At 38.8% G+C, this 54,209-nt stretch overlaps 5 protein-coding genes and 1 long non-coding RNA gene across 6 annotated transcripts; 5 read left to right on the top strand and 1 right to left on the bottom strand.

The window, feature by feature from the left end:
• Nucleotides 1–2,817: 2,817 nt before the first annotated feature.
• LOC131770065 (melanocyte-stimulating hormone receptor-like) lies at nt 2,818–3,711 on the top strand. Its single transcript, XM_059085783.2, has one exon. The coding sequence runs from the start codon at nt 2,818–2,820 to the stop codon at nt 3,709–3,711; it is 894 nt and encodes a 297-aa protein (XP_058941766.2).
• Nucleotides 3,712–19,690: 15,979 nt separating this feature from the next.
• Nucleotides 19,691–22,282, bottom strand: LOC136277773 (uncharacterized). Its single transcript, XR_010716045.1, has 3 exons — nt 22,117–22,282; nt 21,687–21,767; nt 19,691–21,523 (listed from the first exon to the last, which is right to left on the bottom strand). It is a non-coding gene; the product is annotated as an uncharacterized lncRNA (long non-coding RNA).
• A 1,426-nt stretch (nt 22,283–23,708) lies between these two features.
• Nucleotides 23,709–24,993, top strand: LOC136277887 (melanocyte-stimulating hormone receptor-like). Its single transcript, XM_066160693.1, has one exon. The coding sequence runs from the start codon at nt 23,951–23,953 to the stop codon at nt 24,842–24,844; it is 894 nt and encodes a 297-aa protein (XP_066016790.1). The 5' UTR covers nt 23,709–23,950; the 3' UTR covers nt 24,845–24,993.
• Nucleotides 24,994–30,190: 5,197 nt separating this feature from the next.
• LOC136277632 (melanocyte-stimulating hormone receptor-like) lies at nt 30,191–31,084 on the top strand. Its single transcript, XM_066160013.1, has one exon. It carries the CDS (start codon nt 30,191–30,193, stop codon nt 31,082–31,084), a length of 894 nt encoding a protein of 297 aa, XP_066016110.1.
• Nucleotides 31,085–41,218: 10,134 nt separating this feature from the next.
• LOC131797486 (adenosine receptor A2b-like) lies at nt 41,219–42,112 on the top strand. The gene has a single exon (XM_059115110.2). It carries the CDS (start codon nt 41,219–41,221, stop codon nt 42,110–42,112), a length of 894 nt encoding a protein of 297 aa, XP_058971093.2.
• A 5,415-nt stretch (nt 42,113–47,527) lies between these two features.
• LOC131797488 (melanocortin receptor 5) lies at nt 47,528–48,885 on the top strand. The gene has a single exon (XM_059115113.2). It carries the CDS (start codon nt 47,665–47,667, stop codon nt 48,556–48,558), a length of 894 nt encoding a protein of 297 aa, XP_058971096.2. The 5' UTR covers nt 47,528–47,664; the 3' UTR covers nt 48,559–48,885.
• The last annotated feature ends 5,324 nt before the right edge of the window (nt 48,886–54,209 follow it).

Raw genomic sequence — 54,209 nt, 5'->3', positions numbered from 1 at the left:
GGGGGGGGTTAAGTAGGCTCATCCTCAACTAGTATAACAACTTTTTGGCTCAATCACACAGCTATATTATTTGGCCACAGTGGCTCAAATGGCACACCTGTCTTATTTGGCTCAACCGGATTAAATGACACGACTGTCTCATTTAATCCAACCTACTCAAATCACACAACTGTTTCATTTGGCCCAACCGGCTTAAATCACACAACTGTCTAATTTGCCCCTACTTGATTAAGTGACACAACTGTGTCATTTGGCGCAACCGGCTCAATTTGTACAACTGTCTCATTTGGCCCAACTAGCTCAAATCAGACAACTGTCTCATTTGGCCCAACTTAATCAAATGACACAACTGGCTCAAAACACATTTGTCTCATTTGACCTAACAGGCTCAAATCACACCACAGTGTCATTTGGCTCAAATCACAGAACTGTCTCAGAAATGTCTCATTTTGCCCAATCCACTCCACTCACATGAATGTCTCATTTGGCTTAACCAGCTCAAATGACACAATTGTCTCTTTTTGGCCTAACCAGCTCACATCCCAGAAATGTCTCACTTGGCCCAACTGGTTCAAATCACACAACAATCTCATTTGATCCAACCGGCTCAAATCACACAACTGTCTCATTTGGACAAACCAGATTAAATGACACAACTGTCTCATTTGGCACAACCGGTTCAACTTGTCTTATTTGGGCCAACCAGATCAAATGACACAGTGGTCTCATTTGGCCCAACCGACTTAAATCACACAACTGTGTCATTTGGCCTAACTGGCTGAAATCACGCAACTGCCTCGTTTGGCCCAATCAGATCAAATGACGCAACTGTCTCATTTGGCCCAACTGGCTCAAATCCCACAACCGCCTCATCTGATCCAACCGGCACAAATCACACAACTGTCTCATTTTGCCCAATCAGATCAAGTGACACAACTGTCTCATTTGGCCCAACCGGCTCAAATCCCACAACCGTCTCATCTGACTCAAATCACACAACTGTCTTTTTTTGCCCAATCGACTTAAATCAAACAACTGTCTCATTTGGCACAACTTGTCTCATTTGAGCCAACCAAATCAAACGACACAACAGTCTCATTTGGCCCAATCGACTTAAATCACACAACTGTCTCACCTGACCCAACTGGCTCATATCACACAACTGTCTCATTTGGCCCAACTGGCTCAAGTCACACAACTGTCTCATCTGATACAACCGGCTCAAATCACACAACTGTCTCATTTGGACAAACCAGATTAAATGACACAACTGTCTCATTTGGCACAACCGGTTCAACTTGTTTTACTTGGGCCAACCAGATCAAATGACACAGTGGTCTCATTTGGCCCAACCGACTTAAATTACATAACTGTCTCATTTGGCCCAGCTGGCGCAAATCACACAACTGTCTTATTTGGCCTTAAACTGGCTCAAATAATACAATGTCTAATTTTGGCTGTCTCGTTTGGCCCAACCAGCTCAGTGTACACAACTGTCTTCTTTGGGTAACCGGATCAAATGACACAACTCGTCTCATTTGGGTCAACCAGATCAAATGACACAATTGTCTCATTGGCACCAACCGACCTAAGTCACACAACTGCCTCATTTGGCCTAACCGGATTAAATAACACAGCTGTCGCAGTAAGATTCCTTGTTGTTCAAAGAACCATCTCGCGTTTGTGTTTTGGTAAGATTAGCAAAAAACTGCAAATCCGATTGCAGAAACATGACGGAAACGAACAACAGCGAAAATGTGCTGGCTTAAATATGACGGAAACGTGACTTGGCATTTCTGTTCCGTTAACGTAGACTTTAATTTTCACGTTTCCGTAAGACGTAAACATAACGGAAACATGGAGTTGCATGTTTCCGCCACGTTTCAGAAATACGGAAACATGTGATTTCGTCCTGTGAAACCATGATCGGTTTGTATTTATTTTAAAGATTCAAAAAGGGTGTTAAAAAGCTGTTGGCAGAAATGTAACAGAAACGAACAACAGTGGAAACGTCCTGACTTTAAAATAACGGAAACATGACTTGAAATTTCCGCTCTGGAATCATGACGGAAACTTGATAGAATCGCTAGGACTTAAAATAACACGTGTCCGCGAAACGTAAGTGTAGCGGAAACATGAAGCTCTATGTTTCCGTCACATTTAAGAAATGCGGAAACGTGGGATTTCGTCCTGTTTGGGTTTAAAAACATAAGAGCAAGTGACGGACTTAAGTTCAGAAAACAGCGTAGATTAGATAAAGATGGCAGTATATAATCTAAAATCTTCAGCCTCGAGTGCGATCCAATATGGAAAACTGATCACGCGAAATTTACCATATATTTATACTTATCATAGTGCAATGAAAATTGCTCGCGAAAAGGGAATGAATAGGTGATGCAAAAATTCCCAAAGCCAATCTTTAATGTTCCCTGTGAATAATGTTATGTAAACAGATAAATAGATACTTATATATAGGAAGCAGCCAGTCATTGACAATGAAGAGAACCACCGCTTCAGATCATTCCATACTAAAGTATTAACTAGAGGTCCAAAAATTGTCCTTTTTTTACAATACACCGAAAATTGATGTAGTTGAAATTAAATTACAAGGGACATCTGTTTACCTTGAAGTTAACCAATTGTCAACTATGTGTAAGTTGACCTAAAGAAATTAAAACGTAATCGATCTCATTGACACTGCAAGTCTTAATATATCCGTGTACGTCCTCATTGTGAATGCACGCGAACGCTTCCAACTTAGCAGGTTTGCTGTGTCAATTTTGAAGTAACATTTGTGCAAAGACAGATGACTTGAGGATGGAAAATAGCACTAACTTCTCAAACCACGGATCAGAAAGCCAAAACTCTCACATAAAAGTTTTCGTCGTTGTGAACTGTGCCTTGAATGCGCCATTGATGCTTGTATCAATTCTAGGCAACGCGTTGGTTCTTGCCGCCATTATAAGGAATCCGTCGATTCGTTCTCCGTCAATGATCATGCTCGGTAGTCTTGCTGCTACAGATCTTCTAGTAGGTCTTATCGCTCAGCCGTTGTTTATTGCAGATGAGCTCATTATGAAGAACCATGTTCTGAACGCTGTTTCTGCAATGATAGGATTCGCCTTGTGTGGTATTTCTCTCGCCACCATAACAGCCATTAGCATGGATCGTTTTATTGCACTGCAGTATCACTTGCGATATGTAACTCTTGTGACTAACTCCCGAGTGATCTATTCTATAGTAGCGGCATGGTTGATTATCATGATCTATTCGGGACTTTGGTTATGGTATAAGGTTGTATTTCACCTACTTTCCGCGATACTCACTGGTGTTTCTCTTGCAATATCTACGCTTTGTTACATTAAGATTTATCAAATCGTCCGACGCCACCGATTGCAGATCTGCTCTCAAGAACAAGCTACAAGAAGCCACATCATTCAGAATCGCACAGGAAAAATGCGATTAAAACAAAGCGCTTTGAACACGTTCGTTTTTTATATCTTCATGATTGTATTTTACTTTCCCGCGTATATTTTTCATTTTCTTTTTGGAATTTCTTATTCCACATGGAAAACGGAATGGACCATCTCGACTACCGTTGTGTTTATGAACTCGTCCCTAAATCCAATTCTGTTTTGCTGGCGTATTCGCCAACTTCGGGTTGCAGCTGTGAAGACGGCAAGAGATATGTTATGCACCACCACCGATTAAATTCAAAAACAGTAACTTTTGTCAGACAATTCTGGCTTCTAGGTGCAGCGATAAGCTACATTTAAGCTGGCTCAGCAGCACCAAGAATCCACATTTAAAGAAAAAAATTGGATCGATCGGGGACATCAGAAAATGTTGTAAAATTAGTGAGGTTACGGCATCTGGGCTTAAAATCGCGAGAATGATAGACGGGCAAGTTTTTTCCTTTCGTTTATGCCCAAAACGCTTTCAAGATTTCTTGCCAAAAGGAATAGAAGAGGTGTCGTTGAGAATTCCCAAAACCTATTTTAATGTTCAGTACTAAATAATTTTGTATGAACAAATAAACTGTAGGATTAAGTGTCCTGAGATGGTATTGCGTTGTCTTTATCAAATCGATTATTTAGCAGTTTCTTTTAGTGTTAATACCTCCTTGCTAATTTTTTCCTATTTCCATTTGAGAATACATCGTATTTGGATGTCGGAAATTTAGAGGCAAAAATTGATACTTGATGCTGGCAGATGAAAATTCAAATTCTAAAAGAAATTTGAATATACGTGAGTATTAAAAATTCATGGCTGACTGAGTGTATCAAATGTTTAAATAGTACAGTGAAGCTGCCGATCATTAATTTGATAGGTTATGACATGGTATACAAGTAGAAATTGCATATCAACAGTGCTATAGGGTTCACCACCGAACTCGCAGGCACCTGTTCATTACTATGAGATGGATATAGCAATATTAGAGAAATATGTCTCCTCATTCTTGTGATGACGGTATTTTAAAGCTTAAACCCTGCACGTGCGGTATAACATCTGTCTCCCACGAGAACGTTCGTGACCTCTAAATGACTTCCTTTCGTCTTGTTTTATCGCGCTTTTGCTAGTATTATTGTTAACAGTTTTATTATTGTTGATGCTAATACTATTATCATTATCGTTAGCAATGACAGCTTTTATTGGCGTCTGTCCATATCAATATCTAGTTCCTTACACAGTGCGACAGCTGTTGTTACAAAGTTCGACAGCTCATCTTATTAAAAAATGTATTGGCCCATTATTGCAAAGAGCAACATCTCTTTTATATTATAACATAGCTAGCAGAACCGCGCAAGAAGCTAGAGTTACACTTCTTTCGTGCTCTCCAAACTTCCCACGTGCTTCATAACTCGATAGTGCACGTTAAAGTATGAACCGATTGTTAAATAGAGTGCAACGTAGTCAAGTAATTTTAAAAAATGCGAGAAAACACATTCTAACAACTTCTTATCTCAGCGTGCCTTAGAAAGCTCACTCCATCGATAAATCAGTAATTTTTCTAATTTTTGTAGATGCAAAGCACTCTATTCAAATTTGAAAACTTAAGAGCCTTTTGGTTTGTAATTTGACGACAAATAAACAAGGCTGTAGAATGGCCCAAAAATAATTCATATTGCACTGGCGGGTTTAGCTTCGTATAGCATTCAATGTCTTGTTCATTAAAAAGCCTGAGACAGTGTGTATTTTCCGTCAAATCACTCAATTTAGTTTCTTCACTTAATTGTAAATTAGTTATGTAGTCATATGAAAAGCCACGTAAGAAAGAATCCCCTAGAGGAACTACATTGCACACGACAGATTGGTAACACTTGACGTTGAATAAGCTCGAAGAGGCCGTCAAACGTAGTTCCGTTTGCTTCTTTGCCTGTGGAGGATATAATTCATCTGCTGTCTTTTTGCATTAAGACCACCCAATTTGCATACAACGGCACCTACTATCAACAGCATTTTGTTACAGCAATGGCAGCCTTAGTGTAGCCGTACCCTAGAGATGAAACGGAGGCGAGCGAACGTCTGCGCAAACCTGACACCAGGGAGCTTAAGCACGGGGACTTTTCAACGCGACGCTGCTGAGCGGTTGAGACTGGGGCGAGATCTATTGTGCATGACATACCCTGGGTAAGCAACGTCGTCCTGCCAGCGATGACGTGAGTGAAGTGGAGTTAGCGTTGCAAAAACGTGAGTGATTTAACTTTTGGGGAAGAAAACCACTCGTACAAAATTATAAAATCCTCGTCAGAAATAAGATCAACATCGTAGTAGAGAAGAAGAGTCTGACAGAACTCTTTAAAACTTGCCATAACTGACATTAAGTGATGTAGTTTAAAGAACTCTAGCAAGATTTGAGGATAAAGGATGCCGCGTCTCACAGCACTAGTGCTTAACAAATGAAAATTTGGCGCGAGAACGACGACGTGAGACTCAGGCCTTCGCAGATTTGACCACGGCGTCGCCCTGAAAACCTCTCGTGCTTAAGTTCCCTCACAGGACGAAATTGCAAGAATCCGTAAACGGAAACGTGGCAGAAACATGTTAAACCGTTCTGGAAACACGACGGATAACCTGTGTTTCCGTTACCGGTTTCGTGACGTTTTCTCGCGTTTCCGTTGCTGCGTATACAACGGAACCGGACCACTTTTTGTGCATGTTAAACATAACGGAAACATGGAATTGCATGTTTCCGCCACGTTTCAGAAATACGGAAACATGTGATTTCGTCCTGTGCCTACTAATCGTGTTCCGTGACGTCACTCTTTTGCAAGAAAATGTTTAATGACTTTTTATTGGTTAACCCCTCTTTCTGATTATTTCGTCAATTCTGATTGGCTAGAGTTGGTAATGTATTTTCATACTAACGAACAAGATAGTAAACGAAATGCTTTCATGGTCAACTTTTTAGAAAACACCGATCTACGACGAGGTTTTAAGACAAGTTTGCGCGACTTTTGGGATAGAGACGTTTCAAAACGAACGCAGAAAGTCATAGATATGTTTTTCGAAGGTAACGTCTCCGTTTCGTCACCTACTGGCTATGGAACATCTTTAATATATATATAAAGCAGCGCCAGTGATCGATCACCTCTCTCCTCTAGAAGAAACCGGTTGCCGTCCGTTACAGCTCTCACGGAAGACCAGGTGCACTATCTTAATGTACTTGGGCCAAGAGGATTGTTCGCCTTCAATTTTCGGTCACTTTGCAAACGGTGAGAACAGGAATAAAACGTTTAGCACCCTTGGTGTTTCTGGTTTGATCAAAGACCTGTCGACAATAATTATTTGCAAATTTTGGGGACGAACACAATATAACCAAAATATTTCCTACACAGTTTCACCAGATTTTGTTTGGTTATACCATCAATAGTACACCAAGAAAATTCGTCTACTTTCTTAACCTGTGTCTTTGGAATTCAATTTTTTTAAAATTCTCCTGGTAAAAAGTGATCTGTAATTTGTTTCTTTTTGAGAGAAATCAAAGTGGTAAGCAAGATAACGTTTCCGTGAATATAGGTGTAATAATTAACCCTAAGCTCACGGCAGCTGTTTTTTAGCTCAGTGCACAGGGTTCTGTAGATCAGAAAGAATCACTGAACCATCACGCACCCAAACTTCGAATACATACGTCATATAAACCAAGTGTGAGGTATGTACTATAAGTTGCGGATCGAGTTTTTCCACCCGGTTTTATGGCCTGAGCGTAAAGTGTGTCAAACTGTTTAATTGTATTTTTTGCTATAATATGCTTTGGTTCAGATTCTCTAGGAACTATTTTAACGGAAAATAAAAATCAGTTGCCACAACGCAGATCAGAATTTTGACAATTTTCGCAAAATTTAGTGCTATTCAACATACATTTTTGGCCAAATTGCGTATCAAAGTCCCACGAAATACGCCCGCGTTTTATTTGCGCGAAACTGATTATGTTCCGGCGAAAATAAGTATCTCTATCAAGTTGCACCAATTTGTTGTCTTGGAAGTCGCAAATGAATACGCTTGAAGTGACTGCGAACAGCCTGTCTCGGTTTGATCTTTAGAATAGATAGCAGATCACAACAGGCCACCATACCTTGATACTCACCTAAGATAGGAACATAACCGTTATTAAATGAGAGGAAAAATAGCACAACCTTAGGTTTGAATTATTGTCAAAGCTAAAAGGTTCACTCGATTGGGTTTGAACTTTTTCAGAGGCAGCATCACTGTTAAATACAGGTTAACGCACTAAGCGAGTGAATAATCCGAATTTACCTGCAAAAGTTCACTAATAATGCACGAAAATAAATGACTGTAAATATATGAAAATGATATATGTGCACTGCGGTTGAAGAAACTAATATAGAAACGATCCTCGCAGTTATGAATACTACTGAACTGGTAGTGAAAATAAGGGCTGCAAAAAATTCAGGCCCGTATTGGATTTGAACCCATGACCTCTGCGATACCGATACCTGACTTGAATATTTTTCAGGCCTTATTTTCATTAGTAGTTCAGTAGTATTCATAATTGCGAGGGTCGCTTCTATATTTGAATAAACGAGAAATTTCAATGCCGCACGAAAATTTCGAGTTCGTTGTTTGTGAACTAGTACAGGTAAATCCCGACAATTCACGAGCAATGAGTGCTTTAACAATTTTATTATTCAGATTGAATACACTGCACAAAGAGACACTGTATTAAAACCACTACATACTACTGAGGTAAACCAGACAAAATGTCTAAACTGTTGACAACACGCAAAAACACCTCAAAAATGAAAAATTTAAAATTCGCAACCTTACATTTCAAAACAGATATTCCCCTAACAGTTACCTTCTTGGTGTTTTTAAAAATTGTATAATCAATAAGAAAATCAATGTCTGTATCTGACAAATCGTCAAACTTTGAGTCCACCTAAGCCATGCTGTAATGACAATGGTGCGTTGAATTTACACCACGACTATTACACCACATGACGTCTAGGATGTCGTTTCGTCACAACCCAGTACCAAGTGGTACAAATCAGCCAATCAGAAAATCGGCCCTTAAGAGAATTGCAGGACACACCAACGTTTTCCGAAATAACTAAATGGCAGATTGTGATTTGTGGTTTATTGATTTATCCTAGTGTCCTAACCCTCACGAGAGTAAAAGAAACAAGTTCACCCTGTCAACACCTTAAGAAATGTATAGGGAACAATATGGAGAATAGGCATACTGATTTTAGGGTGTAAAAGTATTAAGGCAGTTAATTATATACCATGATTAATCTTTAGCTGTCGCGTAGCCGTGCTCAGCGATCAAACAAACACGGTCAATGTGTATGGCGCCACGCCCTTTCCTTTACTAGCCAGGCCATAACCAGAAACCCATACAAGGTGGCTGCCAAAATGGCCGCGAGCATGCGCTAGGCGCGGAAATGTTGATTAAATATGACTGCAAAGTATAAAGGAGATAAGGGGACATAAAAATATTTTGCATTTTGTGCCATTATTGCTAGAAACTTAACGTTCCCCATCATCAAAATAGATAGAGCCAAGTTCGAACCGTATTTCAATTGAAAGAAAAGTGAGAAAAAACTGGTTTAAGACGGTGCATTTTCATTCCAACAACCTCATATAATAGCCACACTTTCCTCTTTCTCTTATCTCTTAAAATAGGGCTCACCTTCATGGTTTCTTTAGTCTGCTACGAGGAAACGGTTGCACCGATTCGGTTCCCCATCATCATATCCAAAAGATAAGAAGTTTAAATCGCAAAGCAAACGTTTTCTCGCTCCAAAAACATTCCTTAACACGGTGCCTTTTCAATTTGTAAAGTGGCATTTTCCAGAAATGCGAGATGCGAGGAAATGAAACCATTGCTTAGGCAAAAATGCTCCTTCGAGCGGTTTGTTTTCTTTTCCCTTCGCCCGCCATTTTGTTTAACAGATTTTAATAACAATTTTTGAAGTACCTAAAAAAGCCGCTGTACAAAAGAATCGGCTAACATCGAAAAAAGCGGGAATTTTGAAGGAAACTATGGCTAATATTAAATTCCATGTCTGATATTCCCCCCAGAACTTCCTTTCAACCTTGGAAATTTTTTTTTAGTGGAGACATCATTGAAATATGTTAGGGATTACTTAGAGGCAGCAAATGTAGCCTTAACCATCTCTTTAGACTATGCCACCATAAAAGAATGGTATTACGTTGTAAAAGAGCAAGAGAAGTTTCCAGAAGAAGAACAATAATAAGACAATGCCAGGACAGATGATGAAGGAGGTGAGTGCTTTCTTATAGAAGGCTATGAACGGGTAAAAGGAGACCTTGGATTTGCCTCCTTTTCACTAGGAAAAAGGGGATACTACTCACTGGGAATGGGAATTAATTGTTAAGTTTGGGCCATTTTTTTTTAAATTTGGATCGGGAAATGGGATTTTGCCTTCCCTCATCCCCCCAACCCTCCTTTCAGGTCTCTCATACAGCATGCTTTATCACTTCTTATGTATAGCTTTATTTATTTATTGCATCTATACATAATTTAACGTATAAATTAATTATTGAAAATTTCTTTAATAGAAAATGCAAACCAACCTGGTAACATCAAGTTTAACTGGGGCTACAGAGGCCTTCAGGGCTTTTTGTGTTCCAGTAAAAGCCACAAGCTCGATTTTTACTTTAATGATGAGAAAAGAAAGCTCTTCTACCTTGACTTAATTGACATGTCAGCACCAGCTCATGCTTTTGCAATCAAGGATGACATTTCTGTACGCCTCATATATACATCTTCAGTTTGAGAAAAGAGCAGCAAATGTTTTATCACAATATCACTTAAATAAAGGGAAGCACAACTGGGAAAAATTTAAATTTCATATATTTGAAGACCAATCAACTCCACACCAAGATATTGAAGAAGAAATAGAATCTCTCAAGAATGATTTGCAGGAATGCAGAGCAGCCAAATCAAACCTTGAAGCAGAAAAAAAAGGTTCTTTTTGAGGAAATGAGGAATACATTCAACAGCATGGCCAATGAAATAGCTAATCTTAAAAACGCTAACAGCCATCTTGGAGAGTACATAAAATGCTTTGAAAAAGGAAGGGATTTGCTTAAAAAGGAAAAACTATTATTGAGACTAAGAACAAGCAACGTACATTGAAGATTTTCTTGACCAGAGCTGACAGAGCAATGTGGTTCTCAAAAGCATTTGGCCTTGAGCTTGACTCACTTAAAGTTACAGAAGCAGAAACTGTGAAAACCCATGAAATTTATTCAACACTAAATACAGAAAAAACAGAGGGTTGTTTAACTGGTGACACTGACATAAGTGATACTGACATGTCAAGAGTTGAACAAATCCTGTGCTTGGTTGATAAATTTTGTGTCAGTGATGAGTTCTACTATGAACTAACCATGATTGAGAATGGTCTTCCAAGGTCTTATCTCATCAAACAATCACTGAAATCTGCCTCTTTTGCAGCAGATTTCAGCATTTAAAAAGGAAAATCCTAAGTTTAACTTTGGTAATGAAATAAAAATCACCTTTATGACTGAGTGGAAAAATGCTAAAAGAAGATGTACCTTAAAGCAGTTTCATTGAGGTTCTCTTTGACTTCCCAGGTGTCGTTAAGGGAGCTGTACTCCTTCCAACGAATTAGGTACTCATTTCTCATTTTAAAGACAAAATACGCACAGCAATTCTTGGTGTACGGTTGAAATTTTACATATGCTACTCATTTCAAACAAGCGTCATATTTACCTTTCCTTTATTTCATCTGCAACTCAACACTCTTTCAACTTGAAAGTAAGGGCTTTTCCTTCTTTTCGATCTACTCTCCATGAAATCTGCAGAACCAAGAGTATTTAAGCTGCGGTAATAGCCTTTCGAACGATTTTTTTTTCGTCCGTCCGCCATATTGAATACCGAAATTCACGCCCCGGTCGTTCAATCCACTGACTGCATACGATTTCAAGTACAAGTAAGTAAGTAAGTAAGTAAGTAAGTAAGTAAGTAAGTAAGTAAGTAAGTAAGTAAGTAAGTAAGTAAGTAAGTAAGTAAGTAAGTAAGTAAGTAAGTAAGTAAGTAAGTAAGTAAGTAAGTAAGTAAGTAAGTAAGTAAGTAAGTAAGCAAGCAAGTAAGTAAGTAAGTAAGTAAATAAGTAAGTAAGTAAGTAAGTAAGTAAGTAAGTAAGTAAGTAAGTAAGTAAGTAAGTAAGTAAGTAAGTAAGTAAGTAAGTAAGTAAGTAAGTAAGTAAGTAAGTAAGTAAGTAAGTAAGTAAGTAAGTAAGTAAGTAAGTAAGTAAGTAAGTAAGTAAGTAAGTAAGTAAGTAAGTAAGTAAGTAAGTAAGTAAGTAAGTAAGTAAGTAAGTAAGTAAGTAAGTAAGTAAGTAAGTAAGTAAGTAAGTAAGTAAGTAAGTAAGTAAGTAAGTAAGTAAGTAAGTAAGTAAGTAAGTAAGTAAGTAAGTAAGTAAGTAAGTAAGTAAGTAAGTAAGTAAGTAAGTAAGTAAGTAAGTAAGTAAGTAAGTAAGTAAGTAAGTAAGTAAGTAAGTAAGTAAGTAAGTAAGTAAGTAAGTAAGTAAGTAAGTAAGTAAGTAAGTAAGTAAGTAAGTAAGTAAGTAAGTAAGTAAGTAAGTAAGTAAGTAAGTAAGTAAGTAAGTAAGTAAGTAAGTAAGTAAGTAAGTAAGTAAGTAAGTAAGTAAGTAAGTAAGTAAGTAAGTAAGTAAGTAAGTAAGTAAGTAAGTAAGTAAGTAAGTAAGTAAGTAAGTAAGTAAGTAAGTAAGTAAGTAAGTAAGTAAGTAAGTAAGTAAGTAAGTAAGTAAGTAAGTAAGTAAGTAAGTAAGTAAGTAAGTAAGTAAGTAAGTAAGTAAGTAAGTAAGTAAGTAAGTAAGTAAGTAAGTAAGTAAGTAAGTAAGTAAGTAAGTAAGTAAGTAAGTAAGTAAGTAAGTAAGTAAGTAAGTAAGTAAGTAAGTAAGTAAGTAAGTAAGTAAGTAAGTAAGTAAGTAGTAAGTAAGTAAGTAAGTAAGTAAGTAAGTAAGTAAGTAAGTAAGTAAGTAAGTAAGTAAGTAAGTAAGTAAGTAAGTAAGTAAGTAAGTAAGTAAGTAAGTAAGTAAGTAAGTAAGTAAGTAAGTAAGTAAGTAAGTAAGTAAGTAAGTAAGTAAGTAAGTAAGTAAGTAAGTAAGTAAGTAAGTAAGTAAGTAAGTAAGTAAGTAAGTAAGTAAGTAAGTAAGTAAGTAAGTAAGTAAGTAAGTAAGTAAGTAAGTAAGTAAGTAAGTAAGTAAGTAAGTAAGTAAGTAAGTAAGTAAGTAAGTAAGTAAGTAAGTAAGTAAGTAAGTAAGTAAGTAAGTAAGTAAGTAAGTAAGTAAGTAAGTAAGTAAGTAAGTAAGTAAGTAAGTAAGTAAGTAAGTAAGTAAGTAAGTAAGTAAGTAAGTAAGTAAGTAAGTAAGTAAGTAAGTAAGTAAGTAAGTAAGTAAGTAAGTAAGTAAGTAAGTAAGTAAGTAAGTAAGTAAGTAAGTAAGTAAGTAAGTAAGTAAGTAAGTAAGTAAGTAAGTAAGTAAGTAAGTAAGTAAGTAAGTAAGTAAGTAAGTAAGTAAGTAAGTAAGTAAGTAAGTAAGTAAGTAAGTAAGTAAGTAAGTAAGTAAGTAAGTAAGTAAGTAAGTAAGTAAGTAAGTAAGTAAGTAAGTAAGTAAGTAAGTAAAGACTTTATTTCATGAGGTTTAGATAGATAGATAGATAGATAGATAGATAGATAGATAGATAGATAGATAGATAGATAGATAGATAGATAGATAGATAGATAGTTTATTAAAATTACATCGCAGCCAAAGGCTGAATTACGCAATTAATTACAAAAACTTTACAATACTTGAAAATTACAAATGAATCCAAGAAAATAAATCGAAAACTGATTTTTAAGATATATTCATATTGAAATATGTTAAAATATAAAGCATGAATATAAGTGGGATAAAACTACAGCCCGGACTGTTTCGACATCGCTTATATAAAAGTATTACTTGTTGTGTTCGTGCAAAGCCTTGGCATATTAAAAAGGCGCTGTCTTCTTAGGATCATAGCGTGAGTTGACATGGTCTGGTGGAAGGAGCGCCTTCAATTTATGGTTTGGATCACTGACAATATTATCAAAAAGCCTGCTACATAGTACGTAATAATGCTCCAAAATGGGTGTTAACCCCACCTCTATTGCCGAGTTGCACTTTCCTGAGGTTATTATTGATATTGCTCTTTTCTCGAGCCGTATCAGCTCTTTCTTTAAGTACTAGGGGAGACCGTTAAAAAAGACAAGTGCTGCATAATCAATAACAGATCTCACGCACGATACGTAGAACAGTGCTAGATCTTGTTTCGGAACTCCCGCTCTCTTTAACTGAGTTAGGAGTTAGCGCGAAGTAGCCGGAGCTAATAAACTTGTGGCCCTCTAAATAAGAAATAAATAAATAATAAAACAATAAATGACTATACTAAGCTATAAAAAAATACAAGGTAAAAAAAACCAAAGAATACAGATACTACAGAATCTACCAATCTATTTTAAAGATAAAATATCACATTACAATCTGCTGACGATGTGATTGTAGTATTGTCAGCATAAAGATCGCTTTCAGAGGAGCTGACATGAAGCGGCAGGTCATTATTAAAAACTGTGAAAAACAAGGGGCTGGGTATACTGCCCTGAGGAACCCCGTGTTTCATAAGCGCCATATCTGAGACGCAACCACCCAAATAGACAAGCTGGTGTCTGTCCGCCAAATAAGACTGGAATCACTTCATTGTTTCGCCAGCCTATCTAGAAGAAGACCACGATCTACCATTTCAGATAGATAGATAGATAGATGAATGGTGCCAATTTTCCTCACTTGCAGCCAAGGGCTGAATTGCAGAGGAACCAGAGAGGTGAGATCGGACGTCAGCATATTAAAGGCGCCTCTGGCAGCCGCTTCAGTCCATTGTGATCACACCTCACCCACCCAGACCTACGACGGCACAAATCGAGATAGACCACAACACCGGGCACTACGTGCCCTACTCTTTGCGAACAGTGCGTGCGTTCTTTTACGTCCCACAATTTATTTTTGTAACATAGAAGGGTTGTGAGACGGGACCTCCGGCTTTACGTCTTATCCGAGAGACGAAGCAAAGTGGGTAAAGCATTTTGCTTAAGGATACAGCGACATGCCCCTGGTAGGACTTGAACCCGGGCCCGTCGACCCAGAGTCCAGCGCACTAACCACTGGACCACTGACGCCCCACGAAGGCTTTACAGTAGTCTACCAGCACCATGCCAATAACTCTATTCTTAACTAAATTTAAAAGCAATTTGTTAATTATCTGTATGAGAGCAGTGTCTGTAATGTGATTCTTTCGAAAACCAGAGTGGCGAGGATAAATCAAATTGTTTTCAGTTAGATAATTGTATAAAGAGTCATGCATATGTCTTTCGATAACTTTAGAAAGGACAGGTAGCGCAGATGTTGGTCGAAAGTTCTGAATGTCCCATGAGTCACCATTCTTATACAGAGGAGAAACTTTAGCTGTTTTCCAACGTTTTGAAAATGATCCACTGGAAAAGGGAAAGTTAATTAATCTCGCAACAACAGGTGCCGCTATATGCAACAGCTGAGAACTTATTTTATCAACGCCAGCAGCTTTGCGCGGACTTAACTTTTGCAACATAGTAAGCACCTGCGCACTAGTGATGAATGGAATAACATAAGATGTATCAGGACTTTTTCTGGATTTGACAAAGTCTTGCAGCTTTGAGGGTCTGATGGAACTTGCGATAATGTAGTTCTTAACCTATCTGCTATACTGGAAAAATGAGCGCTAAAACGTTGCGCCATGAGCTTTCTGTCTTCTATAACAGCTTCCCCGATATTAATACCGTTACTATCGCGCCTGTTCTTTCCTGAGCCAGTCAGTGTTCTTATTGTCTTCCACATTCCTCTTGAATTGCTTTTATTTTCCTCGAAGGCATTGCAAAAAAATTTTCTTTTTGCGCTCCTAATCATCGCAACTGCTTTATTTCTTGCCGCTCTGTAATGAGACCAATCATCAGCATTATTGGAACGCCTTGCAGTTTTTAGGCAATTATCTCTCAGGTGTAGCTGTTTCAAGACAGAGCTAGTCATCCAAGGAGCTTGAACAGTGCGCTTTACATGCTTTTCAGGCCAGGGGCAATATACTATTAAAAACTCCCAAGAGTCCAGCATATCATCAATCTCATCAAATACGAATATTGTATCCTAAGGGGCCTGACTCATTGCTTCTTTGAATCGGTTCTCGTCGAATTGCTTTATGTCACGATATCTAATATTCTGATTTTTCTGCATGCTACAAGATCCGCGCTCGTTGTTATATCTGCGTACAGCAAAAATAGGTACGTGATCAGAGAGGCCACAGTTGAGAGTCGATATAATCAATATTTGCTGAGGACGATTTGAATAGATGTGATCCAAACAAGTACCCTTAACAGGACGAGTCACCTCATTAACTAGCTGCGTGAAATTCATTATTATTTCTTCCGTCAATATTCACATCGCCTAAAAATATCGTCTCCTTATTCAGCAAGTACACACGTTCCAAATTTGCCTCCCGAGATAAATCATCAGCTTTGGTGTACGAGGGTTGGCGGTATATACTACCAATCAATAAAGATCGTTTCGACTTCGAGCCAGATGACTTCCACTTCTTGATTTTCCAGATCAGTTCTACGTATATAACATTCAGGTTATCGCTTATATAGGCTATGACACCGCCGCCAGATTTGTTTAGCCTGTCTCTACTGTAGATAGAATAACTAAGCACCTCAAAGAGAGTGTCCGGCACGTTCGGCCTCAGAGATGTTTCATTTAAAAGCAAAACGTCCAACTGAGGTTTATCAAGTTTTCCCAAAAGAAACATTTTAAAAGAACAAAGTTTAAAACAGTTTTCCCAAAAGAAACAGTCTAAATGGTCTCCCCTAGAATGTCATTTCGCATCCTTAAATTAAATCAACCAAAAATGTCGCCACGATATCAACAAACTTAAATTCAATCGTAACACCAAATTTTCCAATCTTTCTCCGGAAGAGTGATCGGCACTAAAAAGTCTGAAAAAACGCAGACATAGTTATTAAAGCGGCCGACAAAGGCGGAGAAGTTGTTGTTTGGCGGGCCTACCTCTACCAAAAAGAAGCTTTGCGGCCATATCAAACTTTGCCTATTGTTATGGTTGGGATTTTTTAATACAATGGGCCTTTCGTTATCCATCCTTAGGGACTTTTCTATTTAGAATCACGAGCTTTTACTCTGCTTGATTCGGATTCATTCGGCAAATTGTCGGCGATGACATTTTTCCCCAGCGGTAGTCTACTTGGGAAAATTTGAACAGACTAACAGGGGGTTAGTCAGTAATTGTCCAGGGTAACGATTGTCATACAGTGTTTGAAACGAGCGGACCGTTAATGTGTTTTCTCTTGAAGTAACTTCCTCTGACTTCTTCAGAGGCAAGATAAGCCGTCAGTATAAATAAATTGGAATTCAGCCGCTTATGACATAATAGTTTGTTTTCAGTTCATGTTTTCACGGCAAGGGGCCGCGAGTAGCTTGGAGTGATTGAAAATGCGGTCTAGAGCTTATAAGCCAGGACAGGACGCAGTTAAGCTGTGTTCGCTCAATATTTGTTTTCCTTAAGGCCCGTTTACGCAGGCAGGCCTTAAGGACTGATCGCAGAAGTCTAAATTGTATTCTGCTGAAAATTTCTTCTCGCGTTGTCAATGTTCAACCATTGGCGCGATGAGTATAAAAGAGTATGCAAGCCAAGAAAACAAAAAGGTGTCATTTTCGCACCTTTTTACGTTTGACTGATTTCACTTTTTCCGCTTGAAGTGCGCAGAAACAGCAAACGCAGACAGAAAGGCAAGGTAAAAGGACTTGAGCGGCAGATTGGCTGATGCAGTATGGAAGATGAGATAGGAATATAAACAGTAGCGTCAGGGGTGAGCAGTTTATGGCGATTAGCGGTTTAAATTTATAGAGTTTCATTTTCGCTTGGTCAATGACGGGTGTTGCGTAGTTGGCCGGCAGCACACTCTGGCACATTTTTTTGTTGGGACTTTTGTTTGGAAGGCTCCATACAGCAAGCCAAAAGAAAAAGCGAACAAAATACCAACCGACATTATTGCGTTGTCAATGAGGAACTCACTATCGACTTCAATGCCACAAATTCTGGTTATATTAAAAAAATATCGATGTTGAGAGTGTGTAGAAAGGCGGGTTGGTTTTGGTTTTCTTAGACTATTGTCAGGCTCGCGTTTTTGTTTTTTGGTCTATTGAAGCAAATAAACCTCGCTGTTGAAGGCAAAACAATAGGTGCGATTTTCGCACCTTTTTCCGTTTCAGTGACTTTATTCTCCGGTTGGCCACAAGTTCTTAAACAAAAAATGTTCATCACTGCATTAGGCAACTTTCTGACACCTCCTTTTATGCAAAAGTCGACAAAGATCTCACTTTAATTAACCAAAGCATCGTCAAAAATACGATTAACGATCTTATGGTTGAACAAGAATTGCCTGCCACTGCTAAAAATCTCACCATCTCAGGTTAATTAAGGCCTGGGTCACCCTGTCTTTAACCCATATTTTCACAAAATTTAGAATAACTTAGCTATTTTGCAAGGGATTTTTCTCATACTTGGCAGAAATGTGTATCACTACTATCTCTCTCGGACTGAATTGTGGCAGCGTAATATGATACTCTCAACAGCCAAAAACAGTTAATTTAGGCGTCAAATTCGTCGGTTGCTTTCTTGAGCAAATTCCCACCACTAAACACAAGGCAAATCAAAATGCAGTTATCGCTATGAATATTTGAGACGTTTTTTTATTGTTTTCCCACTTGAAATGGCTGCCAAAAAAAAGAGAGATGTGATAGGCAGATTAAATCAAGTTTTGTCTTTGCGAAGCTGCTTCCACTATCATGGTTTTTGCCCGAAAACATCTTAGCCTTTACCTGGTTCCAACCGCTATCAACGAAAGTAATCCCACAGGTTCCTATTTATTTGGAAAAAAGGCAAATTAAAACTGTATAAGAGGTGGGAATTTTGAAAACTCGCAGTCACGTAATTCAACTTAGTGTCCGCCATTTTGACACGCGAGTCACGCGAGTGTTCAGAGGCAATAATTTAACGGCTGATACACTACCAAATACTAATTGGAGCAATTTCAGAAGTAATACAGGAAAATATACTTTTGATGATATTTATTTCTTTTTCTCGTTTTCTGAGGTCGATTGCATCTCTGTACGTCCAGGGTTAGAGCGCCTTTGACTGTTCTAATAAAACACAATTGCAAATTTGGGCGGTAAGAATAAAGAACGTTTGTAATTTTATCCCAAGTAGTATCATATAACGAGACTGAATTACAATTTTGGCGCAAAACTTGAAAGTTACCGCACTGATTCCTTGAAACTCTTCAAGATTTTGTTCCCTAACAAAGGTACTACTCGATAACGAGCTAAGTGTATTCGTGTGACACGAAAATGTCTGTCATTTTTAATTGTGGATTTGCAAGAGTTGCTGTAAAGGAGAGCTTTCGTAAGGTTGGAAGTGCTTCGGTTGAAACTAACCCTAGTGAAAAGTGGAAGAACTATCTTGCAGCGTTCGAGGGTGACAGTCATGAAGTCTTTGCGGTCGAACGTTCCACCTACGTCAAGAAATCCAAAGCAATTTACAGCTCTTTCCGAAAGATGAACTCAAAAGCCAGGGCCCAGTACCAAGACACGGTCTCAATGGTAAACTGGAAAGCTCTTAATACAGCGCAGAAGAAACAGCACACACTGTCAAATTGTGGAGGTTGTCAAGTGCACTATTATGCCATCCATAATTTTTTCCCTAGTGGAGGAACTTTCAAAACCCGAAAACTTTTAAAAGAGGCCCTTATTGAAAGTGGGGTGAAGACACAAAGTAAAGTGAAACCAACGCAAAAAGCCATTAAAACTGCTATAAAACACATTTATTCAAAAGTGAATGGCCACTTTGAGAAAATATTTAAAATAAGCTTTGCTGAAGCACAAACAAAAGTGAAGGAACTTCAGCTCCAAAAAAAGAAAGACGCAATTGAGAAAAAGCGGCAGCGTCGAGGGAGAGCACGCAAAGAAAAAAATAAAATCCAATGCCAATGTCTAGTCCATCTGGAGAGGGAGTAATTTTTCTTGTTACTTTGCAGTAATTTGCATGCCAAACAATGAGATCAACAATCTTCACCTTTACTTGTGTTGCAATCTAGCATTTATTTAAGCACACTCTCTATAATATATTTGCCTTCATTTTCCAGTTTTTTAAAAGGAATGCAAGTACAAAATAATCCACTGTAAACTTAGTCAATCATTCTGAACTTCTTCCAACCAATGGAGAGAATATAATACTGGGAGAAGGATCCTATGGTCGATGCATTCTGAGACAGTACACACGATTTGATAGAAAGGTAGTGGAAAAACAGTCTCTGATGCAGGACACCATAGAGATAATGAAGGAGGCTCGCATTATGCAGGCACTCGCACATAAAAATATCCCAACCATAATAGGTGTGCAGCTTCAAAAGCAGCCCATTTCCTTAATAATGGAGTTTAAAAGGGAAGACAATACATCTGTAACAATAAGCAAACTATTGTCTTGTCAGAAAAACAGTGCAACAATACAGAATGTGCAAAGCTCACTCATAACAAATGACTGGTTAATTATTTCACATGATTTGACAGAAGCCCTTTCACATATTCACACAAAAGGCTTTCTTCACTGCAATTTGAAGGCTAATAACTTTCTTGTGAGTAACTGAATACTATCTCACTGAATACTATAAGCTTAAGCAGGGGTTTCACGGGCCTGACACTGGGCAAATTGACTGGCTGGGAACATAATTTTTCCTGCATGTTGTGACTGACATAAATCAGAATCAAAACATATTTTGCCTGCTTCCTTGTACATTTCCCATCACCTCAAAATCTTAATGAAACCTCTGCTTAAGAAAGTAATAATTAACACTCTAATCAGTTAAAGTGACCCCAGCCATGTCACGGCAGGAGACTTTTTATTGGGCTTTGCAAGGTTAAAATTACAATGTATGTGCATGTCTTTAGCAAGTTTATGTGTGCTCTTGGTCTAAACTAATTTTGTACTTCTGCTTTACAAATTGTGAATGAATGTTAGAGGGACATTTTTAATAATGCACAGATAAGGTGCTCTAGGGTCCATCAGGTACAAATTACTTCATAGGTCATACTCATGTCTATAATTTTACATCGCTGCTAGATAACATACATGTACCGATTTATTTCCCAATTCCTGCCAATTATTGATCTATGAAATTGAATTTAGGCAAGCAACTGGCAGATCAAACTTAAGTTTTAACCAGTTAGGCCACCATAGCCTTCTTACAGGAATATTGACTTGGAAGAGCAACAAAAAAAGCAAGAAATACAATTTTAAAGTTTTCCTTTCTGACTTTGTAACAAGGGCAACCTATCCTGCTCTTAAGATGGCACATCTTTTATGAATAAGGCTGAGAAGATGACACATCTTATACCAGTTTGTGTTTGCTCTTATCACAAAAAAAAACAGTGCCCCACTTGGGGCAACAGTAAGCACTGGTAATTAATCATGTCTTATCAACAAAGAGAGAAGGCTATGGTCAGAATCATATGCAGGTATCAGAACTTTTGTGATGCATTTGAATTAAAAGATACTCAACTGGTGTAGTGGGTAGAATATTAAAATTCAAATAGACACATATATCAATTACAAGTCCATCATTGACAATGATTGTTGCAATTATTACCAGTCAAAACTTAAAAACCAAACTGTTGACTATAATTAAAACTGATATAACATGATTTAAAAACCAAAAAAATGCCTCATAAATAACACCATTAACATGCTTGTAATAAATTAGTTGTGTGGAATAACTGGAAGGACCTCTTCAAGAAAACAAATAGGGATAACAGTAAATAAAACTGGTTTTAATCAAGTAGATTCCCTTTGGAATCTGCAAGGGCTGGCTGGTTTTCTGTGTGAGTAATTAGAATTATTATTATTATATATTTATAACAATTCAGTAGGGGACCTCGGAATAAACTAACACACATTAGTACAGCTTTTTTCCTCTTAGTTTTCAAGGGAAAATTTATGACAAGACAATCTGCATCTTACATGTCAGCAATTAAACTTACCTAACAACTGCTTTGGGGGATTACGTTTGCCAGTAAATTCATCTAATTCTTGGAGAAATTGTTTCCAAAGCATTCAAAAGCCTAAATTTTGATAAACACCATAAGTTTACACATCATGATGTGATAGAGGATTTATCAAGCTAAATTTAATTTCAAAATTGAATGGTATATCCACAATGAAACTTTTTTCTATGTATTTGTTACAAAACGTAGTACTTTTTTCTATGCAAAAGTTATAAACATTGTAAAACGCTATGGAGCTCTAGAAATGAGCGCTATATTATAAATTCATGTTGCATTGTATTTGCAGTGAAATCAATGAACATGTTGAGAGCGGTGTTTAGAAGTCTTCGTAGGTTCAAAAGGGTTCTCTTTGGTTTTAAGATGCCATTTTTTGAGGAAATGAAGATAGCAAAGAAAATGTTATTACCTTCTTTTGATGTCTTCCTCTAGATTGTCGGATTCACCAGCGAAGATGGGAAAAACCAATGCAAAGCCGACACTTCAAAATGGCGGATGCCGTTCACGAACTACGCGATCTTGATTCCAAGTAACTATGGTTACTCGCGCAGTCCACGCGAATTCCGCGAACCTTGCTGGGGGACACTGGAGGCGAAAATCATTTTTGACCCAGGCCTTAATTAACCTGAGATGACCACTCCTAGACCTTCGTGTATTTACTTTTTGCCTAAAATCCACAAACCTAAAATCCACAAACCTAAAATCCACAAACCTAACAACCCAGGTCGACCCATTTTTTCTGCCTGCAGTTGTCCCACCGAACTTGTTTCCAGCTATTTAGACAAAATTATGGCACCTCTCGTCAAAACTTTACCATCTTACTTTAAGGACATCCAACACGCACTTGAAATTTTTCGTGACTTTACATCTCTTTATACCGTCATTCCCAATGACGAAGGTCTCCGGGCTCTCAAACATATTTTCGATCATCATACTGTTATGGAACCAAGCTCTGAAACACTACTCCGTTTAGCCGAACTAGTACTTACACTCAATCGCTTTTCATTCGATGGTAACTACTACAAACAAACTAATAGCGTGGCCATGGGCACTAAAATGAGACCCAGCTACGCCAATCTTTTCGTGGGGTTTTTTACAGAACATCAATTTTTTAGTCAATACCACGGCCCAAAACCTGAACTCTAAGGCCGCTACATTGACGACTACATCGGCGCTATCTCCTCTACCAGAGAGGAGCTCACTCAATTTATAACCACTGTCAATTCCTTTCACCCGGCTCTTAAATATACCTGGGAAATTTCCGACTCTTCTTTGGCTTTTCCAGACATCAAAATTTTAATTGAAGCCAAAGGTTTATGCACTAGTGTTTACTACAAACCTACAGTTTCACATTGTTACTTGTTGTGTTCATCTTCGCATCCATCACACGTCAAGAACTCCAAACCTTTTCCACAGTTTCTCAGACTTCGTCGTTTATGTAGTGACGACTCTGATTTGCCGAAAATCAGAGGCAATATGCCTGTTTTTCGATAAACGTGGTTTTCCTGTTTCTGTCGTTCAAGCGGGCTACCACCACGCCCAACAAATTGATCGACAGTCGGCACTACAAACGGCTGATAAAAGGAAAACACTGACCGCATTCTATTCACTCTCACATTTCACCCTCACAACCAGGCAGTTAAATCTATCATTCTTAAAAACTTTAAATTATTGCAAAACGATAAGAGACGGGCACCGTCTTTTTGCAACCCCCACTAATTTCATTCAAACGTAACAAAAACATGGGCAACTTTTTGGTTAGAAGTTCATTTCAAACCAATGACCAATCTAGAACTTTCAAATGCGCTCGCTCACAATGCACAACTTGGTCTTTCATTCATAACGGAGAGAAAATATCGGGACCCAAGAGATCCATTAAGATCACTGATCACTTTACGTGTACCTCCGCCATTGTCATTTACTGCATAACTTGCACGTACTGCAATAAGTTATGGTGCGTCTGTACCAACCCTTTTTGCATTCAATTAATTTATTCTTGTTTCCTCGTCACCATACTCCCACCAATAGCGTAGCTCCACTTTCTGCATATAAACCCACACACAACCCACAATTCCTCCAATCGCTCTGACGAAGAGCTAACCCTCGAAACGTCAGCTTTTTTACCCTTTACGGTGGTCAATTTACGTTTTCAACTCAGTTGTTAACATTAAATCACTTCTAACTTAGCTGGTTTGCTGTGTCAACTTTGAAATAACATTTGTGCAGAAACAGATGACTTGAAGATGGAAAATAACACTAACTTCTCAAACCGCGAATCAGGAAATCACAACTTTCACGCCAAACCTTTTGTCGTGGTGAACTGTGCATTGAATGCGCCATTCATGCTTGTATCAACTCTGGGCAACACGTTGGTTCTTGCCGCCATTGTAAGGACTCCGTCGATTCGTTCTCCGTCAATGATCATGCTCGCTAGTCTTGCTACTACAGACTTCCTGGTAGGCCTTATCGCTCAGCCGTTATTTATTGCAGATGAGCTCATTATGAAGAATCATGTTCTAAACGCTCTTTCTTCAATGATAGGATTCGCCTTATGTGGTATTTCTCTCGCAACCATAACAGCCATTAGCATAGATCGTTTTATTGCACTGCAGTATCACTTGCGATATGCAACTCTTGTGACTAACTCCCGAGTAATCTGTTCTATAGTTGCGGCGTCGTTGATTATCTTGATCTGTTCAGGACTTCGTTTATGGGATAACGTTGGATTTCACCTACTTTTCGCGATACTCACCGGTGTTTGTCTTGTAATATCCACGCTTTGTTACATTAAAATTTATCAAATCGTCCAACGCCATCGAGTGCAGATCCGCTCTCAAAAACAAGCTACAAAAAGTCACGTAATTCAGAATCGCACAGAAAAAATGCGATTAAAACAAAGCGCTTTGAACACGTTCGTTTTTTATATCTTTATGATTGCATGTTACTCTCCCTCGTATATTTTGCTCTTCCTTTTTGGAATTTCTTATTCCACATGGAAAACGGAATGGACCATCTCGACTACCGTTGTGTTTATGAACTCGTCCCTGAATCCAGTTCTGTTTTGCTGGCGTATCCGCCAGCTTCGGGTTGCAGCTGTGAAGACGGCAAGAGATATGTTATGCACCACCACTGATTAAATTCAAAAACAGTAACTTTTGTCAGACAATTCTGGCTTCTTAGTGCAGCGATAAGCTGCATTTTAATTAGCTAGCTCAGCAGCACCAAGAACAAACAAAATTGAATCGATCGGGGACATCGGAAGATATTGTAAAATTAGTGAGAATAATAGACGGGAAAGTTTTTGCCTTTCGTTTATACCCAAAACGCTTTCAAAATTTCTCGCCAAAAGGAATCGAAGAGGTCTCGTTGAGAATTCCCAAAGCCTATTTTAATGTGCGGTACTAAATAATTTTGTATAAACCAATAAACTGTAAAATCAAATTTCCTAAGTTGGTATTGCGTTGTCTCTATCAAATCGATTATTTAGCAGTTTCTTTTACCGTTAACACCTCTCAGCTATTTTTTTGCCTTTTTCCCTTTGAAAATACATTGCATCTGCCTGTAGGAAATTTAGGAGGAGATATTGAGACTTGATGCTACAGATGAAAATTCAATTTCTAAAAGAAATTTGAATATACATAAGTATTAAAATTTCTTGGCCGACTAAGTGCATTAACTGTTTAAATAGTAGAATGGAGCTGCCGATCGTTAATTTGATAGGTTATGACATGGTATACATGTAGAAATTGCATATCAACAGTAGTATTGGGTTTCCCACCGAACTCGCATTACTATGAGAGGGATATGGCAATATTGGAGAACTTTGTCTCCTCATTCTTGTGATGAAGGTATTTTAAAGTTTAGACCCTGCACGTGCGGTATAACCACGAGAATGTTACTGACCTCTAAGTGACTTCCTTTCGTCTTGTTTTATCGCGCTTTTGTTAGTATTATTGTTAACAGTTTTATTATTGTTTATGCTAATACTAAAATCATTATCGTTCGCAATGACAGCTGTCATTTCCTCTGTCCATATTGATATCAAGTTTCTTACTTAGTGCGAGAGCTGTCGTTACAAAGTGCGAAAGCCCATCTTATTATAAAATGCGATGGCCTATTATTGCAAAGAGCGAAATCTCTTTTATTATAATGTGCAACGTAGTCAAGTAATTTTTAAAAAAATGCGAGAACACACCCGTTCAACTCATTCTAACAACTTTTTATCTCAGAGTACCTTTGAAAGCTCATTCTATCGATAAATCAGTCAATTTTTGTAGGTGCAAAGCACACTATTCAAATTTGAAAACTTAAGAGCCTTCTGGTTCGTAGTTTGACGACAGATAAACAAACAAATGCAGGCTGTAGAATGGCCCAAAAATAATTCATATTTCACTGACGGATATAGCTTCGTATACTATTCAATGTCTTGTTCATCAAAAAGCCTGAAATTTGCTGTTAAATCACTCAATTTAGTTTCTTCAATAATTATAAATTATTGATGTAATCATATCGTCGATGAAAAGCCACGTAAGAAAGACTCCCATAGAGGAACTACATTGGACATGACAGATTGGTAACACTTAACGTTGAAGAAGCTCAGCAGTTAAACCAATGTTTCGAGGAGGCAGTCGACCGTAGTTCCGCCCACTTCTTTGCCTGTGGAGGATATAATTCATCCGCTCTATTTTTGCCTCAAAACCGCGCAATTTGCATACAACGGCACGGCAACAGGTTTTTGGTACAGCTATGGTAGCCTACGTGTAGCCGCACCGGCCCCCCCTAAGGTGAAACGGAGGCGAGCGTTCCGTTTCACTTTAGGGAAGAGGGTACGGCTACACGTAGACTACAGCTATGGGTTCGCCTGTCTCTGCTGTCTTTGTCAATATGCTTCTGGAAGACGTGGAACAAAGGGCTTTGAAATAGTGGCTTTAAAATCGTGGATTAAAGATGAGCGACATCAGTAGAGAAAACAACGGATCAGGAGATCGTGATTCCTTCAGTGAAGAACCTGGTAATTCTGAAATATCAATGGTAATCATAAACTGTGTTCTGAATGTTTCTTTGATGCTCGTATCCCTTTTTGGAAACGCTTTGGTAATACTTGCTATGACAAAAACCCCTTCCATTCGCTCTTCTTCAATGATCATGATGTGCAGCCTACCACTTTCTGACTTTCTGGTTGGACTGGTTGTACAGCCACTTTACATCGGGCAGCAACTCTCGAGAAAATCAATTTTACTTCTCCTCGAGGTAACTCCTTGGCGTCACTATCGATAACAAGCTTAAGTTTGAGGGACAGATTCGTAAAATCTGTCGTAAAGTAAGTCAACAAGTTACTGTTCTCAATTGTTTGAAAAAAATATTGCCTTTTGAACTGAGGATAGATCTACATCCTGCTTTCATTGCACCGCGTTTCAATTACTGCTCAGAGTCGTGGCATCACTGTGGTAAAAGAGTTTCCGGCAAACTCGAAAAAATCAATAAACAAGCCCTTCGCTTTGTGACCCGTGACAAGTCAACCACGTACGAGACGTTGCTAAAACAACTAAACCTGTTGTCTCCATTTAACCAAAGAATTGTTAAAATGGCCACCGATGTCTACAAAGCTATCCATGGGTATAAAGTCCCTAGAGGAATAGGAGAGCTATTGCAGGAACGATCAACTAATTACAATCTTAGAGGAAAACACATCCTCGAGCTACCTAAAGTAAATACAATCTCCTATGGTCTTAAATCATGGCGTTATACTGCAGCTAAGATTTGGAACACTCTTCCGGATCATTTTCGCGGCGCTGATAAAATCGGAACATTTAAGAACTTGATGTCTATGTTGGATTTCTCAAATTTTACATTTTAATCGTAATCTACTCTTATTTAATAATTTTTTAATTGTATAAATATATTTTTTTATAATAAAGTTCGGATATAACGCACGCTGTCATTGGTTGAAAGAGCGTGCTCTATGAGAGTATGGAGCATAGAGCTGAGCCAAAGCTGTCACGCCATCTGCCAAATTGTACTATGTTCGAGCTTTTCCGGGACTTCTTTTTAGCTTTTTTCCGATAATTGAAAGTGAAATTTCGGAACAAGCGAGTCGGCAAGTAGCAACAGAAGAACCAAACAAAGATTTGTAAACATATCAGGCGCCGTAATTTACATTATTAAAACGTGAGGAGATACGAAAATCCTCAAAGGAAAAACAAAATAGACATTCCTAGTTTTAAAGATTTTCACGTTCAGTTAGATTGCAAGCTTACGAACGGTAATAAAAATCAAACACAGCTAACACTCGTATAGTATATAAAGTTCAGAGTTCAAAAACAAAACAGAAATTATGAAAAATATAATCAAACTGACATATCTGTTAAAATTCATACTAATCATGAGGGTGTCTGAGCAAATATGATCATGCTGAAGTCCATCACGGCTCGCTTAGCATGGCGATCTCCGGTCATTACAGTAAAGCAAGCCTCAGAAACTACATCGGCCGGCCTTCGAGTGAAAAAATAAGAGCTCGCTCTGATATCCTTTCCGATACGTTGAGTAGAAAGTCACTTCAGTCACTTCAGTCACTGCAGCCGAGTTTTGCGGCGCTGTCATCCCGAGCGATCTTCATGTTCCGGTGACTTCGGCTGTCGTTCATTTAAAAAACACTCGCCTTGAAGAGTTTGTTTTCTACCTTGTCATGTGAAAAAACTTGCGTGTTTTTTATGTGCCATAATTCGGCTGAAGTTCACGGAACATTTCACTTGAAGATTCTGTATTAAAAACTTCAGGCAAAAGCGTTAAAATCGACCTGCCGAACTATTTTAGTTTGTAAACTATTGCAGATTGTGAACTTTGATGGTTTTTGAACTGTGATGGTTTGACACTTTTGACAGCTTTTGTCATGTAGAGCCAATCAGATTATTTGAACCATTCTCACAGGGATTCTGATTGGCTTATTGTGGCGTGCTCTATGAGAGTATAGAGCAAGCTGACGACATTGTTGTTTGCTTTGGAAATAAAGTTTGTTTTGAAAATTGAAAGTAATGCTTCGGGAATTTGACGGATTCTTTATTATAAAACAAATAGAGAAGCCTTGACTGTGCTCTGTTCTGTTATAAAGCACTTAGGAAGCGGCTAGAGCACTCAAGAAGTGGAGAGAAACACTCGACTACGTCTCGTGTTTCTCCCTACACTTCTTTCGTGCTCTAGCCGCTTCCTGCCTGCTTTATAACAGAACAGAGCACAGTCAAGGCTTCTCTATTTGTTAAATATAGGTTTTTGTGAGAAATCTTCTCCTTCTATTATTATTTCTAGTTTATTTATTTAATTTTCGTGGCATGTCTGTAAAGTAGCTAATTAGCTAAGAACATTTGACCACGTTAAATAAAGGTATCTATCTATCTAAAATATTACGCTTTGTAACACAATCTCATCTGGCTTTGCCAAACCAAGAACATACATATGGGGAAATAACACCTTAAAACTAACCCTTATTATCACATCGCAAACGAAAGTCATTAAAAGATATCCAAATAACAGCTGCTCTTTCAGGTCAGAAGATTTAAAAGCGCAAGCGAATGGCAGGAGTCGCACAAGCCTATCAACACCTTTTAACGATCGACTGCCTTTTGCTTTCCGGCTTACCAAGCTTGTCGCCGTCTGCATTGTAGAGTTATTCATTGGTCAAGTGACTCCTTTCATTGCCATAATTCAATTGTCCTTCATTTATTGATGAACATAGTAGATTTACTATACAACACTCGCGATCAGTTAATTTGCCTTTACTTGGGAAAGTAGATTTACAACGCAATTGAGTATACAATTGTAACGTGTGTAACACAACAATAGACCTTTCCTCATCCATAATCGGTCTCAAACACTAGCACTTAACATCCGAGAAACACATGTATCGTTGGAGAGCGTTTGAGAGCGTTTGATCAGAGCTGTTGAAGAAGGATCAAAGCGGCCATCCAAATCTTTGAAAGGCTCCAAACTAAGACGTACATCAAATTTGACCTTCTTGAAAACCGGTCTCAAATTACATACTAAAAAACAGTGCTTGCGTTTGTCCTTGAGAACCATAGAATACGCGACAAATACGTACAAAAATGCTTTTGCACATTCAAAATAAATCAAAGTAAATTTACCTATGGTGAAAGGAAAAAGGAACGGCCTAACTTTTAAGGAATGTTCAGTCAAAGTTTGCCGATTTCTGTTGTTTTCACCGCCATATTGAAAATGAAGCTACCACAATGCAATGCAATCGGAGTGCGCACACCGCCCGATTACAAGGGAAATCCTTTTATCTCGAAGTTAATCGTTAACTAAATGTAAGTTAACCCGAAGGAATTAAAGCGTAATCGATTCCATTGACGCTGCAAGTCTTAATTTATCCGCGTACGTCCTTATTTTGAATGCACGCGAACGCTTCCAACTTAGCAGGTTTGTTGTGTCAATTTTGAAATAATATTTGTGCAAAGACAGATGACTTAAGGATGGAAAATAACACCAACTTCTCAAACCAAGGATCAGGAAATCACAACTTTCTCGCCAAACCTTTCGTCATTGTGAACTGTGCCTTGAATGCGCCATTAATGCTTGTATCAATACTGGACAACGCGTTGGTTCTTGCTGCCATTATGAGGACTCCGTCGATTCATTCTCCGTCAATGATCATGCTCGGTAGTCTTGCAGTTGCAGATCTCCTGGTAGGTCTTATCGCTCAGCCGTTGTTTATCGTAGATGAGCTCATCACGAAAGTCCATGTTCTGCGCGTTCTTTCTTCAGTGATAGAATTCGCCTTATGTGGTATTTCTCTAACAACGGTAACAGCCATTAGCATGGATCGTTTTATTGCACTGCAGTATCACTTGCGATATGCAACTCTTGTGACTTATTCTCGAGTAATCTATTCTATAGTAGCGGTATGGTTGATTATCGTGATCTATTCAGGACTTCGCTTATGGGATAAGGTTGTATTTCACCTACTTTCCGCTATACTCATCGGTGTTTGTCTTGCAATATCCACGTTTTGTTATATTAAAATTTATCAAATCGTCCAACGCCATCGATTGCAAATCCGCTCTCAAGAACAAGCTACAGAAAGTCACATCATTCAGAATTGCACAGAAAAAATGCGATTAAAACAAAGCGCTTTGAACACGTTCGTTTTGTATATCTTCTTAGTTGTATGTTACTTTCCCGCCTATATTTTTCTGTTTCTCTTTGGAATTTCTTACTCCACATGGAAAATGGAATGGACCATCTCGTCTACCGTTGTGTTTATGAACTCGTCCCTGAATCCAGTTCTGTTTTGCTGGCGTATTCGCCAACTTTGGATTGCAGCTGTGAAGACGGCAAGAGATATGTTATGCACCACCACTGATTAAATTCAAAAACAGTAATCTTTTTCAGGCAATTCTGGCTTCTAAGTGCAGTGACAAGCTACATTTAAGCTGGTTCAGTAGCACCAAGAATCCACATTTAAACAAAAACAATTGAATTGATCGAGGACATCGGAAAATGTTGTAAAATTATTCAGGTTACGGCATCTGTGCTTTAAATCGCGACAATAATAGACGGGCAAGTGTTTGCCTTCTGTTTATACCCAAAACGCTTTCAAGATTTCTTGCCAAAAGGAATAGAAGAGGTGTCGTTGAGAATTCCTAAAGCCTATTTTAATGTGTAGTACTAAATAATTTTTCGTAAACAACTAAACTGTAGGATTAAATGTCCTAAATTGGTATTGCGTTGTCCTAATCAAATCGATTATTTAGCAGTTTCTTTTAGTGTTAATACCTCTTAGCTAATTTTTTCCTATTTCCCTTTGAAAACATATTGCATTTGCATGTTGCAACTTTAGGAGGAAAAATTGAGACTTGACGCTGACAGATGAAAATTCAAATTTTAAAATAAATTTGAATATACCTAGGTATTGAAAATTCATGTCTATCTGAGTCCATTAACTGTCTAAGTTGTGTATTGGAGCTGCCGATCATTAATTTTCACAATTAATTGTGATAAGTTATGACATGGTATACTTGTAGAAACTAAATATCAACAGGACTATATTAAAGTTCACACAGCAACCAGGTGGACAATCAGACATGGTTTGATGCCAGAGTAGCACCAAACCTTGTCTGATCAACAGGACTATTAGGTTTCCCACTGAACTTGCAGGCACCTGTTTATAACTATGAGAGAGTATACTATATAATATATATTATATATTATATACTATTATATTATATTATTATTATTATTATTAATATTATTATATTAAAGTAATTTGTCTCCTCATTCTTGCGATGACAGTATTTTAAAATTTAAACCCTGCACTTGCGGTATAACATCTGTCTCTCACGAGAACGTTAATGACTTCTAAAGCACGATTTTCAAACTTTAATGACTTCCTTTCCTCTCGTTTTGTCGCGATTTTGATAGTATTATTGTTATTAGTGTTATTATTTTTGATACTGATACTATTATCATTATCGTTAGCAATGACAGCTTTCATTGGCGTCTTTCCATATCAATATCAAGTTTCTTAAACAGTGCGACAACTAATGCTACAAAGTACGACAGCCCATCTTCTTATATTATGCAATGGCCCATGGCGACATCTCTTTTATCATAGAGTGCAACGTAGTCAAGTACTTTAAAAAAATTCAAGAACACACCCCTTCAACTCATTCTAACAACTCTTATCTCAGCATGCCTTCGAAAGCTCATTCTATCGATAAATCAGTAATTTTCCTAATTTTTGTCGATGTAAAGCACTTTATTCAAATTTGAAACTTAAGAGCCCTTTTGGTTAATAATTTGACAACAGATAAACAAACAAATGCAGGCTGTAGAATGGCCCAAAAATAATTCATATTGCACTGACCGGTTTAGCTTCGTATAGCATTCAATGTCTTGTTCATCAAAATCACTCAATTAAGTCTCATCACTTAATTGTAAGTTGTTGATGTAATCATATCGTCGATGAAAAGCTACGTAAGAAAGACTCCCATAGAGGAACTACATTGCACATGACAGATTGGAAACACTTGACGTTGAATAAGCTCAGCAGTTAAACGAATGTTTCGAGGAAGCCGTCGAACGTACCTTAGTTCACGTCTTTGCTTGTGGAGGATATAATTCATCACTGTCTTTTAGTCTCAAAACCGCGCAATTTGCATACAATTGCACCTACTATCAACAGGTTTTTAGTACAGCTATGGTAGCCTGCGCGTAGCCGCACCCTGCCCCTCTAAAGTGAAAAGGAGGCGAGTGTTCCGTTTGACTTTAGGTACGGCTACACGTAGACTACAGCTATGGGTTCGCCTGTCTCTGCTGTCTTTGTCAATATGCTTCTGGAAGACGTGGAACAAAGGGCTTTAAAATAGTGGATTAAAGATGAGCGACATCAGTAGAGAAAACAACGGATCAGGAGATCGTGATTCCTTCAGTGAAGAACCTGGTAATTCTGAAATATCAATGGTAATCATAAACTGTGTTCTGAATGTTTCTTTGATGCTCGTATCCATTTTTGGAAACGCTTTGGTAATACTTGCTATGACAAAAACCCCTTCCATTCGCTCTTCTTCAATGATCATGATGTGCAGCTTAGCACTTTCTGACTTTCTCGTTGGACTGGTTGTGCAGCCACTTTACATCGGGCAGCAACTCTCGAGAAAATCAATTTTACTTCTCCTCGAGGCAAGCATAGGCTATTCTGTCTGTGGTGCTTCATTTTTGACGATAACAGCTATAAGTCTGGACCGTTTTCTCGCTCTTCATTATCATTTACGATACTTTACTTTGGTTACCAAATCGTATTACCGCATCATATGTATCGCTGCAATCATTTGGCTGTTTAGTTTCCCAAGCATGGGACTTTATTTTTGGAATAAGCGTTTACATCGCTTATTTGTGGGATTTATCGTCGTAATTTTTTTTATGGTATCCACCTTTTCGTTTGTAGGTATATACCGCATCGTTCGCAAACACCAGAAACAAATTCACATCCAGCAAAATATGGTAGAGGCTTCAGAAGTGGAAATAACATCGTGCGTTTGAAGAGAAGTGCTGTGAACACATTCTTGTTCTATATCGCTCTAATTCTGTGCTATTTCCCATTTTTTGTATTTATTACATTGACTGGAGTTTTTAAGCAGAAATGGGAGGTGCAATGGAGCTTTTCCGCCACTGTGGTATTCATGAATTCATCTGTAAACCCATTTTTGTATTGTTGCTGTATTCGAGAGCTACGCACTGCAGTTTTGAAAACACTGAGAGAGATGCTGTGTAGAAAAAGCGTCTAAAAGAGCTTTTGATATTCATCGCCTTTGAGGAAAAGGCACTGCACAGGTTAAAAAAGGATAGGAGGGAAATTTTTATAAGCTTTCACAAACGCATCAACTGTTAAAATGTGAAAATTGAGAAATTTCCTCAAAATCGTGCGTCACTAGCGCTGGAAAACTTTGATGTTTACATGAAGGATCTGTTCTGAGTGTTTTGTCATTTATCTATTTATTAGTTACTTTATGGAGAGTAAGAATATCTCTGTGGGAAAGCTGGCTTGCAGTCCTCCTTGAAAGAAAAAGAAAAAAAAAACGAAAAAACGAAAAGGAAAGAAAAGAGAAACAGAGAACCACCCTTGCGTCAGCAGTCAAAGACAGATGAGGCAGACTTGTTCATCCGGTCTCATCAGAACGGTAGAGCAAACGTCCTAAACACAGCCCAAGACCCGCTCTTTTGCTTTGGTTCAACGGCGATTCATCCAATTTCAGGCTTGAAGACTTTTTGACTTTCCTATTGGGCTATTACAAGGATATGAGACTTTGTGCCAAGGTTATTGGGCAAGAACTACCCATCTAAGACGGCAAGATGGACCGATATTTTCAAATTAGGGGTCGCGAAGCCATGTACGTGACTAATTCAGACTAATTAAATTGATAATTCTGGGTATTCAATTTTTCCTACCCTTATAACAGAAAGTATGGAAAGATAATTTGAGACGATTGATTTGCTTGACAAAATGAATTTCCTGCACGCAGGTCGAGCGATTCTCATTGTTTAAAAATTACGAAATCTGTTTAACGTAATCGAGCTTATCAAAATTCAATAAGAATTGAACTCTACTTCGTGGATTTTGTTAAAGTTAATCAGGAATAGTTCATTTATTACTGATTTCGAAACATGATCAGATATCGTTTGGCCAGTCGTATTGACACCATGCGAATTCAATGTTTTCGCTGCTATTTCCACTTTTACCGTTGTTGTAGAGAATAATACATAGGTGCGCGTAGATATGGAATTTCTCTTCGAGTGTTTAACTCGATAGCTCACGAGTGAGCGCAGCGAACGAGTGAGATGTCGAGTTGAACACGAGAAGAGAAATTCCATATCTACAAGCAACCATGAATTATTTTGTTTATCATATAAACACAATAGCCCTTCACTTGGAAGAAAAGCCGACTTCATTAATTAATGAAAATAAATGAATCGACAATCCTCAAATAACAATCGTAGAGTGCGTTGGCGCTGACTCTTAAGATGGAAAAATGCGTTGAATCATGATTACAAAAACAACAATGGTCGTAATTTTCGACTTGAAAAATTCTCATTTATTGACTTTGTCCTTACCGACAGAAGAAGTCTTTCAGGTAAACGGCCAAAATCGGCCAGTGGCAAATCTTCCGGTTGTCGATCGACAATCACTAATCACATCCGACAGTTTGTCTAAGAGGATCTTTTTTTTGTCTCTCAATTTTACAGGGATCTCAAAATGACTGTAGATGGCTCTCAACAAAACCAAATTGAATTTCTGAAGTGTGTTACTGTGGTAACGTTCACAGAGGTCATATGTGTCGTAGAAGATTGGATGTGAGACGTTGATCTCTTCGTTAACTTTGTCTACCAGATCTTGTCTTGGAATTTTCCTGGACGCATTGGACATCTTCCTCCTCATCCAGCGATATCCCAATCACATCACGATCTTTTCGTCGCATTGCTGCTAGCCGGGAGAAAAATCTCTGAACTTGGCTCTTTGTCAGCCACTGTTCTCTACTGAACAAACGTGCATTTGATTCATTATTCGCATTTCGCATGCCCACTGCAACTTGGGCGGGGTCTGCCTTTCGCCCAGTTCTTTCTACAAGTGTAAACCGTGCCGTTAGGAATTCTTTTACCTTCTCTGAAAATCTAACGCTGCCTCTTGGTTTGCTTACGGCCCATCCGGTTCGTAGAGACGAGTGGGGCGAAGTATCCCCGGGAGAAGTGAGTGGCGTATTGGAATCTAACGAACAGCTCAAGCACTCGATACCAGCGGTATCTATCGACGAGAACTTTTAAAGGGCCCAGTCCCTTTAGATTGCATCATACTGGCTTAATCTGCTGACTGTATGCTTTCCAACGTCCAGGTGCAGCTCTAGCTGCGAAAACGTTTCGAACACTTCAACACATCCAAGCACAGAGCATTGAAACAATGGCGTTGTACTCTCTGTTTCCTTCCTGCCCTTTGAACGACGCTTGACCACACATTTTCAGGAGGATCATAAAACCCTTGAGATTCTATGGTTTGAAGGGACGTTTGACCTTGGTGCTTGATATAAATTACGTCATATGGAATGTACTTCCCTTCACAGATGCCATAACATTTCCAAACTCTCAGTCCGGTATCTCCATATTCGAAGTTCCGGAAGCTACTAAAATGCTCAATCTTATTTATACATAAGTGCTCTTTGATTCGTCGACTATGCTCACTGTAGCTGTTGTTCCCTTCAATGGGCGTTGCGTCAATGCATCTCTCATGTCCACGGCAGTTAGAACATCGTGCCCTTCGTTGCAGTAAGCAGGAATAGAGGACTTCATTGAACAGAGGATACGATAGCAAATGTCTTCACCAGATTTCGGCTCCGAGTAGTGATAACTATGAACTTCAACCCCAACTCCTTTTGCGAAATCTCTCACAGCGGTTACTAGGGAGCGGTTGTGATAGCAACCGGTTTCATTTAACCTCAAATGGACTTTCTGCAGCAAAGGATTCTTGACTTTCAGCTGCTTTAGAAGGTCTTCGAGAATTGACGTAACTACATACCAGTCCTGAATACACTGATCAAAGAGGTGAGCGTACGAGATGACTTCCGTCGTGTTAGACTGGCTTCGAGACATAACGCTACTGATGTGCCAACTTAACCCTCTTTTTCCTTACCAGTCACTTTGCTTCTCTCTATATAGCGCAGCTGCAGAAATTTCATGGCCCAATCTATAACAAGAAGACATGAAGTCTGGTCAAGCTTTGCGATAAGATCTTGCTTTGCACATTCCTGATTCACGGATCTCATAATGTGAGCTTTCCACGGGACGATAGCCTCCGAAGATTTCTGAATGTCATACAACCAGTCACTTTTTTAGTCCTCGCTGTAAAAACTTAAGGTTTTGTTATCCTTAACAATCTGTTGCATCTTCTGCAAAACGGAAGTAATCTCGTCGCATTTAGGGCAGAGAAGCGTATGTTGAAGTAAGCATTGTTTCTGGAAATCTGGATCGTTTGAATCGCTGAGACCTAACTTACGACAGTGGTCGGGACATTCGCTCTCATCTTCCTGGCAGTGGCTCTGAAACTGGGCTTTGAGGTACCTCTTACCCTCGCTGAGGGCTCTCCGCAGTTCGCCTGCCACGTTCTTGGCGAGCCCAATCTGATCAAGCTCGTCCACTATTCGGAGGAGTTGCGCGAACCCCGCCGACCCGTCAGCTGCTGTGTTATCCAGGCCGCTATAGGACTTCTATTGAGAGGCTTCCCTTACCTCGAGGATGCGAAATAGGGTTGAAGGCTTAGTGATTCAAACTGTTCTTCTTCGAAAAAATGAAGGTACTGCTTGACCATTGTTGACCTTGTGACTTTGCGAATGACATTTGGCATTGTGATCTTCTCGCCGCTGCTGAGCCTCAGTTTCCTCGTACTAAATGACACGTCTTGATAAAAGTACGGGCGGTTCGCGAAGTCTAAGAAATGGTCAAGCTTTATTGGTGGCAGTCGAACTCGATGACACGGGGACTTTTCGACCAAAGAACCTGGACCCCACTCTCTTGCATGAGCTCTAACGCGTCTAATTTGCCACTCGCTTAAATTTGAGTATGGCTCGTGGATTTTCTGAAGTGTCTTCACTGGATATCGATACGCATATAGGCTTAGAATTTGGGTTTTCAAGGTACTCGTCATGGCGTTGCTGTAGGCCTGCATCAACGGTGCAAGGTCTAAGTGGCTGGTCCCTTTATCTGGTGTAAAACAGGCCTGAAATAGCTGTTGTCCAGCCTTCGGCGCTATGATGTCACAAACGAGAGTACAAGTTTCAGTAGCCTTGTCAATGCAAACCTCTTTCTCGTGTTTTTTTGCCTACTCCCATGTACTTTTCAGCTGAAAGGTCAAGGGACTGACGCGGCTAGCATCGGTTGCTACTAGGTTCGGTTTCTCCATGGCATCTGTAAACGCTGACATTGCTAACTCGCTGGTACTTTCAGCTGCCTCGTCGTCTCCAGAGCTCTGGCTGTTGGTCTCAGATCTGCATCCCAGAGTCCAATCAGCTGTAAAGGCATTTGCTTTCGGTCGAGGCGGCGTCGCGGCAGGCGTTGATGTGACTGTTGCAAGATTTAAAGCTGCCATTCGTTTGGCGAGTCTGGGAGTTGAGAAAATCAAACAAAAATTTAAGTCCTCCCACCATGTGATTGACTGCGTAGTGTGTCCCCACTGAAATCTTTGCGCGCATTGCTGCGAAAGTAGAATTTGTTGCTGACGAAGAATGAGTTCGTCAGCAATACGCGCAAAAAATTCCGTTCTGTTCACTATCAGCACCACCGCGTGCAATTGTATGGTACATTAATCAACCATTTTCTCTTTTTAGGTCATCCAATACAAAGCCAAAACACTATTTGTCACTTTTTTCGAAAATGATTCCCATTTTGGCCATGTGTTGCAGAGGTTGTTAAACTCTGACTCTATTTAGGGATAAAAAGGCGAAAATCGATGCCTCCTCGTTTTTATATCAATAACACAAAAAGGCTTTGTGTAAAAACAAACAAAAGGAATGTTATCTTGCATCGGCGTAAACATTGGTGTCAAATTACTCTCCAAGTTTATTTATCTAGTATCTCGCCTTGCGTGTATGACATAAAAAAAATGCTTTTGTAAACATGTAGATGTTAGAGATAAGGTAGGGCAGTAAAACCTAATGTGTTACGCATTTTTCGGTGCAGTTTCTGTGTTTCCCGGCCATATACATAATTGACCAACGTTACAATTTTGTGGTGTTGGAAACTTAGTTTGTAGATTTGAAGTTCGCTTCAGAGCAATGTTACAAGTCGAAATGTGATTTAACTTATCACGTTGCATCAGCTGCCACATGGCCTCCATGTGGTATCACGGTACGTATCTTGGGACGAAATCACAGCAGTTGTTTTGTTTTATATTCACTAGCGTGCAGGCTTTGGCCCAATGTTAATCAAATTCCAAAATACTGAATTCTGACATTTGTCGCACCTCAATATATGTGTAGATATTATCTTAATTTAAACCCTGCCCCATATTTCAGGACAATACCTGGTTGGTAAGCTAGAATTTACATAAAAATCATACTTGCGGGAGCCTGTTGGAACGAGTTCTGCAAAGATAGAATTAATTTTCCCTTGACATGTCGAGATGAACTGCATTTCTAGTATTTAGCTGCTTTTCCCGGCCGTTGTGCAGCAGGTACTGGCAAGTGCGACGTGGTCGTCAGTTTTCACCCATGTTTCCTCTATGCTTTTCGCAGATCCAAAGTTCTTCAAGTTGATCAGGGGAAAGGTCGTGTGGCAACCCTGACCTGTTAACGATAAGCTCATATTCTTGTACCGTTCCTCTAAGCTGACCTAAGTGACATGCTTGTAGAAGATCATATGATATCACCTCTACATTCTGAAAGCTTTATCAACCTCGCTGAAGACTCACTACAGAATGAAGCCTCTCTGGTTTCGAAAAAGCACGTGCATGCCATACTACACTTGCAAGCCTTCCAGAAAAAATAATGGGCCAGCGGGTTCACCCGCAATGGTTAATGCGGACCTCTGTTATGCGCGATAGTTCAATCGTTCAGCTTTAAATTCCAAATTTTAGCACCCAAACTTCGACACATAGACTTACAAGTGGAGTTCTATGTCTGATTCTTGAGGTGAATGTGAATGAATCCAAAGTTTCAACAGGACATTAAGCGCGAAATATGGCTTTAGTTTTCGAGTTTAGTTCGCAACGAGTCAAAGAAGAGTATCGATAGATGCCGACCGCTTAAGTTTGGAGTTATTTGCTGGAGTTATCATAAAGTTCACCAGTTTGGGGAGCGAGGAATATCTGAAATCTCACATAAACCCAAGATGCGCCGAAGGTAAACTGTATTTATGACGAAATTTGCTCTAGTGGTTCGATTTTGGTGTAGGCGAAAAAATCGCGAATGCTCGTACATGTGCTGATTCAAACGGTCATAACTTTTGAAAAATTGAAAACGTACAGGGGTTTTTGCATATTTTTGCCTATAAAGGTCTAAAATTGATGGCTGTGTAGGATAGAGTCGTCAACCAGGTCCCAAATCCCAAAACTTAACGTCTAAATCAAGGTTATCTACGGCCATCGGCCGATGGCGATTTCTAGTGGTCAGAATATGCTAAAATTCGCCTTTTCAAATATATTGAGAGGGCAAATTCTAACTTTCTTAGCAAACTAGAAAGGTTTTTAAGCAATCTGATATGAATTATGTGGCTTAACTAGGAATATCAAATATTTTACAATGTTACAAAATATGCCTATTTTTCAATTTTCGAGACGTTGCGACGGTCCCTACGGATTGGGAAATAATTATGGCACCTAATGCAGTTAGAAAATTATTTCGAATCAAACCAAATCTAATTTAGTTCTTTCCTTTAGTTCTTTTGACAGAGTTTCAGGCAAAATTATTTTTGACGCGAAATTGACCGGTGGAAATAAGAGAGACAGCCTCCTAAATGTATTAGACAACCAGTCATTGACACTGAAGAGAACCACCTCTTTAGATCATTCCATACTAAAGGATTAACTAGAGGTCCAAAAATTGTCCTTTTTACAATACACCAAAAATTGATTTAGTTGAAATCAGATTACAAGGGATATCAGTTTACCTCGAAGTTAACCAATCGTTAACCACTGACACTGAAGAGAAACACCACTTTAGATCACTCCATACCAAAGTATTAACTAGATGTCCAAAAATAGCCCTTTTTACAATACACCAAAAATTGATGTAGTTGAAATTATATTAGATTACAAGGGATATCTGTTTACCACGAAGTTAACCAATCGTTAACCAAATTTAAGTTGACCCAAAGGAATTAAAGTGTAATCGATTCCATTGACGCTGTATGTCTTAATTTATTCGTGTACGTCCTTATTGTGAATGCACGCGAGCGCTTCCAACTTAGAAGTTTTGCTGTGTCAATTTTGAAATAACATTTGTGCTTAGACAGATGACTTGAGAATGGAAAATAACACTAACTTCTCAAACCACGGATCAGAAAGCCACAACTTTCACGCCAAACCTTTCGTTGTTGTGAACTGTGCCTTGAATGCGCCATTAATGCTTGTATCAATTCTGGGCAACACGTTGATTCTTGCCGCCATTATAAGGACTCCGTCGATTCGTTCTCCGTCAATGATTATGCTCGGTAGTCTTGCTGCTACAGACCTTCTGGTAGGTCTTATCGCTCAGCCGTTGTTTATTGCAGATGAGCTCATTACGAAGAACCATGTTCTTTACACTCTTTCTGCAATGATAGGATTCGCCTTATGTGGTATTTCTCTCACAACCATAACAGTTATTAGCATGGATCGTTTTATTGCACTGCAATATCACTTGCGATATGCAACTCTTGTGACTAACTCCAGAGTGATCTATTCTATAGTAGCGGTATGGTTGAGAATCTTGATCTATTCAGGACTTCGCTTATGGGATAACGTTCTATTTCACCTACTTTCCGCGATATTTACCGGTGTTTACCTTGCCATATCCACGCTTTGTTACATTAAAATTTATCAAATCGTCCGACGCCATAGATTGCAGATCCGCTCTCAAGAACAAGCTACAAAACGCCACATCATTCAGAATCGCATAGAAAAAATGCGATTAAAACAAAGCGCTTTGAACACGTTCGTTTTTTATATCTCCATGATTGCATGTTACTTTCCCTCGTATGTTTTGCTCTTTCTTTTTGGAATTTCCTATTCCACATGGAAAACTGAATGGACCATCTCGACTACCGTTGTGTTCATGAACTCGTCCCTGAATCCAATTCTGTTTTACTGGCGTATTCGCCATCTTCGGGTTGCAGCTGTGAAGACGGCAAGATATATGTTATGCACCACCACTGATTAATTTCAAAAACATTAACTTTTGTCAGACAATTTTGGCTTCTAAGTGTAGTGACAAGCTGCGTTTAAGCTGGCTCAATAGTGCCAAGAATCCAAATCTATATAAAAAATTGAATCAATCGGGGACATCGGAAAATTTTGTGAAATTAGTCAGGTTACGGCATCTGGGCAAGTTTTTGCCTTTCGTTTATACCCAAAACGCTTTCAAGATTTGAGAGTTCCCAAAGCCTATTGTAATGTCCATTACTAAGTAATTTTTTATTAACAAGTAAACTGTAGAATTAAATTTCCTAAGTTAGTATTGCGTTGTCTTTATCAAATCGATTATTTAGCAGTTTCTTTTAGTGTTAATACCTTATAGCTATTTTTTTTCCTATTTCCCTTGAAAAAACATTGCATTTGCATTTCAGAAATTTAGGTGGAAGACTTGAGACTTGATGTTTAGAGATGAAAATTCAAATTCTAAAAGAAATATGAATATATATAAGTATTAAAAACTCATGGCCGACTGAGTCCATTAACCGTTTAAGTAGTACAGAGGAGTTGCCGATCATTGCTTTTGATAGGTTATGACATGGTATACGTGTAATAATTGCATATCGACAGGAATAGTGGGTTTCCCCCCGAACCTGCAGGCACCTGTCTATAACTATGACCGGGATATAAAAATATTAGAGAAATGTGTCTCCTCATTCATGTGATGTCGGTGTTTTAAAATTTAAATCCCGCACGTGCGGTGTAGCATCTGTCTCCCACGAGAACGTCAATGACCTCTAAAGCACGATTTTCAAACTTTAATGACTTCCTTTCCTCTTGTTTCGTCGCCCTTTTGTCAGTATTATTATTATCAGTTTTATTATTGTTCGTGCTATACTATTATCGTTATCGTTAGCAATGACAGCTTTCATTGGCGTCTGTCCATATCAGTATCAAGTTTCTTACTCAGTGCGACAGCTGTTGTTACAAAGTGCGACAGCCCATCTTAATATAAAATGCGATGGCCCATTATTGGAAAGAGCGACATCTCTTTTATTATAGAGAGCAACGTAGTCAAGTAATTTTGGAAAATGCGAGGACACACCCCCTCAACTCATTCTAACATTTTCTTATCTCAGCGTGCCTTTGAAAGCTCATTCTATCGATAAATCAGTCATTTTTCTAATTTTAGTAGATACAAAGCACTCTATTCAAATTTGAAAACTTAAGAGCCTTCTGGTTCGTAATTTGACGACAGATAAACAAACAAACGCAGGCTGTAGAACAGCCCAAAAATAATTCATATTGCACTGACGAGTTTGGCTGCGAACAGTATTTAATGTCTTGTTCATCAAAAAGCCTTAAATTTGCTGTTAAATCACTCAATTTAGTCTCTTCACTTTGAATTATTGATGTAATCATGTGAAAAGCCACGTAAGAAAGACTCCCAAAGAGGAACTACATTGCCCATGACAGATTGGTAACGCTTGACGTTGAATAAGCTCAGCAGTTAAACGAATGTTTTGAGGAAGCCTTCAAACGTAGTTCCGTTCACTTCTTTGTCTGTGGAGGATATAATTCATCCGCTGTCTTTTTGCCTAAAAACCACGCAATTTGCTTACAACGGAGCCTACTATCTGTTTTTGGAAAAGCTATGGTAGCCCAGGTATAGCCGTACCCCCCCCCCCCCCGAAAGGTGAAACGCGAGCGTTCCGTTTCTCCTAAGGGGGGGAGGGTACGGCTACATGCAGACTACAGCTATGGGTTCGTCTGTCTCTGCTGTTTTTGTCAATCTGGAAGACGTGGAACAAAAGGCTTTGAGTTGGTGGCTTTAAAATAGTGGATGAAAGATGAGCAACATCAGCAGAGATAACAACGGATCGGCAGATCATGATTCCTTCAGTGAAGAACCTGGTAATTCTCAAACATTACTGGTAATCATAAAATGTGTTCTGAATGTTCCTTTGGTGTTCGTATCGCTCTGGTAATACTTTCTATTGCAAAAACCCCCTCCATTTGTTCGTCTCCTTCAATGATCATGGTGTGCAGCCTCGCGCTTACTGACTTTCTCGTTGGACTGGTTGTACAGCCACTTTACATCGGGCAGCAACTCTCGAGAAAATCCAATTTACTTGCCCTCGAGGCAAGCGTAGGCCATTCTGTTTGTGGTGTTTCATTTTTGACGATAACAGCTATAAGTCTGGACCGTTTTCTCGCTCTTCATTATCATTTACGATATTTTACTGTGGTTACCAAATCCCGCATCATATGTACCGCTGCAATCATTTGGCTGTTCAGTTCCCCAAGCATGGCACTTTTTTTTTGGAATAAGCGTTTACATCGCACATTTGTTGGATTTATCGTCGTAATTTGTTTCATGGTATCCACCGTTTCGTATGTAGGTATATACTACATCGTTCGTAAACACCAAAGACAAATTCACATCCAGCAAAATATTGTAGAAGGCTTCAGAAGTTGAAATAAACATCCTGCGTTTGAAGAGAAGTGCTGTGAACACATTCTTGTTCTATATCGCTCTTATTCTGTGCTATTTCCCATTTTTTGTATTTATTACATTGACTGGAGTATTTGGGCAGAAATGGAAAGTGCTATGGAGCTTTTCAGCCACTGTAGTATTCATGAATTCATCTGTAAACCCATTTTTGCATTGTTGCCGTATTCGAGAGCTACGCACTGCAGTTTTGAACACACTGAGAAAGATGTTGTGTAGAAAAAGCGTCCAAAAGCTTTTGATATTCATCGCCTCTTAGAAAAACGCACTGCACCGGTTAAAAAAAGAAAGTAGGAAAATTTTAATAAGCTTGAATAAACACATCAACCATTAAAATGTGAAAACTGAGGAAGTCCCTCAAAATCGTGCTGCACTGGCGCTGGAAAACTTTGATGTTTACATGGAGGATTTGTTCTGAGTTTTTTTCATTTATATATTTATTAGTTACTTTATGGAAAGAAACGAATGTCTCAGTGGGAAATCTGGCTTGCAGTCCTCCTTGAAAGGAAAAAAAAAAAGAAGAGAAAAAGAAAAGGAAAGAAAAAAAAAAATCACCCTCGCGTAAGCAGTCAAAGACAGATGAGGCAAACTTGTTTACCCAGTCTCATCGGAATAGTATAGAAAACGTCCAAAATACAGCCCAACCCGCTTGTTCGCTTTGTTTCAACGGCGATGAATCCAATTTCAGGCTAAAAGACTTTTTGACTTTCCGGGAGAGACGGGGGGTCTCGAAACTTGGGCCATTACTAGGATATAAGGGTTTGCGCCAAGGTTATTGGGCAAGAATTATCCATCTCAGACGGCAAGATAGACCGATGTTTTCAAACTAGGACTCGCAAAGCTATGTACGTGACTAATTCAGACCAATTAAATCGATAATTTTGGGCAAGGTTTTTAACTTTTCCTACTCTTATAACAGAAAGTATGAAAAGATAATTTGAGACGATTGATTTGCGCGACAAAATGAATTTCCTGCACGCAGATTGAGCGATTCTCATCGTTTAATTAAAAATTGCGAAATCTGTTCAACTTACTCGAACTTATCAAAATTAATAAGAATTGAGCTTTTATTCGGGACTTGTTAAAGTTAATCAGGAATAGTTAATTTATTACTGATTTCGAAACACGATCAGATGTCGTTTAGCCAGTCATATTGACACCCTGCAAAGTCAATGTTTTCGCAGCTATTTCCACTTTTACTGTTATTTTTTTCCACAACTTGTTCGGTGTTATTCCAGTAGTGTTACTTGAATATTAAATAGAGTTCAGTTAATTTATCACATGGGATAAGGTTGTATTTCATCTACTTTCCGCAACATTAACCGGTGTTTGTCATGTAATATCCACGCTTTGTTAGATCAAAATTTATCACATCGTCCAACGCCATCGATTGCAGATCGGCTCTCAAGAACAAGCTACATAAAGTCGCATTCAAAATTGCACTGCAAAAATGCGATTAAAACAAAGCGCTTTGAGCATGTTTGTTTTTTTTAAATCTTCATGATCGCTTGTTACTTTCCCGCGTATATTTTACTCTTTGTTTTTGGAATTTCTTACATAGCTTGGACCGAGACCATCTCGTCCATCGTCATGTTTATGAACTCGTCCCTGAATCAAATTCTGTTTTGCTGGCGTATTCGCGACCTTCCAGTTACAATGCTGAAGATGACTGTAGGGATGTTGTGTACTCCACAGATTAAGATTAAAAGAGGCAACTTTTGTAAGGCTGAACATTTGCAGCAACTTTCTGACACCTTACATTGACGACTGCATCGGCGCTACCTCCTCTACCAGAGAGCTCACTCAATTTATAACCACCGTCACTTCCTTTCACCCGGCTCTTAAATATACCTAGGAAATTTCCGACACCTCTTTGGCTTTTCTAGACATCAAAATTTCAATTGAAGGCAACGGTTTATGCACTAGTGGTTACTACAATCCTACAGATTCACATAGTTACTTGTTGTATTCATCTCCGCATCCATCACACATTAAGAACTCCATACCCTTTTTCATAGGTTCTCAGACTTCGTCGTCTATGTAGTGACGACTCCGATTTTTCCGAAAAATCAGAGGGAATGTGCCAGTTTCTCGATAAACGTGGTTATCCTGTTTCTGTCGTTCAAGCGGGCCACCACCGCGCCCAAAAAATTGATCGACAGTCAGCACTGCAAACGGCTGATAAAAGGAAAACACTGACCACATTCCATTCACTCACATTTCAGCATCACAACCACGCGGTTAAATCTATCATTCTTTAAAACTTTAAATTACTGCAAAACGATTCAGAGACTGGCACTATCTTTTTGCTATCCCCACTAATTTCATTCAAACGTAACAAAAACATAGGCAACTTTTTGGTCAGAAGTTCATTTCAAACCAATGACCGATTTTCAACTTTCAAACGCGGTCGTTCACAATGCAAAACTTGTCCTTTCATTCATAACGAAGAGAAAATATCGGGACCCAAGAGATCCATTAAGATCACTGATCACTTTACGTGTACCTCCGCCATTGTCGTTCACTGCGTAACTTGCACTTGTTGCAAGAAGTTATAGATTGGTGAAACAGGAAGACGACTAGGTGACCGATTCCGAGAACACCGCGATGTGGAAAGAAATGACAAGGACACAAACCAGTCGCCAGACACTTTAATCTCCCTAATCATTCTAAACAACATATGGCAGTTCGCGGCCTTTCCTTACATCAAGGCAGTTCGGAAAGCCACAAAACACTAGAACAAAAATTTATCTTTCAAATCGGCACCCTTAATCCCCACGGCATAAACGAGCGCTTTTTATTTAACTAATTTATTCTTGTTTTCTCGTCACCATACTCCCACCAATAGCATAACTCCACTTTCTGCATATAAACTCATACACATCCCACAATTCTTCCGGTAGCTCTGACGAAGGGCTAACACTCGAAACATCAGCTTTTTTCTCTTTATGGTGGTCAATTTACGTTTTCAACTCGGTTGTTAACACTAAATCACCTTCAACTGAGCTGATTTGCTGTGTCAACTTTGAAATGACGTTTGTGCAGAGACAGATGCCTTGAGGCCTAGGATGGAAAATAACACTAACTTCTCAAACTGCGAATCAGGAAATCTCAACTTTCACGCCAAATCTTTCGTCGTTGTGAACTGTGCCTTGAACGCACCATTAATGCTTGTATCAATACTGGGCAACACGTTGGTTCTTGCCGCCATTATAAGGACTCCGTCAATTCGTTCTCCGTCAATGATCATGCTCGGTAGTCTTGCTATTACAGACTTCCTGGTAGGTCTTATCGCTCAACCGTTGTTTATTGCAGATGAGCTCATTATGAAGAACCACGTTCTGAACGTTGTTTCTTCAATGATTGGATTCGCCTTGAGTGGTATTTCTCTCGCAACCATAACAGTTATTAACATGGATCGTTTTATCGCCCTGCAATATCACTTGCGATATGCAACTCTTGTGACTAACTCCCGAGTGATCTGTTCTATAGTTGCGGTATGGTTGATTATCTTGATCTGTTTAGGACTTCGCTTATGGGATAACGTTGGATTTCACCTACTTTCCGCGATAATCGCCGGTGTTTGTCTTGCAATATCCACGCTTTGTTACATTAAAATTTATCAAATCGTCCGACGCCATAGATTGCAGATCCGCTCTCAAGAACAAGCTACAAGAAGTCACATCATTCAGAATCGCACAGAAAAAATGCGATTAAAACAAAGCGCTTTGAACACGTTCGTTTTTTATATCTTCATGATTGCATGTTACTTCCCCGCGTATATTTTTCTGTTTCTTTTTGGAATTTCTTATTCCACATGGAAAACGGAATGGACCATCTCGTCTACCGTTGCGTTTATGAACTCGTCCCTGAATCCAATTCTGTTTTGCTGGCGTGTTCGCCAACTTCGGGTTGCAGCTGTGAAGACGGCAAGAGATATGTTATGCACCACCACCAATTAAATTCAAAAACGGTACCTTTTGTCAGACAATTTTGGTTTCTTGGTGCAGCGACAAGCTGCATTTAAGCTGGCTCAATAGAACGAAACATCCACATTCAAACAAAAACAATCGAATCATCGGAGACATCGGAAAATGTTGCAAAATTAGTCAGGTTACTGCATCTGGGCTTTAAATCCCGACAATAATAGACGGGCAAGTTTTTATCTTTTGTTTATACCCAAAACGCTTTCAAGATTTCTTGCCAAAAGGAATAGAAGAGGTGTCGTTGAGAATTCCCAAAACCTATTTTAATGTTCAGTACTAAATAATTTTGTTTGAACAAATAAACTGTAGGATTACATGTCCTGAGATGGTATTGCGTTGTCTTTATGAAATCGATTATTTAGCGGTTTCTTTTAGTGTCAATACCTCTTAGCTAATTTTTTCCTATTTCCCTTTGAAAATACATTGTATTTGGATGTGGGAAATTTAGGAGGAAAAATTGATACTTGATGCTGGCAGATGAAAATTAAAATTCTAAAAGAAATTTGAATATATGTAAGTTTTAAAAATTTATGGCCGACTGAATGCATCAACTGTTTTAACAATACACATGAAAAAATTACTCAGGTCTGATTGGTTGAGATAAAAGCAGTTTAATTTTCCGGTAATTTAATGCAGAAAAGGGTTAATTCAGTGCAAAGAAAGTAACAAGCTAGACATTCTGATTGGTCAATAACAAAGAACTCACACATAGCTAATGAAATGCGAGCCTTGTATGTCGCAACATTTGGCTACGCTGAAAATTTGCGAGCGAAACAAAGGCCGGCGTTTTAATTAGGTTTTGTTTCGCCATCGCAACAACAATACAGCAGCTGAAAACAGCTCTAACACCGAAAACACTGTATATGTAAATATTATTAATACGTAATCACATGATTTTTCTCGTGCAGTTTGGAATAGATAAGCACTTGTTAATTTTTTCAAAGACCATAAATTGCACTCACCCTACGTGCTCGTTCAATTTTGTTAGTTTTTGAAAAACATTGACTCGTTCTTATTTATTCCAAATTGCACAAGAAAAATCATATGATTACGTATTAATAACATACATGAAAAGATACGAGATAGGTTATCATAATTATGCAGACTGAAGCAAAGCGCGCGTATCAAGTGCAAAAATAATTTATTGAAACCGTGCGTTCAGTTAGAAACAACTGCGTACGATCAAAACAATAATATACAATCATTTTATATTTTCACATCTTTAAGGCACAGAACAGTTCGGAGTTAGCTAAATAGTTCAAGGAATTGTTCAGTCTGTGTCCGAATCACTTTCGATGAAATGGAATCGTCGTTGGCGTAGAATCGCTCGAGCAAAGTGTTTAGCTAGGTCGACATTATTTTGCATAAATTAGAGTGACGTCACGGAACACGATTAGTGTCAGGTTTGTAGACGTTCCCTCGCTTCAGTTTCTCCTTAGGGGGGAGGGTACGGCTACAAGTACCCTACAACTATGGGTTCGCCTGTCTCAGCTCTCTTTGCCAATATGCTTCTGGAAGACGTGGAACAAAGGGCTTTAGCCACTTCACCGATATGTTGATGATGTTAATTCAGCGGTATCCGGAAATGAAGCGGAACGCCTCCTATGGCATTTGAATTCAGTGGAGCCGTCCATCCAATTCACCCTTGAGCGTGAAAAGGATAGACACTCGCCCTTCTTTGATTTAAATGTATGCAGAGCGGAACAGGGGAATTTAAAGACAAGTGTTTATCGTAAACCTACCCACGCCAACAAATACCTCGCTTCCGACTCTCACCATTCTATTCGCCATAAAAAGTCTTTAAAAGTCTTAACTCACGAGGGCTGACTGTCTAACATCTTGGATTGATTCAAGGCTGAGGAGAGAAAATATGTTTCGGAAGTCCTAAAGGTAAATGGTTATACCAATACATTTCTCCGTAACTGCCAGAAACCAGTTACAGTTAGTAACACAAACCAGCGACTGGTTTTGCTGTTATTCCTTACATTCAGGGTGTTACAGAGCAGAATATAATTTTGAATAGCCACAACGTTAAAGTTGTTCAAAAACCTTTTCAGACTTTAGGGCATATTTTCGCCAAACCTAAGGAACGTGTCACGAAAGAACAACGAACCGACACTATTTATTCCGGGCAATGACTGTGATCACGAGTATATCGGACAGACTAAACGTCAGTTTTAATACACGTTTGAAAGAGCATAAAAAATGAATGAATGAATGATATTTCTATAGCGCCATATTTATGTTTGCTAATGGCGTCTTACAACACTTTGCATTGAACAGTTTACAATTTTTTTTCGAAGGAGATTTTGCAGACGCCACCAATTTCAGAATCTATGGCAGACCACAACAGCGGGAACTACGTCCCCCTACTTTTTGCGAGTCTTCTGGGTTCTTTAATGTCCACTACTAACCAGTACCGAGAAGATACAAGAGACGGGGCCTACGGCTTTTCGTCCTCATCCGAGAAGACTAGAATGTCTAATCGCTTGCAGATGTCATAGCGAAGGCAGCGCATTCTACTTAGTTATTTTAAGACTCTGAGTGTGGGTCCGATCTGGGTCTTGAACCCCGACCTCCCGCACAGTAGTCCGGCGTTCATCCACATGAGCTAACCAAGCGGTGGTTTGCAAAAAAAGCTTTGTCGGAGGGCATAAGTCTTAAATTATCGCCACTAATCGAAGTTATTACCAGCGCCTTCGTTTGGAAGCCTGGAATATCAACTCCGCCTACGCTCCTTTAAATCGTAATGATGGCGGCCTACTAAATATACCTGACACCTATTCACCTCGTCAGAAAAAAGGGCAGCTAATTAGTGAGCATATAGGAGGACTTCTTGTTGCAGCGATTAGATAACTCCCTCATAAAGACATAAACAATAGTGTTGAAACGTTGGGTCTATGATCTGTAACTTCTCGGTTACATTAATTAAATCTTTAAACCAAAGGCATCAAACCATGTCTAATTTTTCATATTTAACTTTGTCAGGGACAGCGGGGGCCGGCGGTTTGGCTTTCTTTTTGCGTCTTTTGGACAGATGAAGCAGACAAATGCAATCACGATTTCAAAACCCTGAAAGATGAACAAACGTTTCAGGTTCTACAAGACCAAGAAGGAAACGTTAAGCCCCCTTAGTGTTTCCAGTTTGATCAAAGACCTGTCGGCAATAATTATTTACAAAATTTCGGAGACCAGCACAATATAACCCAAAATTTTTTTCTAGACAATTTGACCAGATTTTGTTTGGTTATACAATCAACAGTACACCAAGAAAATTTGTCTACTTTCTTAAACTTTGGCTTTGAAATTCGATTTTTATTTTCGATTTCCCTGGTAAAAAGCGATCTATAATTTGTTTTTTTAGAGAGAAATCAAAGTGGAAAGCAAGATAACGTTTTGGTGAATATAGGTGTAGCAATTACTCACGGCAGCTGTCTTTTAGCTCACTGCACAAGGTTCTGTAAATCAAAAAGAATCACTGAACCATAACACACCCAAACCTCAAATACTTATGCATACCTCATATAAACTAAGTGCGAGGTATGTACTGTAAGTTGCGGATCGAGTTTTTCACCCGGTTTTATGGCCTGAGCGTAAAGCGTGTCAAACTGTTTAATCGTATTTTTGCTATAATATGCTTTGGTTCAGATTCTCTAGGAACTATTTTAACGGAAAATTAAAATCAGTTGCGCCAACGCAGATCAGAATTTTGACAATTTTCGCAAAATTTAGTACCATTCAACACACATTTTTGGCCAAATTGCTTATCAAAGTCCCACGAAATACGCTCGCGTAGTATTTGCGCGAAACTGATAATGTTCTGGCGAAAATAATTATCTCTATCAAGTTGCACCAATTCGTTGTCTTGGAAGTAGCAAATGAATACGCTTTAAGTGACCGCGAACAGCCTGTCATGGTTTGAGCTTTAGAATAGATACCAAATCACAACAGGCCACCATATCTTGATACTCACCTAAAATAAGAACATAACCGTTATTAAATGAAAGGAAAAATACCACAACCTTAGTTTTGAATTATTATCAAAGCTAAAAGGTTCACTCGATTGGGTTTGAACTTTTTCAGAGGTAGCGTCAGTTGTAATTACAGGTTAATGCACTAAGCGAGTGAATTATCGGAATTTACCTGCACAAGTTCACTAATAATGAACGAGAATAAATGACTGTAAATATATGAAAATCATATATGTGCACCGCGGTTGAAGAAACTAATATAGAAGCGATCTTCGCAGTTATGAATACTACTGAACTAGTAGTGGAAATAAGGGCTGGAAAAAATTCAGGCCCGTACGGGATTTGAACCCATGACCTCTGCGATACCGATACCTGACCTGAATTTTTTTTCAGGCCTTATTTTCACAAGTAGTTCAATAGCATTCATTACTTCGAGGATCGCTTCTATATTCGAATGAACTAGCAATTTAAATACCCCACAAGGCATTACCGAGTGCGGTATCGAAAATTTCCAGTTCATTGTTTGAGAACGAGCACAGGGAAATCCTTATAACTCACGAGCAATGAGTGCGTTAACGTTATTATTATTTAAATCGAATACACTACACAAGGAAACGCTGCATTGAAACCTCTATATACTCGGTAAACCAGACAAAATGTCTAAACTGTTGACAACACGCAAAAACACCTCAACTAATATACCTTGAATGAAAAATTTAAAATTCGTAACCTTTCCTTTCAAAACAAATATTCCCCAGTAGTTGCCTTCTTGGTGTTTTTAGGAATTGTAAAATCAATAATAGAATCAATGCCTGTATCTGACTAATCGTCAAACTTTGAGTCAGCCGATGCCACGGTGTAATGACAGTGGTGTCTCAGTGAGCCTCAGTGGGACTGTCTATACCCCTCCCCTGCGTACTCTACCATCAGGCATGTACAGATCACAGTTTGGAAGCGGATTAAACAAGAATCAAGTATTATCGAGTACTTCAAGGTCGTTAACCCAACTAAACCGGCGGAGTTAAATGGTTTTCTCCGGCACTTAACACCTTAGGATCATTCCCATCTTTCTAGATCTGACCAGGAAATGCTTCTTCTGGAATTTTACCTTCTTCAGTGCAATATCCTTGAATTATTTTCGCTAGACTTTTCATCCTTGCAATTCCTTCCTCTGGAATGACGTCCTCCGACCTCTTATCCTGCGAAAAATAGCCCTCTAAAGTGTCATTTTTTAAAGCTACATTCCCTACGGCAACCTCTTCAGAGATTTCATCATTCGAACAGGAAATATCTGGAATATTAATCGTTGAAATCTGCAGGCATTCAATGGCGATTTCGTTCAAACAACCTTCATTTTCATAGATAGCTTCTTCATTAATTTCCACAGCCTCGACATGATTGTCTTCAAAATTTTCGTCATCTCTGTTGTGACTATATTAATTTCTAAATTATCATCAGCTGGGGAGATCCTTACTTCCATGACCTTGTCAGCCATATCATCATTTGAATTGTCAACAACGTTCTCTGAGACATCTCTCTCTGTACCCATCTCTTCTGGAATTTCATCTCTTTCAGAGGCAACGTCTGGTGTTTCTGTCTTTGCAGTGACTTCCGCTCTAATGACTACGTCATGAAGATCATCCTTAAAATCACCCT

Source organism: Pocillopora verrucosa, chromosome 13 (assembly GCF_036669915.1).
Source record: "Pocillopora verrucosa isolate sample1 chromosome 13, ASM3666991v2, whole genome shotgun sequence".
NCBI classification, from domain to species: domain Eukaryota; kingdom Metazoa; phylum Cnidaria; class Anthozoa; order Scleractinia; family Pocilloporidae; genus Pocillopora; species Pocillopora verrucosa.
This window is presented reverse-complemented; position numbering and strand designations above follow the sequence as displayed.

Coding starts and splice junctions, on each gene's coding strand:
- LOC131770065 (XM_059085783.2), top strand. CDS start 2,818: ATGGAAAATAGCACTAACTTCTCAAACCACGGATCAGAAAGCCAAAAC.
- LOC136277632 (XM_066160013.1), top strand. CDS start 30,191: ATGGAAAATAACACCAACTTCTCAAACCAAGGATCAGGAAATCACAAC.
- LOC131797488 (XM_059115113.2), top strand. CDS start 47,665: ATGGAAAATAACACTAACTTCTCAAACTGCGAATCAGGAAATCTCAAC.
- LOC136277887 (XM_066160693.1), top strand. CDS start 23,951: ATGGAAAATAACACTAACTTCTCAAACCGCGAATCAGGAAATCACAAC.
- LOC131797486 (XM_059115110.2), top strand. CDS start 41,219: ATGGAAAATAACACTAACTTCTCAAACCACGGATCAGAAAGCCACAAC.